Raw genomic sequence first — 61,478 nt, 5'->3', positions numbered from 1 at the left:
AAGCTGAATTTTTAAACTTAAATTTTAAAAAAAAACTAGTAGTTTCCTATTTTTAATGAGTGATTGTCAAGGACAAGAACATAATAAAGACAAATAAACAAGTAAAACTTCTTTCAAAGAAAGATGACAAAATAGAAATAACTTGATATATATATTAAAAAAAAAAATTGAAATGGCTATTGCCAAAAGACAAGAAAACTAGAGATCCTTGAAATTAGACTGGAAGCAAGAAAGGAATTGACAAGAGTGAAGAAGGCTTCACTCTTGTCTCTATATATACTATCTAATTAGGGGCTACATGGCAATGTTCTATAGGACCTCTAATATGTGTTGACTTTGTAGGACACATGCCTTAACTTAGAAGGCAAGTTTTTCTACGTGTGGGCCATATAGTTACCTTGGTCTTCAAGCTAACAACATGTGTGGCACATGGCCAACTTAATGATCATGTTTATAATCCCAAAAAGTCAATTAAAGACACCTATAAAGTCAAAGTAGCATCTATGAAGCTTCTAGGAAGCTTTCATACCAAATAATATAGAATTAAATTACTTTTATCTACTTTTATTTACTTCTATCTATTTATACATGTAATTATTGGCTTACATGCATATGTGTGGTTGCTCGTTTTACTTATTTCGGAAGAAACTTCCCAGCATAAACCCGTATAGGGGGATTCGAACACGGGAAATGACTAGTTGCTTTCTTTCAGCACACAATTACTCTCGTTCCAATCTCTGAAATTCTTCACACAGAACTGCCATTCACATTACAGTGTTTCACAGAAACACAGACTCATTTTCTCTGCTGAACTACAATCAGATGTCAGCATTCAATCTTTCTTCTTCTCAAATAATACCAATCACATTTCCATTTCATAATTCACTTCACAATATTCAGAAACTTTCAATCCTCTTATTCAAAGAAAATAACAAACAAAAGAAAAGAAGTAGCACTAAGCTTACCCTGGCTCACAACTCTCACAGTTTGGCATTTTCTTCCCCTCTCCCATCCTCCTTATACTACTTCGAGATACCAAATCCTATACTACAGTTGATAACTACTTTTCCTGATTATTCATCCATTCTACCTGCTGAACCACCTTTTCAGTAGTTATCTATCTTTGTTTACACTATACACTAGGTATCTACATTCTGAAAATAACTACTTATTCTACATAGCCCCACTCTTAACTGTACAACATCCTCGCAAACACTCAATTGATACCTATCTAAAAATTATCCAACAAAACTCTACAAAAATTGTGATCCCTCTAGCCTATCTAATTAATCAATTGCCGCAATATCTGTTATTGGTTCCACCGATTTCGGTTCCAACTGCAAATCTTCGTCCTCCTCCAATCCTTCCATCGGTTCCTGCCTCAACTGAGCTGAAAGGTCTTCATTGTACTCACCCAGTTCACGGACTTGAGCTTACATTTCAAGATCTGGGCATCTCTCAATTCCAACTGGCATTGAAAGTGACTCCTCTCTTCTCGAACTTTGAGAACTGGCAACGTCGATACTTGTGCTTGACCAATATTGACTAAATTCTCTGCCAATCTTGTCACCTCAGTGTTCAAGGCCTCAATTTCAGCCCTTAACCGCTCCATTTTACATTTGTATTGGTCACTCAATGCCAATTTTTCTTGTGCCAATAACTCGATCTTTTCTCGTTCCATTACCAACTGATCCTTCGCTTTTTCTAGTTCCAAAATTGAATTATTGCGAGCTCGGAATAGTTCTTGTCTGTGGGTCTCCACCATGTGCTCTCTTTCTTGTGATTGGCTTCTCATTGTTAACTTTTATTTGGAACTATTACTATCAAAAATATAAGAAATACAAGAAAATGGCACTCCAGCCAACCCAAAATAATACCACAGAATGACTTTAACTGGTGTCCCACTACTATTCTTTTACTACCTGGTGATAATACCAATATGTTACCCATACTGTCCGTGAAAGGTAATGAGAAGTAATCTTTCTTGGTGGCCGCATTAAGTTTCTAAAAATCTTGACAATTCCCATTCTTTTTTGGCACCATCACGATTGGAAAAACCCACTCACTATTTGGTACCGAGTAAATAAAACCAATCTCAAGAAGCTTGTCCAATTCCTCCTTCACCATGAGGGAATATTTAGGATTAAGGTGATGTTGAATCTACCGTACCAATTTAGCGTTCTCTTTTAAAATGATACGAAACTCACAAACTTCAGCGGGGATACCTTTTAAATCATCATAAGTCCAAGCAAAAGCGGATTTATGATCCAAGAAAAATTTGGTCCAGCAGGTCAACTCTTGTTCCTTAATACCTTCGTAGACCTTAATTGTCCGAGGTTTTGCTGTGGTCGCCAAGTTGATAGTTTGACATAAAGGTGCAATGGTGATGTTCTGTTTCAATCCCTGCGCTGGTTTAAAGTCAATCGGTAAGTTTGACATGTATGAAGTACTGAATTCTGTGTCCAGGGCATTAATATGGTGTACATCATACTTGGTCATCCAATCAGTACTAACATAATCTGAGTTTTTCGAGTCCATCGGGCATATCAAGTACTCCCTCGGACCTCTACATTGGTACACCACTTCAGGGTATAGTGCTGCCTCCACGGGCGCCTCCGTAATTGGTGCTACTGCGTCGTCATCAGAGCTAAGCTCATCATCTGACGTTAATTCAGACGTTGACAATTGAGATTCCCCGTGATAGTGTACTGGGTACATTTGTAATACCATTTTGTCTTTGCCTTGGCCAATTGTCAAAGTACCTCGACCCTAATCATTCTTGACTTTTGCTTGATAAAGCCAGGGTCGTCCCAATAAAATTGGATATGATAAAGTTGAATGTTGTAACCGAAAGATGATATAGTCGATTTCATATGCAATATCGGCAATCATAGTTTGAACACTCCGTAAGATATTCATTGGTTTAACCTGGCTATGATCTGTCATTCGTAATACCAATGTCGTAGGTAGCAATTGCTTTAGATTCAAGTCCTCCATTGTATCCGCATTCATTAAATTCACACTGGAGCCACCATCGACTTGTACCCCTGGAATTAAAATGCCATCGATTGATACATCGATTGTTGGTGCTCCCGGATCTAGATTTAAGCTAACTTCATGAATTTCTTTACTGTGGGATCTTTGTCATATTAACACTAAATTCAATGTAGATCGACAATCCGGTGCTACAGCCAAAAGTTGCTTCATTGTAATTGAAGGTTGAATAACATCCAAATCCCTCAGAATGTCATAGGGTACCATATTGTAAGTAATTTCCAGTGCTCTTTTACGTTTCATTGGTTTCGATTTTACTCCGTTCGACAGCAATTCTTTCCTGGTAATTGAGATTGTCATTGGTAACTTTGCCAACTTGTCTACCACTAAAGGTTCCTTTAATGCGTAAGATCTTTTATTGGGCTGTACAAGTATTGGTACTTGGTCAGTTGGGATTGATCTTCATGGTCCCGATAAATTGGCACGTGGGACTGAATTGGGTTCCTCAGTATGTTGAGGTCTCAATATTGGAATACGTCCCAATATTGATATTGGTTCGTTTAGCCCCATGGACGGCGCTACTTGCTCTCCTACGATTGGTTCATCCATGTCTTGAATTAGATTCTTGTCTTCTTGTTGGCCTCTAGTAAGCACTGTGTTCACCACCTCGATACGATGTACTGGTGAGTCTTGTTGAACAGGGCCTTTGTCCTCCGTCGGTTGGCTTATTTGCATTTGCTGGTCTCGGTTATTATAATTAAAAGGTGCATTGCACTGCTGATAAGTGTAACCAGACTGCTTACAATTTCTACATATTAGAGCATAGTCATCACTGGCCCTTGGATTAAGACATTCACTTGCATAATGTGCGATTTTTTTGCAATGATAGCAACGAAGTGGTCTCCTGCCACTTCCTTCAGGGATAATGGGTATCTCTACTGGTATATAACGGCTAGGTCTGTTCCATGTCGAATGAGTAAAAGATCCTAACTGACCCATTATTACTGTAGAGTCTAGCATTGGCTTCGTCATGGGTAGATATTGATGGTATCCTGGTTGGTTCATCGCCAATCCGTGAGTATTGGATACACCTTCTTGGTAAAATTCAGAGTTGAGGAAATTAGAATAATTCCTGTTTTGCTTATTCGCTCAATTTCTATTCCAGCCAAACCTATTATTCGTCTGTACTTGATTGACATCCCATGAAGTTGATTGAGTCATTATCTGGCTATAGAGTTGTTGTTGCTTCCGTAAATTCCAACACTTGGTAGTAATATGCTTGCCCCCACAAAAGGTACATTGTACAGTCATTTGGGGTGGTGAAGGACATTTTGTTACTAAATGACCTTGCCCCTTACAATTGCTGCACCAAACATTGGGATGCATATTGGTTGATTTATGCCTTTTTTCTTTATCCTTGACCAGATTCATAGCCAATTCATCCATTTCTTTCGTTAATGTTAACAACAATGACTCATTAGGATCCCTTGATACCAATGCATTTGGCAATTCCTTTGTAGGTATTGATTTCTGATACACGGAATAAGGTGCATACGGGTGTGATGATGATAGAGGTACAGCTTGCAATGGAACGGCATCCACTATTCCCTGTAGAATTGTACCATAATCATTCCTTCCCAGATAACTTCCCGATGTGTCATTCCAATTTGTCATTTGATAACCTCCTTAAGATGGAATCATCATGGGTCCAACTGTTAAGTTCTGATCATAGTGACATTCCTCCCATACTTTTGTTTGCTCAAGAGATGATGCAATGGTGGCTGATTGGGCCTCCTTTACAAACATTTTCAATTCTGGTGGGTGTAGTCCATTAACCAATATGAACAACACAAATGATTCCGGCATTTGGTTATTTGGCCATTTTCGAAGTATATCTGCTACACGACCATAATATGACTGTACCGCTTTCCTTGGTACCATTCTGCTGTTCATTAATTTTTCTTTAAGACGTTCTTCAAAACCAATTGGTCGAAAATGGGCTAAAAATGTATTTTTCAATGCCTCTTAATTGATAAATTGTCCTTTAGGTTGGTGGTTATACCACTCAAACGCTATGTCTTTCAATGTCGCTGGCAGCCATCTCAGCCAAATATCTTCTGTTCTTCCATTATTGGCTACATACGCCGTCAAGAATTGAGACAAATGTTGATCTGGATCCGCACCTGGCAAACCCCAAAAAGTAGGTAATGACACGACGCTAGTCGTTTGATCACCCACAGCACCCATTTAAATTGCAATCGAAACTGCTGGTCCTCCGGACGTCATTAAAGATGCTGGTGTTCCACTAAATTCTTTATTAAAATAAAAATTGTCTCCTGCAAAAGTCTTTTTTGGACTTCCAGGCCTTCTCGATTGACTATTATTATCTCCAAATAATTTTACTGGTTGAATATGAGGTGAAAACGATAAGTTTGATATACTTTGAATTGGTCTTTATTGGCAAGTGATTTATGCCGATCTTCAGAACCAGTCTTGTTAGGATTGGACGTATTTCCAATTGAGAAGATACCCACTGGGGTACCTAATTTCTCTAAGCCTTCCTCGTTTTCCATTAACGGCTTCGAGAGGTTTGTTGGACTATTAGCAGTGCTCCCCGTAATTGCTCTTGGCAATTTCTTTAACGGTATGTACTTTTGAAATATTAGAAGTCGATCATCTTTTGGGTACAATCGAATATGCCGACAGGCATGCAACCACGGCTTAATCCAACTTTGTTGATGCTTCTTTTTCAATTTACGATCTCGCTCATTACGCAACAAATTTCTTGCTTGCGATCACTCTGTTCTTTTCTTTGATTGCTTTATTCTCTTTAATGTTAAATTCTCATTCTTAATAACCATACTCTTTCTTCAAGCACTACTGAAATCCTCTTCCATTGCCAATTTTCTCACACGTTTGGTAATTAATTTCTAACACTCAAAGCTATTATCACTCCCCGGTAGCGGCGCAAAAATGTGGTTGCTCATTTTACTTATTTTGAAAGAAACTTCCCACCATAAACCCATATAGGAGGATTCGAATACGGAGAATGACTAGTTGCTTAAGCGTTCATGTTAGGGTCACACAATCAATTACCTCATGAATGTATCGTCTCTATTTTTAATATCTGAACACACGAGGAAACTATAATCTCCTCCTTCACTTTATCGGTCTCTTCCTTACAGCAATTCAGTCATACCAATAATTGCTATTTCCACCAATATATTCACCTTCATAATCTCCAACTGTAATACTACGCCCTCACAGCTTTCAGCACACAACTACCCTCGTTTCAATCTCTGGAATTCTTCACACAGAACTGCCATTCTTATTAGAGTGTTTCTTACAAACACAGACTCATTTTCTCTGCTGAACTACAATCAGATGTCAGCATTCAATCTTTCTTCTTCTCAAATAATACCAATCACATTTCCATTCCATAATTTACTTCACAATATTCAGAAACTTTCAATCATCTTATTCAAAGAAAATAACAAATAAAAGAAAAGAGGTAGCACTAAGCTTACCCCGGCTCACAACTCTCACAGTCTGGCATTTTCTTCCCCTCTCCCATCTTCCTTATACTACTTCGAGATACCAACTCCTATACTACAGATGATAACTACTTTTCCTAACTATTCATCCATTCTACCTGCTGAACCACATTTTCAGCAGTTATCTATCGCTGTTTATACTATACACTAGGTATCTACATTCTGAAAATAACTACTTATTCTGTAATATGTCCGTGATATTACCTCCCCTTCTAGGGATGAGTTCCGTGAGGAGCAATAATCATATGTTGAGGAAATCTATGATGCGATGAATTGTATTCGCCACACTTTGATCTTTATTCTCTTTGAAGATGATTGATAGGGCCTCTCAACTATTGATAGTGTCTCATACCAGGTATCACGGACATACTCATGTAAGCTAGTAATTACATATATAAATAAGTAGAAGTAAGTAAAAGTAGATAAAAATAAGTTAATTCTATAGTATTTGATATGGAAGCTTTTTAGAAGCTTCATAGACACTGCTCTAACTTCATAGATGTCTTTAATTGACTTTTTGGATTAGAAACGTGGTCAACAAGTTGGCCATGTGCCACACATGTTGTTAGCTTGAAGACCAAGCTAACTATGTGACCCACACTTAGAAAAACTTGCCTTGTAAGTCAAGGCAAGTGTCCTACAAAGTCAATATATATTAGAGGTCCTATAGAACGTCGCCACATAGCCTCTAGTTAGATAGTATATATAAAGACAAGAGTGAAGCCTTCTTCACTCTTCTCAACTCCTTTCTTATTTCTAGTCTAGTTTCAAGAGTTGTCATGTTTTCTAGTCTTTGGCAATAGCCATTCTAGTTCAATATATTATCACCTTTGAGTGGTTTTTAAGTATTTTCGAGTAACATAAGAGTGAATTGAGATTATCTTTCTTTGGAGTTCATATCTTTGATAGTTTGATAAGAGTATTAACATATTATTTTTATCTTGTTCTAAAAGTGGGTGGATTATCCCACTTCTATTATTGTATTTTGAAGTTTGCGGACTATCCACCTTCAAACAAAAAATCTTGTTTTTTAACATTGATCTTTTCGCCAAAGAGAGTGGATTATCCCTCTTTGTGGAATTTGTTTTTAGAGGTTGTGGATTACCCTCCTTTTATTTAACTTTTGAATTTATTTGAATTATCTATGGAAGGAAAAATCATGGATGCTACACTTGGTGGAAGTGAAAATAGATTTGCAACTATTGCAGATCTTCATGAACTTGTCAACACTCTTAGGACCAAAATTTCACGCATCACCAACACCAACCATGGAAGCACTATTCCTACTACTATGGAAGAATTTCAGAGTCTACGCCAAGAAGTTGTGCAGTTAAAGGAAACAAGTCGATTAGCCTCGCAACCAAATTCCGGGAGTTTTGCTTCTACAAGCTCAAGAGAGGCAAAGATTAGTGTGCCTAAAAAGTTTGATGGAACAAGATCAAGATTTTGAGGTTTTTTGCAATAAGTTAAACTCTATTTAAGATTGCATCCTTTCCAATACCCTGATGGATTTACTCAAGTTGGATTCATAGGCACACTTCTATCTTGAAGTGTTCTGTCTTGGTTCGCACCTTTGATGGAAAAAGATTCATGACTACTCTATGATTTGAACTCATTCTTGGAAGTATTTATGGCTATATTTGGAGAAATTGATCGAGAAAGGATAGCAGAGACCAAGCTTGTATCACATTCAGCTACCATGTATGTCGCTGAATTCCAAAGTCTTGTTTGTGATGTGGACTGGAATGATAAAGCCCTTATCAATCAATTTTGCTATGAATTAAAGGATAATGTCAAAGATTTGTTATTGACAATGCCAAAAATAGATTCTCTAGAATAATTCATTGCTCAAGCTATTGCATGTAATAATCGTTTATTTGAAAGACATCAAGAACAAAGATATGGCTGGAGAAGAACAAGTCAAGTCATGGCAACACCTTCTAAGTTTTTGGAAACCTTTCCATCAAGGCCAGAGCCAATGCAAATTGATACGGTACATTTTAAATCCCTCACGAAGCAGGAAAAGACTTGAGGACATCAAGAGGGCTTATGTCTATATTACGGAGAAGCTAAACACACTGCTCAACATTATCCAAGGAAGCAACACAATCACAAAATGAGGAGTATGATTGCAAAAGAAGATAATGTGTCGAAAAACGACTTCATCCAATTACAATAGGAATCGTGCGGTTGGAACCATGTGCAACACCTAGTCAAGGTCTTATTCTCTCCTCAAATCCCTCACCTTGTTTTACAATAGATATGTATTTAGGATCCAAAAATCATAATGTCTTTGCATTATTATATTCAGGAGCCTCAACTTGTTTCATAGATGAAGACTTAGTCAAAAAATAAGAAATATCATTAATCAAGAAAATCAATTCCGTACATGTAGAAGTCATAGATGGTCGTTTGTTGTCTTCTGGTGATGTTATCCATGAGATTGTTCTTTTAAATGTAGTAATTAAAGATCATAATAGTATAGTAATATTTAATGTGATACGATCTCCTTTGAATCCATTTATTATAGGACTATCCTAGTTAGAAAAGTACAATCCTCAGATAGATTAGATTTCTCGTAACCTTAACTTTCCAAGTAGTTTATTTCAAAATTCTATTAATTAAGAAGAAATACATAAGTCTAGTGTATCTAACCTCTTATTAGTAAGGACAAGAGCTTTCATACATGTAGCCAAAGAGGGGTCATCTTTTGCTATATATGCCACGCCCATTTTAGATAGTGTAAAGACGTCAAGTGATATTCCTAATCAATATCGAGAATTCCAAGATGTTTTTGAAAAGAAGAATGCAGATATTCTTTTAGAACATCGACCTTATGATTGTTCGATTGATCTTCAAGAAGGAGCTCAACCACCATTTGGACCAATCTATAGTTTATCACAAAACGAATTGGTTGCTTTAAAAGAGTATATTGATGAGAACTTGGCTAAAAACTTCATACGCCATTCAAAATCTCCAGCACGAGTGTCGATCTTATTTGTGAAGAAAAAAGATGAATCTCTACGGATGTGCGTAGACTATCGGGGCCTTAACAAGATCACCATCAAAAATAGGTATCCTTTACCTTTGATTTTAGAACTTCTTGATCAACTCAATCAAGCAAAAACCTACACAAAAATAGATCTACGAGGAGCATACAACTTGGTCTGTATCAAAGAAGGAGATGAATGGAAGACTGCTTTTCGAACTAGGTATGGATATTTTGAATATAATGTCATGCCGTTTGGACTCACAAACACACCAACTGCTTTTCAACATCTTATGAATGATGTTTTTTGTGAATTTTTAGATGATTTTGTCATTTTTATTTAGACGACATTTTAATCTACTCTAAGAATACAAAAGAACATGAACTCTATGTTCATCATGTGTTACAAAAACTAAGAGATACAGGACTATATGCCAAGTTAGAAAAGTGTGTATTCCACACTATTCAAGTTGATTTTTTAGAATACAACATTTTTAACGAAGGCCTGATGATGGATCCCAAGAAGGTCCAGACTATCATAGATTGGAAGATTCCAAGAACAGTACAAGATGTGTAATGCTTTTTGGGCTTTGTAAATTACTATCGAATCTTCATCAAGAAATTTTCTCAAGTTGCAGCTCTACTTACGCGTTTGACTTGTAAAGACAAATTTAAGTGGAGTTAAGAAGCTGAAGTAGCCTTTAATGCTTTAAAAAAGAAATTTACTTCTGTACCAATCTTATATTGCATCGACTTCTCCAAGGTATTTTTTATAGAAATAGATGCATCAGACTTTGCCTTGGGTGCCGTTTTGTCACAAATGGGAGCAGATGACAAGCTCCATCCAATAGCTTTTTGTTCTAGGAAATTTTTAGTAGCCGAGATTAACTATGAAATCCATAATAAAGAGCTTCTTGCAATTATGGATTCATTTCAAGAATGGCATCATTATCTAGAAGGCACCTTAAGTCCAATCACCGTATACACGGATCATAAGAACCTTGAGTATTTTATGTCAGTATGCATATTAAATCGTCATCAAGCTCGTTGGATAATATCTTTATGAAGATTCAAGTTCATCATCACTTATCGACCAAGAAAACAACAAGGTTTGTCTGATGCCTTGTCTAGACATTCTGATCTTATACCCAAAGAAAGAGATGTAGCTTTTGAACAACAAAGAATGGTTCTCTTGAAGTCGGAGCAATTTCATCTTCGAGCAATAAAATCAACATTGACTGTTGATTTAACTTTTCTCAAGCAAGTCCAATTAAGTATGACTTTAGACCTTATTGTTCATGATATCAAGAATAATTCTTCTAAATCTCATGATCCCTCTAAATTCGAATTCAAGAACAACCTACTCTATTTCGAAGGATGCCTATATATTCTAAAAGGAGAAGCATATTTACGTGTTCTTCAAGCTCGTCATGACTTTCCAGCAGAAGGATATTTTGGATACAATAAGACTTTGGAGCTGATATCTAGGGATTTTTGGTGGCCTCAAATGTAGAAGGCAATCAAAGATTTTGTACAATCATGTAATGTTTGCTCAACATCAAAAACTCCTCATCATCGAGCTTTTGGACTTTTTTAGCCATTATCCATTCCAGAACAACCATGATCTTTTGTTTCTATGGACTTCATCACAAATCATCCAAGCTTAGGTTCTTATGACTCTATATTTATAATAGTAGATTGCTTCACCAAGATGGCACATTTTGTGCCATGTACAAAATCCATCACGGGTGAAGAAACAACTAAGTTTTTATTCACAATATCTATCGCTATCATGGGTTACCAAAGGATATTATATAAGATAGGGGAACTCAATTTATATCAAGATTTTGGAGAACCCTTTTTAAGATTTTACAAGTAGATATAAAACTATCTTTGGCTTTTCATCTTCAAACTAACAGATAAAGAGAGCATGTAAACTAAGTCTTTGAGCAATATTTAAGATGTCCCATCAACAATCAGCAAGATAATTGGACAACTCTTCTACCATTGCCAAAATTTGCTTATAATAATACGATGCATTCTTCTACAGAATAAATACCTTTTTTTACCAATTATGATTATCATCCATGACTTGACATGTTTGATTTCTCAAAAGTTGATTATCTTATGGCAAAACATATGGCAAATCGGTTGTTATATACATGCAACAATAAAGGCGTAATTAAAAGAAACTTAAGATCAAAAAAAGATAAATGCGGATGTCTATCGAAAGGAACAACCACCATTCCAAATGGGCAATAAGGTATGGTTACTTCATCGCAATATCAAGACCACTCGTCTTTGTGACAAGTTGGACTATCGAAGGCTTGGATGATTTTCTATTTTTACTTAAATCTATCCAGTTGCATATCGTTTCCATCTATCAGAGTCAATAAAAATCCATCCAATATTCCACATGACTCTTCTTGAACCATACAAGACAATGGACATACCAAGAAGAAGACAAGCTACACCTCCTCCTATAGAAGTGGACAATAATGAAGAGTTTGAAGTGGAAGAAGTCTTAGATTCAAGGTGGCAGGAAAATAAATTAGAATATCTTGTCGATTGGCATGGATATGATATTAATGAATGCACATGGGAGCTAGTAAAGAATCTTGTAAATACAGCAAAGGCAGTGAAGGCTTTTCATCAATGACATCCATCAAAATCAAGATGAAAACCTTTTTTATAAAAGAAACAAGATCTAGACAAGATAACATTCTACTTTCAATCCTTGTTTGTAGCTTCTTTGTAGTTGTGACGCTCAGGAAATGGTGAACCAACAACCAGTGGATTCGACTCAAGAGCCTTCATTTGCTGATCTACCGGACGAGACATTACAATTTTCACAACCTTTGAGACGATGCAATCAAAATAAAGATCTTTAAGAATGACATGTTCTTCATCAAATAGATGGCAAAATACAACGCATTTGGTATCACAACCTTAGAAGGGACTCCCAATGTTTGGTGATTTTACTAGACGTAGGAACAACTCCTCATGGTGTTTGAAATGTTTTATTCGAAGGAAGTTATGAAGGCCTCAACAATGATCAAATAACTAGGTGGTCTTCCTGCACTGGTATGGGAGACTATCGATGGTTGAGAGGCCCTATCAATCATCTTCAAAGAGAACAAAGAATAGAGTATGTAGTGAATACAATTTATCACATCATAGATTTCCTCAACATATGATGACTGCTCCTCATAGAACTCGTCCCTAGAAGGGGGAGAAATATCATAGACCTACTCATGTAAGCTAGTAATTACATATATAAATAAGTAGAAGTAAGTAAAAGTAGAGAAAAATAAGTTAATTCTATAGTATTTGGTATAGAAGCTTTTTAGAAGCTTCATAGATGCTGCTTTGACTTTATAGGTGTCCTTAATTGACTTTTTGGATTAGAAACGTGGTCAACAAGTTAGCCATGTGCCACACATGTTATTAGCTTGAAGACCAAGCTAACTATGTGGCCTACACGTAGAAAAATTTGCCTTGTAAGTCAAGGCAAGTGTCCTACAAAGTCAACACATATTAGAAGTCTTATAGAATGTTGCCACGTAGCCTTTAGTTAGATAGTATATATACAGATAAGAATAAAGCCTTCTTCACCCTTGTCAACTCTTTTCTTATTTCTAGCCTACTTTCAAGAGTCGTCATGTTTTCTAATCTGTGGCAATAGCCATTCGAGTTCAATATATTATCACCTTTGAGTGATTTCTAAGTATTTTGGAGTGACACAAGAGTATATTGAGATTATCTTTCTTTGGAGTTCATGTCTTTGATACCAAAGTGGGAAGACCACCTAATTATTTGATCATTCTTGAGGCCTTCATAACTTCCTTCGAATAAAACATTTCAAATACCATCAAGAATTGTTCCTATCTCTAGTAAAATCACCAAACATCAAGAGTCCCTTCTAAGGTTGTAATACCAAATGCGTTGTATTTTGCCATCTATTTGATGAAGAACATGTCATTCTTAAAGATCTTAATTTTGATTGCATCGTCTCAAAGGTTGTGAAAATCGTAATATCTCGTCTAGCAGATTAGCAAATGAAGGCTCTTGAGTTGAATCCGCTGGTTGTTGGTTCTCCATTTTCTGAGCGTTACAACTACAAAGAAGCTACAAACAAAGATTGAAAGTAGAATGTTATCTTGTCTAGATCTTGTTTCTTTTGTAAGGAAGGTTTTGATCTTGATTTTGATGGATGTCATTGATGAAAAGCCTTCACCGCCTTTGCTGTATTTATAAGATTCTTTATTAGCTCCCATGTGCATTCATTAATATCATATCCATGCCAATCGACAAGATATTCTAATTTATTTCCCCGCCACCTTGAATCTAAGACTTCTTCCACTTCAAAATCTTCATTATTGTCCACTTCTATAGGAAGAGGTGTAGCTTGTCTTCTTCTTGATATGTCCATTGTCTTGTATGGTTGAAGAAGAGACACGTGGAATATTGGATGGATTTTTATTGACTCTGATAGATGTAAACGATATGCAACTGGATAGATTTAAGCAGAAATAGAAAATCGTCCAAGCCTTCGATAGTCCAACTTGTCACAAAGACGAGTGGTCTTGATATTACGACAAAGTAACCATACCTTATCACCCATGTGAAATAGTGGTTGTTCCTTTTGATAGACATCCGCATTGACCTTTTGTTATTCTTGAGCTTCTTTTAACTACACCTTCATCATTGCATGTAGCTCTGATAAATGAATTGCCAAATCTTTTGCAGTAGGATTATTAACTTTTGAAAAGTCAAAAGTATCAAGTCATGGATGATAACCATAATTAGCAAAGAAAGGTGTTTGTTTTATAGAAGAATGTACCGTGTTATTGTAAGCAAATTCTACCAATGGCAAAAGAATTGTCCAATCATCTTGTTAGTAGTTAAGGGTACATCTTAAAGACTGCTCCAAAACTTGATTAACATACTCTATTTGTCCATCACTTTGAGGATGGAATATCGAAGATAGTTTTATATCTACTTTTAGAATCTTGAAAAGATTCTATTAAAATCTTGATACAAATTGAGTTCCCCTATCTGATATAATATCCTTGGATAATCCATTATAGCGATAGATATTGTTAAGAAAGAGCTTAGCTATTTCTTCACCTGTGATAGATTTTGTACATGGTACAAAATGTGCCATCTTGGTAAAACGATCTACTATCACGAATATAGAGTCATAAGAACCTGAGATTGGAAGATCTATGATGAAATCCATAGAAATAGAAGATCATATTTGTTTTGGAATGGATAATGGCTGAAGAAGTCTATAAGGTCGATGACGAGGACTTTTTGATCTTGAGCAAATATCACAAGATTGTACAAAATCTTTGACTGCTTTCCACATTTGTGGCCACCAAAAGTCCATAGATATTAGTTCCAAAGTTTTATTATATCCAAAATATCGAACTGCTAGAAAGTCATGACGAGCTTGAAGAACATGTAGTCAAGCTTCACCTTCTTGAACATATAGGCGTCCCTCAAAATATAGTAGATTCTTCTTGAATTCAAACTTGAAAGTATCATGAGACTTTGAAGGATTTCTCTTCATATCACGAATAAGAGAATCAGAAGACATACTTAACTGAACTTACTTAATGAAAGTTGAATCAACAGTTAGTGTTGATTTCATTGCTCGAAGATGAAGATGCTCTGGCTTTAAGAGAATTATTCGTTGTTGATCAAAAACAGCATCTCTTTCCTTTGATGCAAGATAAGATCATCTAAAGAGTGCATCTGACAAACCTAATTATTTTCCTGGTTGATAAGTGATCTTGAATTCGAATCTTGACAAAGACATACTCCAACGAGCTTGGCGACGATTCAAAACATGTACTGACATAAAATATTCAAGGTTCTTGTGATCCGTATACACTATGACTGGGCTAGAAGGACCTCGTAGATAATGGCACCATTCTTGAAACGAATCCACAATTGTAAGAAGTTCTTTGTCGAGGATCTTGTAGTTAATATCAACTGCTGAAAATTTTCTGGAATGAAAAGCTATTGGGTGAAGTTTATCATCTATTTCCATTTGTGACAATACGGCTTCAAAGCAAAGTCTAATACATCTGTTTCTATAAAAAATGGTTTAAAAAAATTGATATAATACAAGATTGGTGCAGAAACAAAGGGTGTCTTCAAAGCTTCAAATGCTACTTCTACTTCTTGTTTCCATTGAAGTTTGTATTTGCAAGTCAAATGTATAAGTGGAGCTGCAACTTGAGAGAAGTATTTGATGAAGATCTGATAGTAGTTGGCAAATTCCAAAAAGCATTGGACATCTCTTACCGTTTTTGAGATCTTCCAATCCATAATAATTTAAACTTTCTTAGGATCCATCATAAATCCATCATTTGAAATGATGTATCTTAAGAAGTCGATTTGAATAGTGTAAAATATACACTTTTCTATCTTGGCATAGAGTCCTACATCTCTTAGTTTTTGTAATACTTGGCAAACATGAAGTTCATGTTCTTCTGAGTTCTTAGAATAGATTAAGATGTCGTTTAGATAATAAACAACAAAATCATCTAAAAACTCTCGAAAGATATTATTCATTAGATGTTGGAATGCTGTTGATACATTTGTAAGTCCAAAATGCATGACGTTGTATTCAAAATATCCATACCTTATTCGAAATGCAGTCTTCCATTCATTTCCTTCTTTGATGCGTACCAAATTATTTGCTCCCTATAGATCTATTTTTGTATGGAACTTAACTTGATTCAACTGATGAAGAAGTCCAAATATCAAAGGTAGTGGGTACTTTTTTTTTATAGTGATTTTGTTGAATCCTCAATAATCAACACACATCCGCAATGATCTATCTTTTTTCTTCACAAATAAAATTGGAGCTTCTGTTGGAGATTTGGAATGATGTATGAAGTTCTTGGCCAAATTCTCTTCAATATACTCCTTGAGTTCAGCTAACTCATTTTGAGATAAATTGTAGATTGGTCCAAATGGTGGTTGTACTCCTTCTTGAAGGTCAATTGAGCAGTCATAAGAACGATGTTCTAGAAGAGTATCCGCATTCTTTTTCTCAAATACATCTTGAAAATCTTGATATTGGCTTCGAATACCACTTGAAGTCTTTCCACCAATAGAAACAAGTGTGGCATAAATGACATAAGGTGATCCTTCTTTTGCAGCATACAAGAAAGCACTTGTACCTACAAATATAGGTTTAATTATATTAGACTTAGGACTTTCTACTTGATTAACTATACTCTTAGTTATACTTTCAAAAAAGTCAAGACTACGAGAAGTCCAATCTATTTTAGGGTTATATTTTTTTAGCCATGATAAACCTAAAATGATTGGATTAAAAAGAGATCTAATGATATTAAATATTATAAAGCTACTATGACCATTAGTTGCTATTTCTATAGGAAGGGTTTTATGAGTAACATCTCTTGAAGACAACAGACGACCATCTACGACTTCTACATGAACAGATTTAGTTTTCTTTACTAAAATATGCTATGTCTTTTAGTAAATTTTTCATCTAAAAAATATGTTGAGGCTTCTGAATCTAGCAAGGTAGAGGCTTTGAGATGTTTAGGTCGTAGAATAATATTTATCGTAAAACATGGAGAGGGTTCTAAGGAGAGGATAGGACCTTCACTAGGCGTTGTACAAGGTTCCAGTGGCATGGTCCCTATTATAGCTGGACAAATTTGTTTTCAGACATGCTATCTTCTTTGATCACCGTACTCCTCATTTTATAGTTGCGTCACTTCTTTGGATAATGTTGAGCATTGTGCTTAGGTCTTCCACAATATAAGCACAATCTTTCTTAACAATGACGAGTCTTTTCTTACTCAGTAAGAGATTTGAAACATACTACATCAATTTGCATATCCTCTACTTCCAAATGTATGTGTTGAAGAGATGTTGGTGGTACCATTGAAATATAGTAACATTGAGGTCCACTTCTACGGTTCTTAGATCGAAATTCAAAAAGGTGATTGTTGCACTTCACAGCAAAGTCAATTGCTTGACTCAATGTTTGAGGATCAGATAAGTTGAGCATTAATTTTTTTATCTCACATTATAATCCGTAGAGAAATTGACTAATAAGTGCAGCATCATCCCACTTGATATCAATTGCGAGTTGTCAAAATTCTCAAGAATATAATGTTACTGATCAATTATCTTGTCGTAAAATATGGATCTTATTGGTTGCAACATGAATTACATCATTTTTTCCATACATGGATCAAAACTCCGCTAAAAAAGCCTCTAAATTATCTAATATTGGATCTTATCGTTCAAGAAAAGATGAAAACCACAATAGTGCTGAACTTAAAAGAAGCGTACCAATGAATCTAACTTGCGATCTTGGAATTGAATAGCTTTGGGATTGAAGTTCAATCACAAGTTACACTTGATTGATAAATCCTCGAAACTTAGATCTGGTGCCATCAAATTTCTCGGGTGGGATAATACTTCGTTCTCTAACAATGGAAGGACGTTCCATCATAGGAAAAGGGTCATGATTTGGTACAGATGTTAAAGCAGCTCCAATCATTTCTATATCTTCACTTCCTGCCAATCTTGTTGCTCCTTGTGGTGGTAAATTGAGTTGATGCATTGCAAGCATTAACTCCCTCAATTGCTCTTATATTTATGCCATTGCACTCTTCATTTCAGCAAGTTCTGCCATAATAACACTTAAAAAAGAGAAGATGTCTAATATCGCTCAAGACAAATAGAAGAGAGGACTTGAAAACAAAGAAAATACTAAGGACAATATCAGTTTAGAAGAGGGTAATCCGCAACTTCTAATATGCTTGTATCTTATCAAGAAAAAGAGGTAATCCACTCTTAATCAAAATTAGACAAAGCTCTGATATTGTAGGTGTACTCTTGTCAATCTGTCAAAAACAAGAATATAATAAAGACAAATAAACAAGTGAGACTTTTTTCAAAGAAAGATGATAAAATAGAAATAATTTGATATATATATTAAAAAAGAAACTGAAATGGCTATTGCCAAAAGACAAAAAAACTAGAGACCCTTAAAACTAGACTGGAAGCAAGAAAGAAATTGACAAGAGTGAAGAAGGCTTCACTCATGTCTTTATATATACTATCTAACTAGGGGCTACGTGGCGACGTTCTATAGGACCTCCAATATGTGTTGACTTTGTAGGACACATGCCTTGACTTACAAGGCAAGTTTTTCTACGTGTGGGCCATATAGTTACCTTGGTCTTCAAGCTAACAACATGTGTGGCACATGGCCAACTTGTTGACTACGTTTATAATCCCAAAAAGTCAATTAAAGACACCTATAAAGTCAAAGCAACATCTATAAAGCTTTTAGGAAGCTTTCATACCAAATACTATAGAATTAACTTACTTTTATCTACTTTTACCTACTTCTATCTATTTATACATGTAATTATTGGCTTATATGCATATGTCCGTAACAATGATATGTATTTGAATTATTGCTACAACATTTGGAGCATGAGGTCTTCCAAACAAATAGAAGTTGGAGTGAAGAGTGCTTACTTCAAATGCAAGAGATAAAGCACTATTAATAGGTCAAAATAGAATTCAAATTTTCTCTCAAAAAGGGTGCTATTTTGCATTTAATTTCTTTTGTGAGGAATGAAATTTTACTAAAAGAAAAAGGTGGAATATTCTCTAAAGATATCAAAGAGAATTATTTAGCAATTAAAATACTCTTAGATAGTAGTACTCTACCCACATATTTTTTTGTGGAGCATAATTAATATAGAGACTATATTATACAAGGTCTTAAATAAAATACTCATAATAATTGTCCTTCTATATAGCAGTCTTGTTGGCTAATCAACAAGTAAAGTCAAAGAATAGCTCTTCTATAAGGGTATAAGAAGGTATTGCTTTCAAAAAGAAAATTTTATTTGGACTTTATATGGCATGGGTAAGTTTGTAATTTCTTTATTCTTTTTCAAACCTATAGAACTAATAGAACTCTCTTTTCTAACAATAATTAATTGAAAAAAAAAAAAACAAAACAAAACAAAACAAAATAAAACAAACAAACAAACAAACAAATCTAGAAATCTAGTGCAACTAAAAATATAAGCAAATTGCCAAACCTAATAAAACTTGTGCCTTTCTCTTGGGTGTTTTCTTTGTTTTGTTTATCACTTTTCTCTTCATTTTTAAGTTTTATTTTTTACTTTGTTAGAACGGTCTATTCCTAAGACCACCTTATCACAAATCGATCAAGCTATAAAATCGGCTTTGTTTGCAGTGGAAGTTCCATCATCTTTTATTTTGAATGTGTTATTGTCTTGCATGAAAGGAATTCCTTTAGAAATACTAATTAGGAATGTCCTTGCTGCAAGTGAGATGTTATCAGAGCAATCAGCTTCACAGCTAGCAATAGTACTCGTACCTTGAATCTCAGGGTCTTCTTTCAATACCTCAAAATCATTACTATACAGAAATACTGGAGAGGGTTCGAGATCAAGCCAGGCATTAGCTACAGAGATTCAAATCCAGACTCCAGGAACATCCAATTTAGTCGGCATAATATGCCTTTACTGAAACGCATCAGGACACTAACATGTGTTTAGCATCTCCCACTACGTATACACAAAAGATTCGCAACCCACCACTGAAGGCTTTTGCAGATGCTTAGAAGCCATTTCTGGTAGCACAAACATTCGCCACTAATGTACATGCTGAAATCTATATGAGTGGAACCAATTGGCTCCGATATATCACAATATGTTACTAAGACTTGACCGCGTGAGTTACAGAAGAAATCAAAGAAAACATGTGTACTGAATCCTCTTGATACAGCGAATTTGTTGTTGCAAACCCCCAATTCACAACCCCATTTCTGGTTCATCTTCATCTTTCTGCCGGTAGGGGAAAATTAATTGGTCCTGTTGTCTCCACTGCGACTTAAGTTCATTGATAGCCTTGGTCGCAGCTGCTGCCACCGTCGGGTTGGAGTCCATCGACAACCTCTGTGGAATGCACTCAATTTTAGAGCTCAGAAAATATAACTAACGATTCATATTTGACGCTCACATAGGGTATATCAAGGCAACAATTCATTATTTGTGCTTGAACCGCTTAAATCTGTGCACTTGGTAATCCATAGGTCTTGCACATAACCATCAAAGTAAAATGATACCTGAAGTGCGCCCATGCCTGCATTCCCAAGCGTCCATAACGATGGTGCATCAGCTAGTGCATCTGCCAATGCAAGGCTGCACATCCCACGAGCTCTTGTTCAAAACTAGCTCATGCAAAACCAGAAAAGGGCATGACACGTGTAGCGGATGGATACAAAGTACACAGTGAACGATATTCAGCGGGCACTTTCTCAACTGTGCGCAAAATCTAACCCTTCCGTAAGGTATTTCTAAATGTACAAAAACTGTACGATGGATCACTTCCGCCAAGAAGTTACAATTGTCTACATCATTTTCAAATTTACGACGATTTGAACGATTCTCTTAAGAACCACGAAGAGCAAAGGAAATGTCATTCATTTCCAAGCGGTTTCATTTTGATAGGGAAATGTGAACTTACCGAGTAGCTACATCAGGAGAGCTTGCAATTTCAGTCACTAACAACGCCCCACTTCCACCGTCAACCTCCTCCATGTCTAGCAACGCAGCCACGATAAACTCTAACTGCATTTACGTCAAAAAACTTAACATATTGTTCCTCAAACTCATTGGCGTACTTTGCAAAACAAAACTTGCACACAAGTTACATAGTAATTTAAAGTGTTTCGGCTTCAGACTGATAAAAGTGTAAGATGGTGAAGAACAGCGTTCTAGTTGGCCACAGACCTCATCTGGGTCAGTGCACTCCATGCCCTCTGCCTCAACAAACGCTGACGCCATCTTCCAGTATGCATCCTACAGCAATCCCACTCGAATTTTCTCAAAAATACATTTCTTTTTCTACTTATTTCTCTAAGAGCAACAAGTGCAAACTGCAGTTTCTTTTCCCCATAAAAGATCTCAGAATAGTATGTACCGAGGTATATTTAATTAGAAAATATGGCGCAATAACATACAAGACAAGATTCTGAAAAGAGAAATCCTGAAACCAAGAAGTCAAATCACCCTGCACTTATGTCCGTTGTGTTTAGTGTGCATGCTGGTTCATACCTTAACTTCAACGATACAACTAACAAGCACGAATGCAACCAACTGTTGTAAACCGACTAATTAAGGCATGTTTAATCTGAAAAGCTGTCTGACCTGAAATGCTACTAGTCCTTCTGCCATCGGATCGATGTTTCGCAGGTAGCTTCTAAATCCTTGATTATCTTCTGCTGCACCCCTTTCTGCGTTATCCTTACTAGCATCTACCTGTGAAGGCTTATTTGACCTGCACATTTAATCAAGAACAAGATGACGTCACTTGTTTCTATAACTGCAAATTGAAACCTTGAAAACCATGTCTACTTACATACAACATGATTTTCTAAGCTCGTCAAGAAGTTAAGAATCCATGCAAAGAAAAATCGTCGCCAATTTGCAAAACTGACCTAGTTTTCAACGTGCTGACCAGAGCATCGTGAACATTCTTGACTACCAGCACAGCAGCGTAGAGGTCTTCCATAGCTCGACGACGAGCTCGTAAGTCTGCCAGGCGCAAATCCGCCTGTAACGGTAAAAAAACAGAATATCGTCATAACAAGCACAGAAGAGGCAGCGAGAAGTGATCAAGACGTAGTAGCAGAAATTGTACGCTAACTATCCATATCTACTGAAATATAAAGGAAATTCCATCTTTTTTATTGCCTAATAAAGAAGGCTTACATCCAGAGCTCCGTCACTCCAATGTTCCTCAGCAGCACTACTTAGTTCCATAGAAGCAGTCTCCGTCAACCCCTGCTCAAATGAAAGGAAATTATGATTAGCTATACTTCAGTAAAAATCAACACCAACTGCATAACTTCGTACGCTGCACATCACATATAGAACTAATTCTATACCAATATCCGCATAGAAGTATCAAGGTCCACCCAAATTAGTATCCCAATTTTTGTAAAATTTTCTTCTGTTTGGAAAAATAAGAGCAGCCAGAAACTGACCAAAGCAATATGACGAAGACGCAACATATCCCTGCGTGCTTGAGTATCCAGCTTCAGCACGTCTTCTCGTGCACGAGCTGCAAAGGTCGTACCACCGATTTGGTTCAGTTGAGGTCTCACCGGTATAAGCCACTCACTTAGGGTATCTAAAAGAAGAACTTTATTTTCAAACAAACACAGTGTGCTCCACCGTAGGTGCCGTAACATCCAAGCGCACAATGACCCAAAAGTAATCCTATCTGAGATGAATTTCGCGGCTTACCATCAAGTTTCAAAAACCCTGAGCCCAGAAGTGCAACACCCTCACGAGCTCTCATGTCCAGTCGCAATATTTCTCTGCACAGATTGAGACAAGAGAAAACCAATTAATCTCATTACAGAATAATCCATTTCCATCCTACCTTTGCTCTAGTCATCATCGATGTATGTCGCTGCGAACCCGAAAGTCTCAGAAACCTACATGAGAGCCTTATCAAACTGAAAAGCATCGCAATCCGCAGATTTACTGTCAGGGGATCCACAAAGGACTGCAAGCAACAAAAGCTTTTGATTAAGATACATCTTAACTACTGGTATTTTACCACTGAGTTCCGAACAAGTACTCTATCACCTTACAACTGATTTCCAGGTGCAAGTAGAACATTCATAGAAGTGCAATCACTGTTGAAGACATAGTTCCGACGGGTTTTTCCCACAACCCATCAACTGCCATAAAAAATAACTTGACTCACAGCTGCTAACGTTCATACATGTGGCAAGCAACGAGAGTCGACTACCAAGGCAATTGCATGGTCAAAGATCCTAGCAACACGCACCGTGAAAGCAACAGAAAATCATTGCGAGCTCGTTCATCAATGTTCTGCGCAGCTGCACACATCAACATAGCATCGTTGACGGCGCGCCGAGCAGCTTCCGCAGGTCCACCACATTCTTTCTTCGAGGACTGAGACAACACAGACTTTTGCCCACTTACACTACACATCTTCTCATCGACTTCCACATCGCTCTTCATTTCACATCGGCATCCTGTCTTGAACACTCTGTTTTTACTCCTGTGGTGGCCATTATTTCCTACACGTGTGCTCAGTAATATTTGTGTGCATCCATCCCTCAGGAGGCTTGATGCCGAGAGAGACATCTCTTCAGACTAGCGAGTGGGATAGATGAAGTCTGTCAGTTCGGGTTATGGCAGCAAATGTCGAATCTAGCAACGCCCAAGGATTCCGGCCTAGTTCCAGCTATGGGAGTTCAGCATCCTCCAATAATAAAACCTCTTACAATTCGCAACTTGAGGAACTAATTAAAAAGCACTTTGTGCTTTAGCAACCATCTTGCAAATTCCACACCCTAGGATATTTGTTCCCTAGAATTTTTGTTTCACCTGTCACTTGAGGTTTATGACGCTGACTACCTGAGACTGCCTGATTGATCACTGCACCCCAGAGCGGCGCAAAACCCAGTACTTCCAACCCACCTACAGATTGGACAACTATTTGAAATCGTAAAAACTCTTCCGCTCCACCTGCATTGTGAAACAACCGTCAGCTAAACCCATAAACAAAGACACATCTCTCTGCGCGCACACAAATCATTCATAAATTTCGCTTACAGGAGAAAAACTCAACTTTGCAAATACACCAAGTAGTTAGATCCCCAGGATTTTCCATAAACACAGCACAATTAAAGATTTCAGACGAAAGCAACACCTGCCTATCGTGCGTAGCGGAAAAAAAAAAAAAAAAAAAAAAAAACACTATATCTCATCAAGGTGACGTCCACCAATAATCCACACATTACATGCAAATTGAACACAACCAATAATGTCACATGTTGCGGATTGCAAACCTAGTAATTGAACGGAGGCAAGGAAGTGGACCACTTCAAGCTATCTATCTTCCTCTATTGGTACACTCAACACCTCAACTTGCAACAACGTCTAAGTCTCAATTCAATATGTGTGAGACCTAACAGACCCACCAAAAATTGGGACTGCACTGGCAGGGGTATAGAGCTGGGGAGAAACACGCGGATGCACATGAGTCGAGATGATGCAGCGAAGAGGAAGAGGGGGCCTCGACCACAAAACTCAAGCACAGTGCGCACACGGGTGGAGTTCGAGGCTTTTGTGCATAGAAAGCAGGTCTATCTCTGTCTCTGTCTCGCCAACATTTGATGTCGGTTGATGCGGCGAGATACGTGCACGTCACAGATTCCAGAATGAGTGAGATCGTTTGCTCCAGAATCTGGTGCGAGTGCGAGAGCCCACTCCGCTGCCTGACGGTAGGATGAACGCTGCGAGGCCACCTTTTGTTTCCGTCTCCTCTATTTCCAACGCTCTTGGTCTTCATGGAACTGGCCTTCCACTTGCTTGCTGCCAGGCCATTTCTTTGACAAAATCCATTTGGGTCATCTACAAATAAAATAAATTAGGGAATTCTTAAATAGACCCAAGGGAATCTTAAATCAACCAACCCATAATTAAAAAAATAAAAAAATAATGACCTCTAGATTCAATTTCCCACTATTGAATCTGCAACCAATAAAAACCAACCACATTCATTATGATTACCATATCAAGGATGAATCTATTTAGTAATAGCATGGGTCTATTCAACATTCTCCATAAACTATTGCTATTCTCTCCAATTTGATTATCAATTACATTATTGAGTATTTAATTGTGCTTACAGGATAGTTCTTGATGTTTGAGGTGATTATTGATGGGCTTTCTCTTAAATAAAATTACAATGCAAAATCAGGAATTGTTATGTCTCGTGGATGTTTACAAAAAACGGATAAATACTTCATTTCAACAAACTTTGGTTCTTTCATGGATATCAAAATGTGGTTCCACTTTCAATTTTGTATTAGTTTTGTCCAGATGTAAATTCATTCTATGTTGAAAATAGATAATCATGAGATTGGTAAAAATCAAGATCTAAGAGAAATAGATTTCTTCAATTACAAAGTTGTGATGGTATAGCTATTATTTATGTATGTATATATATATATATACATACATACATACATAGACAATTTTTCCAAAGCAAACTGCAATAAGATAAAAAAGTCTACAAGTTAGACCACTAATATAAGTAGTAAGGTCTTGCAAAAAAATAATCAAGGAGTGTTTATATTTAGAGTATTTATAAATTAAGGTAAGAGGCCAAATTTTTTAAATCTTATAATCAGTCAAAATTAAAAAGTTTCGCTTAGTTCAACTTAATGCCTAGAAAAATCAGCTTTAAGGTCTTCAAAGGAAAAGATGAGATGGAATGCACCTTTATTTTATATGGCACAAACAATATTTTTTCTAAAATTTCCATTAGACTCATGTCGAGAGGTTATTTTATAAAAAAAATAAAAATTTATATCATAATTCCTAAAAATATTCACCAAAAATAAGTGATAGTTTTTTAATACATTTTATAATTTTTAGAATAAAGATATGACTTGATATATTTAAATTTGTGATAAAAAATTGCTTTAGTCTATTTTATAACTTCATTTTTATTTATGAAAGACATTGTTATGAAAGACAAAAAAATATACAAATATTGAGCACATACACTAAATCCTTATAGTTCAATCGCTTCATTTATGAAATAAAAATGTCAAAATATTGACACTACGACAAGAACATCTCATTAAAGATAATAAAAATTTAATATATATTAATACCAATTACAAAATATATTGCTATATATCATCACTTTCTTTCATCTTTTACAATCTCTTTTAATATATTTAAATTAAAATTTTTAAAATATTATAATTTTATCATATTTTTTATAGTCTTCAATAATCTAACATATCCAAAAATACAATATATCAACTTAATAACAAATCAAAATGATGTCATTAATCCTAAAAATATCTTTAAAAATAATTATATTAAAAAAAATTATTATTTAATTTAATATTTTTTAATTTTTAAAATTACTTTTTAAATCTATTTATAGATTTTTTCTTTTTTAATATTAAAAATATTAGTTAAATACAATAAAATAAAATAAAATAGATATAACAAAAATTTATAAAATTCTTAATGACAATCAAGGACAAATTGAAATAAATGCATGAATTTTTTTCTTAAATGTAATATTGATATAATGGGAGAAAACAAAAAAAATCATCAAATAGTTTTTTATTTAAAAAAAATTATAGTAGCTAAGATAAATTTTAAGATCCACAATAAAGAGTTTTTTTTAGAATCGTGGCTTTTTTAAAAAAATAGCCTCATTAACTTGTAGGTGCTACTAAACCAATGACTATTTATTTTGATGTAAGAACTTTGAGTATTTTATATCAACACATGTATTAAATTGTTATCATGTTCAGATTTGTACTCTATCACTTATCAGTAAGGAAAATAACAATGTTTATTAGAAGCCTCTTTTTAGTGTCATTGTCTTGCATCAAAAGATAAAAATGTGGCTTTTAATCACTAACAAATAATTATTATGAAGTTAAAGTAATTTTAACATAATTCAATATTAAATTATTATTGATTCGAAATTCCTTCTTTAATCAAACATGTCTTTAGATCCTCTTCTGCATGATAATGAATGTGATTCTTTTAAATTTCACAATAATAATAAAAATTAAATTTAAAAAGAATCTTCTCCATATATATATTCAAGAGGATGAAGTATAATTATATGTATAATTATACGTACTTCAAGCTAGTCACAATTCTTTAGATGCATGAAATTCTAGGTCAAACAAAACTTAAGAGTTAATCATAAGAGATTTTGAGTAGCCTCGAATATAATAAGTAATTCAAGACTTTCAACAATCATGTACCACAAAATATATGGTTGACAATAACTCCTAATATCATGACAAATTTACCAATTTTGTAACTAGCTGAATATCCAAAACTTAACATATATTTCACTCTTACTCTACATAAATATTACACGAAATGCAATCCCAAATCAATAAACTTCTCCATCACAATTTGCCACGCACCACAAATCCACTCTTCTTCTTAGAAAACTTGTCCCACCAAACCATGCAAAAACCTCAAAACAAACCAAACAAACAACATCTACCCTAATCCAATCCTGGAAAAATAACACACACCAACTGAATCATCAGATACACAACTACCATCCCATCAAAGATTCCTTCATAGAAAATACCACAAAATTAAGATCTCAAAACTCAATAACTCATACATCCACCCCCACACAAAAAAACACCAAAAACATTCCTGACTCTAAAACTCAACAATTTATACCATCAACTTCCACATATTTCGCACAGCTGTCAAAAAACGAAGTCGTTTGACAAAAAACTACACTATCACTCCCTCCCACGGCTAAGCCTCTCGTTCCATCACACTATCCTCCTCTAGACTTCACTCCTTCCTACGTCTACCATCACTCACAACTTCACACAACCTTCCCCACACACGTCTCTCCGCCAATCATTTCTCATACACACCATCCCCCATTCCACCGTCTTCCAAATAGGACAATCAACCCATCCATGCTCACCCGCTCAACTTCCCGCCACTCATACACAACACAACCACACAACACTATCCACCCTACATCATCACCTCTGCCTTCCCCTTCCAATCAATCCGCACCTCATCCTCAACACATCCCGCAATCAATCCCCATCACAAACTCCCTCCTACATGCACCACCATTCACATCAACACACCCATCCAAAACCCATCTCCAACGCACAAAACTCACTCCAAACCCCACCACCTCAAAACATACCAACCCATCCCCACAATCCCAAACTCCTCGTCTCTTACCACTCCCGCTTTGCAAAACACATCCGTTCCTCACCGTACAATTAAAAATTTAAAAATTTCTGTATTTATTCTCGTCCACCTCATTCGCCTGGACCTTCTAGTTGAACAGCCCTCCAAACGATCCGGCCATTCCAAGCCCTCCTAACATGCTACTGCCGCCCAGCTCCTGCAGCCGATTGTGCTGCTGCTGTTGCTGCGCCACAGCGGCGGCCAAATTCAACCTCGCGTTGTGCGCGTTCATGTGTCCCATTAACCCGCTCAGACCCCCCACCCCGTTCCCCCGCGCACCACCCCCCATACCTCTCGCGCTGTGGCTCCCCACACCCGGATGAGCCCCGCTGCTGCCTACTCCACCAATCCCTACGCTATTCCCGCTCCCCACCACACCCTCTCCGCTGTTCCGGTTCATCCCCACCTGACTGCTCACTATCGCCCCCAGGTTGTGCACGTTATTGCTGCCTCCCACTCCCACCATGTCCCCGCTCAGCCCCACGTTCCCTCCCAAACTCTCGCTCAAGTTTCCAACCATCCCATTCCCCGGGTTACCTCCCACCCCCACCCCTTGCCGCAACGCCACCTGGTTCTGGCTCACCTGCTGGTTCATCATCATCTCTTGCAGCAGCTGATGCACCCCACTTGAGCTCCCGTGATGCTTGCCCTGCGCTTGCTGCTGCTGCTGCACTACGCTCCCCCCATCCATGTTTTGCTGTACACATGAATCCCCTCGTGAGTACGCACTCACCCCTCCGCCAGATACCGACGGAAAACCATTCCCATACGAACTCATTAGGTTGCTCCCTGATGCCTGCACCGACCCGCCCACACCTCCCCCTCTGCACAACGACAACTGCTGCTGCCGCACGTGCTGCTGCGTCTGTAAGCTCCCTCCTACCCCATTCTGCCCGTTGCTTTGGTGGGATGCCACGCTCCCTCCCGACTCCAGGCTGTCCTGCAGAGATGTCTGTAGCGCTGCCAAAGAGTTGCTCTCGAAAAACGAACTCAGAGGGTCCGCCTCTGCCCCCCCTGATATCGCTTCCTCCAGCCCCTCCGCCCCCTGCCCATCCACTTCGTTCTCCTCCTCAAAATGCTCTTGTAACCCACTCAACCCCCTCGTATTCGTCTCCGCCAAAAGGCTCTGCAGCTCCAGCTCCTCTTGCTGCTGCTCCTCCTCTTGCTCCTGCTGCTCCTCTTGTTCCTCATGCTGCCCCCGCTGCTCCTGCTCCTGCTCCTGCTGCTGTTCCTGAAGCGCTCTTACTTGCGCGATCCGAAGCATGCTTCGACTGCTGCCGTCGCTTCGTCGCGGAAACTTATGCAAACTTGCTGCATTGTCAAACAACCTTCCCAACCTCAGCATAATATCAACAACGCGCCGCACCCTACCCTATCCCATTCGCTTTCCAATCCACCCTCACTCCTGCTTTCCCCACTCATCCCACCCACCCACACTACCAACCCAACACACCACACCCAATCCATCAAATCCCATCCCGCACCACAACAGCGTACCCATCGGCCCGTAACCGTTGTCCCGACTGTGGTCTATCAGGTCTTTCATGCTGTTCACCACCTCCGATATCTGCACACAGACGCGCCGTCCCAGTGCTCTCACGTCAGTCCAAACCCGACCATCCGCACCCATCCACAATCCACGATCCACGATCCTCCCACCCTCTCACCTGCAGACACCGCACGTAGCGCTTCGTGTACCCAAGGTCGTTCACCGTTGGCAGCTCCAAATTCTTCGCCAGCTGCCGCGCACTTGTCACAAACCTGCCATCACCCAACCCAACCCCACCCCACCCCACCCGCTCAGCCTACTCCTTCGCGTCCACACCACCACGCATCACTCATCGCCTCCACCAATTCCACGCCCCCTCAACTCTCCCCACTTCACTTCCAACCCATTTCCGTCCCTCCAACCGCTCCCTCCCCACTCCACCCCTTTCCTCCTGTCCTACCTCGACAACAACACCATCATGTCCCCAACTCCCCATCCAAACCACCTTCCGTTCCCCCACGTCACTTACAGATGACAGTTCGTTTGCATCTCTTGACCCGACGCTCCTGCTCCGCCGTTCTGTGAGCTCTGATACTTCTGCGATATTTGCACCAACTGGTTCACCTGATCACCACCCCATCCACCGCCCCGTCATTTCAACCGCACCCCTTTCCCTCTACATCCCTCCCACCCTTCCCTCCTCTCCTTCTCCCATCCCACACCCCACCTCCCGCCCAACCAACCCTCGCCACACCCCGCACCTACAATGTACCTGCGGCACGATCAGCCTTCGCGGAAGCAGCTCCTCGTGGCTCCGACCACAAAACTCCCACGACAGTATCTGCACATACCAACCACCCGCATCACCACTCCCCTCCCACCACTCTTTCATCTCCCTGCCCGTCCCCCACTCCGCTACCGCCTCTTCTCCCCACTGACCACACACACCAAGCACCCTTCCTATCCACTTCCCTGCCTTCCTCCACGCCGCACTCCCCGCCGACTCACCTTCCACTCTGCCGAAAACACGATCCGCAACTGTCCTTCCCGGACCACGCGTAGCTGCTCGAAAACGCTCTCCTGAATTGCTTTCCCGTATTTCAGCACCATGTGCCCCGATGCTTGCCGATACTCGTGCGGAACATCCACGAACAGCAGCTCCTCCTGGATCCCGCTGTCGAACTTCATCTTCATCAGCCTCGGCAGCACCTCCACTGTCGTCTCTGCACCATCCCACGCAATGCCCCCATCAGATCCCACCCCAATCTCCCCCACCACCACCTCCACATTCCCTGCATCAAAACCTCCACCCCACGTCACCCACCACCACATCCCCCGCCACTTACCGAAACCTCGTCCCGGATTCGTTCCACATATCTCGCAGTGCCAAACATCCTGCCAACGCCACAGTGCACCAACCACAGTCAACCACCCCCACTTCCTTGCCACCCAAAACTGCCCTTCCCAACTCCCCCGCCCAACAGCACCCTCACCGCACTACTCACACTCCCCCAACTCATGCGTCCCCGCCGCCTCCATCCATCCCTCACATCCTCACCCAACCTACTCCCAACCCTCCCTCCCACATTACCGCCTTCCCAATGCCCACCTGTGGGAAAATCCCCGTCGGTTGACGACCGCCGCTCCCATACTGGCTCACGCACCACCTCTTCCGAGCATTTGCCGCAAAATACTCCCCCACAAAGTTCCGCCAAAACGCGATGTTGTTGTCCTGCACTCCTCAGCCCACACCCACCCGTCATTCACCACTTCCATCCCTGCTCCCGCCTCCAGACACTTTCCCCCCTCCCCCTACCAGGACCCCCTCCCTCTCCCTCTCTCAGAACCACCTCAACTCAACTCTACCACGCCCCCTCTCGCGCTGCCCACCCCCTCCACCGTCGCCCTACTTACGCCTACATACCCCACGTCCATCCCCACACGCTCTCATTCAACCTCCTACCCCGCACTCACAGGAGGCCGATGCCTTTGATGATACAGATACTGCATAACCCTCCGACCGCACACTCCAGCCTCGACATCTTCATGCTTCCTCGCCCCTGACATCCATCCACCAAAACGCCCCTATCATCCTTGCACACCATCACACCACCTTCCAAACAACCCAATCGCTACGTCCACAACCCTCCTATTACAACACCACCACCACCACGCAACCCATGCAACGCGTCAACGCTCCCAGCTCCCATGCCTCGCCCATCCCACGCAACTACTCCTTCCCCCTCCTACACATTCCACTCCTCCTCCCCCATGCCTATCCCAACACCACGCTCCCGCAACATGCATTCCCTCACACCCCACACCCTTCTCCCTCACCCACGACCCCCTTCCCCCACGCTCACGAATTGACTACCACCTTACCCCTGCACCCGTTACAAACCACACCACACCACACCACACCACCTCACTCGACCGTCAGAATACTAACCCACACGCCCCCATTCCTCAACGCAATCCTCGCCACCCCCACCCCCCTGCGCCTCCATGTGAACGCACGCCCACCTGATGACTGCAACAGATTTGCTTGCTGCTGCTGCATCTGGACTTGTTGCTGCTGCAATTGTTGCAGTTGGATACTCGTCATGTCGCGCACGTGCTGCTCCGACAGCCCCTGCAGCACTCGCTGCTGCTGCAATACGCTCAGATGGGCCTGTATCTGTTTCGACTGCTGCCTCTGCAGAGCTTCTTGCAGCTGCATCTCAGCCGTGCCACCCACATTGTTACCGGACCTCAATTGCTGCATTGCCTGCTGCCCCAACTCCTCCCCACTTCCCATCGTCAGCACCGCTCATACCCATCTCTAACCCCCCACCCCGTCTCCACCATCCCTCCGCACCACATCCCCGTGCCACCCTTCTAACACCACGCATCGCATCCTATCCACAACCCCGACTGCACCCTACAACCTCACACAACTCCCCGCCACCTCCTCCCATCCTATCGCACACGACCCCCCAATGCTTCCATTCTCACCCCTCACCTTTTGATCCAGCTCCATTTCCGTCTCCACCTCCAGCTTTGGCCTCATCAATTGCTGTTGCCCCTGCTGGTTCTGCAAACTATGACCCGAGTACTGCGCATCCGCTTTCACACCAGACACCCCCTGCTGCGACGCTACCCCGCCCGCCTTCCCCTGCATGCTGCTCCCATGCCCCACACCACCTCCTAACACCATCGACTGCTGGCTGCCACCACCACTCACAACCTGCGATCCACTCCCACCCACTTGACCCGGAAACCCACCGCTCTGCTGCCCGCCACCTCCGTGCTGAGACCCTTGCACTCCTCTCTCTTGCTGCATTGACTGCATCGACTGCGACAGCTGCGAAAGCGCAGTTGTCGCTGCTAGCGGAGGTGTACCTGAACGCGCCTGCTGCTGATGCACCAACAATTCCTGCACACATCGCCCAACGCCCACCACCGTCACACCACACTTGTTAAATGCAATAGAATCCCACTCTCACCACCATCCCACACCCCCACCATTCCCCCAAACGCCATCCCATCCCCCACACCCCACCCTCTATCCATATCCTTACATCCACCTCGCCATCCCCACCTCCCGCTTCCGCCCACCACACCATTCTCAATCTTCCATCACCATCCTCCACAACACCGCCCCCCATGCGCACACCACTCCCCACTCCATCGCCCCTCTCCATCCACCACACTTCAAACCCCGACTCACCTGCTCCTTACACACCACCCCATTGCTCTCGCCTCTGCCCGCGTGCCCGTCTCCCTATCCAATCCACGCCCCGCATACTACCACCCCCCAACTCGCCCCACTCTCCCTCGCCACCACCTTACCTGCTGCTCCATTCGCGCCAGCCCCGAGCTCCCTTGCTGATTCGCCATCGAATTCCCGATCGTCGACGTGATCGACGCCGGTGATGCAGGCAACCCCATCCCGCCTAACCCAGACACTGCCATCCCCTCCGACGCCCCAAGGCTGCCTCTCTGCAGATCCAGCAACTCCGAGTTCGACCCCGTCACCAAAGAGCTCACACCCACGCTCCCGCCCAAGCTCTGAGCAATACCTGCAACACGCCCACCACACCATCCGCTCTCAATCCCAACTCCGCGCACCTGCACCTACGCTACTTCCACCCCCTTTCACTCCACCCTTCAGCACCGCAACAACAACCACACCAAAATCACACCATCCCGCACCCAAACCCACACACACGCGTTCCCCGCCAAGCCAATCTTCCGCCACCAACCTGTGAGCCCGGCATTCGAAACCCCGTTGAGTAGCCCATTACTCGGGTACCCTGCCAGCATATTCACGCCTCCGAATTGAGACCGCCTCGCTGCAAGCGATGATAGGATCGGCTGCGACAGCCCGCTCCCACCATGATTGCCCAGCAGCACATTGCCGGACCGGACAAGAGAAGGCGCCGAAACTGTGTGTGCGTGAGCACCAGCCATCTACGGCAAGGCTGGTATCTTCGAGCTCGCTACATCAGTCCCACGCCCGCTAGCTGGAATCACAGCCCACCCACATTCGCCCGCATGTGCCCACTTTCATTCCGCCTTCTACCGCACATCTGCTTATGGACTGCAGCCACCGGGCAGGGCGCCCAAGGGCGCCCTGATCCGGCAGCCTACCGTTAATGCTTCGCCACAGGTGCACCTAAAGCGCGACACGAATTGCACGGGGCTTTTTAGCGTAACTAGACTCGTCCAGAAAACCGCGCACTTGCACTCTATGGCAGCGCCAACGCTATTCTTGGTGGATTAACCCTCCCTTGAACACGCACACCTCCCATTTCCCAGGATTGGCTCCGGCGTTGCAATTACTGTGAGTTTCATTTGTGTTTGTTTCGCTAGCGTCACCCGAAGCGGTCCACACGGACGACCACGGATCCACCGATGCACTTATAGCTCCATAATCTCTCAGTGCACAGGCCCGATATCACTTGCCAATGCTCGCCACATCCAATCCACGCCACCCCAGAAATGCTTGCGCACCACTTCTCGCGCAACTCGCAACACCGGAACCCTGCGTTCCGTTTAGCCGTGTGTGGCCACACACCGACATCGACATCACCCCCTCCCTCTCACCAATGTCAACCGCATGCCCAGCGCTACCATCGTTGCCGCTACAGCCCCATGCTACGCCTCCCCACCATGGTCCGCCAACTCTGTGTCCACCATTTGCACCCCTGTAAGGTCCCTACAACAGCGCACAAACCACGCACCCTCAGGCGCTGTCCCTTCGAGCCCCACCGACATCCACCCTCCGCCCGCGTCCAAGCTGCTTACGCACTCCCAAAGTAGGTCGCCCTCTCTCCTCTTCGATCAAACCTCATGGTGGGGCCTGCGAATCAGTCGCGTCCAGCTCCCCTCGTCACTTCTCGCACCAACTCACAAAATCCCCCGGAACAACCATCTCCCCTCCGGGGTCCCGTTTCCTCTTAGTCCAGCTCAACCGTTCCTCGCGAAATTTGAGTACGCGAATCCACCCACATCAGCATTACCGTGCTTCGCCTCGCACACGCATCCGCGTACGTCCACAAACCACCCTTGTTCACAAGACACGAAATAGAATACGGAACGATGTCATCGCCAACAAAAAGCAAGCTTTGCAGGATTCCGAACCGTGTAACCCGGCTCCCGCGAACTCGAACTTGCTGTGGAGCACCCAAGAAGATGCAACGCTGGCCAACAAACGCTACAGGCGAGCTCGCACTCTCATTTCGACCCGCCCCAGTTGCGAGCTCCGGGCGCTGCGATTGAGTTAGCTTCCGGGGGTGCCCTTGCAAGACAAAAGCGGGCATGGGGCCCTCTCTCCCTTGACGCACCACCACCTTGAGAGGTGCAGATCGGGCACTGTACCACTGGGCCACGAGTTCACGGCAGAAGGAAGTTAATGCCAGGTCGGGGATTCAGTCTTTGCTTCTGCGCAGTCACGGCCCCATTAGCCATTTGACATGACCCCTTGCTCTTCGTACGAGGTTGCTATTTCGGGGGTTTTTAGTATTATTTCTTGTTCTTTTATTACTTTTGGTGAACCACTATTTGAGTGCTCTGTGTGTCTTTGCTCTAAGTAGTATTGCATGACCTGAGACACCAGCTTCAAGCTTCTAATTTTAAACTGTGTTACAGAAAATAAATTGCATAGAATGTTAGTAGTAAGGGAGTGATAATATGGATTAATTACAACAAAATCCCAATCATGTATGTGGAATTTGGATTAGCTGAGGCTAAACAACCATATTTAGATACTTCCTTCCATAAATATTGGAGTGATGTGTATTGCTGAGGTCATAGGGTATGTTTGCTGTTTCAGGCATTCTCTGCCCACCACAAGGCTGAGCAGCAACCCCTCCCCTTGTCCTTGGTCTTTGGGGATTGTACTTGTGCCCTACTGTCCCTTTTGGCCTCCAGGGACTACGTGAGAGAGTGTCTGCACTTGACAGAGGTTGCTTATGTCCAAACTGGGTGCATGCATCACTGGATCATTCTTAGAAACTGTACTGGATCATTGTCTCCTTGAGTCTGGTTTTTCACTCTAGTGCCATGACATGATGATGGAACTTCAAAGCTTCCCTGTTGCTTCTTGCCATGTGTGGTAACAGTTCCTGATTTGGGCAGTTTTCTGCAGCAGTGTATGCTCTGCAAGCTCGCTGCAAAAATATGGTTGAACTATTGGCAGCCTAGGTAGTCACATACAGCTCTGAAAACACATTGGTGTAGATGTGTGCAAATTTGGGATCAGGTCAGACTGTCTTTTTAGAATGTAATAACTGGCACCTTGCATTATGGTTTCATCAAAGGTGTGAGATTAAATTCTACTGTTCCATCATATTTGTTAATGAAATTGAACACACAAGTTTGTGGATTAAAGCTTGTGGCTTCTCAACTCAATAGGGTCAGATCTATTTGGAGTTTGAAAAGTTGTGTGGTATTTGTAATAAAAACATATCATTACCATACATTGAATGTGCGGGCATTGTACACAACCACTGGTGGTCAAGAAATATGTTGACTAGAGTTGCACAGGTTGACCAAGTTTAAGAAGTTATGCTGATGTTTTTGTAAATTTATTTTAGGCATAAACAAACAAAAAAAATGAACAGTTATACAGTAAGCATGAGTCTTTATTTTGTAAAGGGAGATTATAAGCCAATGTTTTTACTTTTGCATAATATTGTAGTATCTAATTCTGAATTAACAATCTAATGCATTTGTACATCTCTACAAATGTGGTTATAATTTTTCTTCATATATTCTAAAAGATAAATTGTTAAATAATCTCCAACACAACTTCCAATTGTGTTATCAAATGTTTTGAACACACCAAATTTGAGACTTCTTTGAATTTTCTATTTATAGGAAATCTATTTTTTTCTCTATTTTTGTTTCTTTCAAGGTTAATTTTTTCACAAATAACAAATTGTTTTAACAGTAGCTTTTAATGTTTATTTACCTCTAGACTCTTTTTTTTTTTCATTTTATTTAGTTTTTGGTCTACAAATCAATATGTTCAAATATTTAGTCTGAGATGAACTGGTAAAAGAATTTCTTGAAAAAAAAAAAAAAAAAAAAAAAAAAGCCAAAATAAACCCTGCTGGTGTTTTTCTTTCTTTAGATATATATATATATATATATATATATATATATTTGAATGTTCCAAAAAAATTTAACCCATACATACATACATACACACACACACACACACATATACATATATATAACTATGTGATATTCTTTTTAGTACCACAAGCCCTTTTGGCATCTTGAAGTTCTTGTAAAAATTGCTCCAAGTTCCCTTAAGGTTGCAATGTGGCAGTGTCCCATAATGCTTGCCATGTCAAATATATAAAATTTATTTTAATGTGAGGATACCAAAATCCACAATTAAATAAATATATATATATATATATATATATATATGTTAATAGCTACGTTAATATACAGAGTTATAAATTGCAACAGCCTAAAATGTTCACCCAAGTTGATATTAAGCTAAAAGTTTGTTGAAAATAATGTTTAAGAATAGCAATGTTTAATTTTTTGAACCTTTAATATACATATTATTAAACATGATTCAAAACTAATATTTTACTTCAATTTTGATGATTATTGATTCAAATTCAAAATACAACTCTTACAAAATAAAATATTTTCAGGGTATACCAAATGTTAAAATGGTAGAATATTTTGTACACTTACTTCTGTTGTAAAAATAATAACTACTTTTAGGTAACTGTTAAAGACGACTTTAAAAACATCTAGTATGAAATGGTGGTATCAATGGTGGTATCAACAGTTATTGTTTCATTAGGAAAAAAACATGCAAGTTTTTAAGAAAAGTAACTGTATTATTCAAAACAAAAACACACCAACATGTACTTGTTAAAAATAAAGCTATGTCATGTATACTAATAGCAACCATTCAAGAGCAAATGTGAAGATTGTTACAGGAATTTTGGAAAGAAAGTGGCCTTTGTAACATAAAAAAAGATTCTCAAAATGTTCAATTGGTTTGAAATTCACAAAACCCATAAGCACCAAAATGGGCTATGGATGGCCTGGTCCAGGATAGAGACATTTCGAAAGGTCAACACTGTTCTGACTTGGAACATGTTCTTCAATTAAAGGGTCCCCCCCTCCCCCCCCCAAACAATAATAATGGACCCTCCTCTTTCTTTCTTCTTCTGCATAATTCTTCTTCTAGAAATGGGCCTGACTTGAGGCTTTGAATCTAACTATTCCTCCATGTATGTATATGTTAAGTGGTAAAACATATGTTTAAAGTATTGAATGAAGTTTAATAAGATGAAAGATATAATTTTTTAAAATATATGGTAGGATTTTTTGAAGACTTTCACTACATTTATTGCAGAAGTAACACTGTGAATTGATAAAGATATTATGACTTCAAATGAAAAAATAAATAAATAAAATGAAATTGAAACTGAAATGAACATGCATACATGTCACTGAGTTTGCTGAAAATGCTTTACACAATTTCATTGAAAATATTTTAGACATAGTAATACAAAATTATAATGATTATTATTACTGACATTTTCGAAGATTCTACAAGTTCATGGTTTTAAAACCTAAAGGAAAACTGATAGAGTGATATTTTTATACTGTTAAAACTTTTTTGATCTCAATGCATTCAAAATCATGATCGAATGCACTTTTTTAGTTGTATAATAGATATCTAATTGGACATATCACTATATGTTGTGGTTACTAAACTTCGTGATTAATTGTTTTTTTTTAAAGAGTAATTGGGCAATGCTATTCCTATGCAGAATGAGAGTAACTATATGATTTTCATTCATTTCATTTATTATTAATTATACAATTTAGTATGCTCTAGATGTAATAATGTAGAAGGATTACTATGAGTTTATAATTTATAAAAATATATTTTAATAAATGAAAATTTATGCACAAATCCTTTGATATTACCAGAACATAAGCATTATGTAAAAGCAATTCATAAAATTTGATGTAATTTCCAAATCAATCTAACATGGTAAAAACAATCATATTAAACAATGTTTCACTTGAACACAAGGTTTGATATCATATTTGATTTACACCTCCAAATATATCTCGAATTTATTATCTTCTTAATGAAGCAAAATGAGATAACTTAAGATAAGTTAAACAAAAAGTAGTTTTTTTCTTTTTTCTTTTTCCTTTCTTCCTTTTTTACTCCACTATTTTTAGAAGCATAATTGTCTACCTTCGTTGTGTACGAGGGGTCTTGTTAATGTGGGTTAAAAGTACCCACTGCGGTAACTTTTCACTTACCTCAAGTAAAATGTTGTTCTTACCCTCCATGGGTAACTTGGTTGACCCTGTCACCAGATCAGGAGAAATCTCACTATCCAATCGGATTGCAACACGTGGCACATAGCGATTCGCTTAAGGATTGTAATGAAGTGGAAGAGTCAGTGGGGGCTAATACCGAGGTCTAAAAATACTATTTAGAAAACCATGGGAAAAAATAAAGAAAGAAAAAAGAAAAGAAAAGGAAAGAAAAAAGAAAAGAAAAGGAAAGAAAAGAAAATTCATCTGAGTTCATAATGAGACTAACAGGGCATAGTCAGGCTCCACTAAACCCACTTTAGAGTTGGTTCTCATTACATTTATTTTGAATTAAAATCAAATAATCGCCATGAAAACTTTTAAAACTAAAAATAGATGTAGTGGACCTTACCATGTTGTTTTTTGAATAAATGTATACTAATTATTCTATATTTTATATTTTGTGTTTTTAATTTGAATTCAAGTCTAGAGTGTGGTCCTTGTGTCCTCTTGCAAAAGTCCTAAGAATTTTCCACCATGCTTCTCGTTTGTGCTCTTGTGATGACGTAGAGTCTGTGCCTGCACACAGTTGAAGCTGCTCATAATCTGCCACAGAGGATTAAAAAACACAGATTCCCCACCTTTAGACTGTCCATGCTGAATCTTCTTACTTTCTGGCCTGCTCAGTTCTCCTTGCAGAGTTTGCAATTTTACTTCCAAAATGTGAAGATTACGTTGTTGCAAGGGAAAATCTTATTTACTTCGTACGTTTTTTGAAATGTGTTCATATCTTAAAATTGATGATATAAACGAATACATGCATATACCTACAGGTGCACATGCTGACAAAAATTGTGGTAAGAAGAAATAATTACAAGTTTTGGAATACATAGAGCGCAACATGCATGTGGAATAATCTAAAGGCTGCCAATAGTAGAACCTTGGTAACAGAAACCATGTATCAGTAGCATTGAAAGAAAATCAATAAATAACTAAATAAAACAAAACAGGAATTTGCATTTTGTGACCTGGGGACAAACAAAACATGATGTAACACATTAGTGGATATTAAAGAAATAGAGTTATTTTTGTTTTTTTGTTTGACAGAATCTTCTTCTGACAAATCGATCCTGCATTGCCACTTTTGTTTATTATTTTGATAGTTTGGAATCACAAAAACTGACAATCGTGCTATTAGGATTCAAAACAAGTAGCAAACGCTTCTCTTCCACCTTGAAAACACCCACATGGATTTATGTGCATAAATGAGGGCATCCATCCGGCTTGAGAACGCATTTAGTAGAAAGAAACAGGAAGAAGAATGTTGAGGGCACTGCTGCTGCTGGATGTGTCGCTGGATGTGTCCATGGATATCCAAGCTTCTGCAATTCGTTGTGATGCCGTGTAATCCACTCAGTCTTTTCCTCTTGTTGACTCGTGAATATCTCTATCACTGTCTCTATTTCGTGGAAGTATTTTATGCCTCGGCTGCAGTTTGCAGCAAAAATCCTAATTCGACATTCTTTCTATAAGAGCTACTGTCAACCAACCGCAATTGTTAGTCGCTTATCTCGGTTGTTGTGATCAATGGCTGATGCAGGGGGACAATGTTCTTGCATTTTTGGAGTTGATTGAGCTTTAATGCTGTCAAGTTCGAGTGTTGGGCCTTGTCCGAGTGAACCTAGAACATGGTACTTGTCCCTCCTAGCTACCGGTACTGGTCCTCCAGATGAATGCAGATTTCGTGCCAAACTCTGTCTCCGTGTTTCAAGTTTCGTGACAAACTCAGGCGTAGGTCGCGGCCATGCTATCAAGTTAGAGGTCTATCAGATCGGTTACAGATTCTTAAAGTTCCTTCTTTCGACATGCTCCGAACGTGAGACACTAAAAACTAGAGATACACTGAGCTTACAAATGCTTGGTGGACTTGATTTGGACTAGTGTAGGGTGTTCCGCAAGTAGTTTTGTTGCACAAATTTCAAAATTATCAATATGTCTGAGCATTACCTACAAAAGTCGAGTTCAGTATCACTTTTCAGCACAGATCTTACAAACACAGAAGTATATGATTCAATGTAAAGATATGGATTTCACGTGAAAGATTTTTCAATGAAAGTATTATGAAGTGGACTTTACGCATCCTTGTTCAGAATCACACCTTTCAAATTGCATCGTTTAAATCAGGGAAAAAGGCAACATAAGCTGAGGTAGGTCTCTGGTCTGCTATTTAGCTAAAAAAATAATTTTTAATATCTGGCACGCAAATTCGCCCTCCGCCCAAATTTGCACTAGAGTCTGGATTCCTCGATTGCTGAACAATAGCACTGCACTCTGTTGTCCGTTCAGTAATTCAATTTCAAGCTCTGTGGGTTCGTAATCCATCATACTCTGCAGGATGTGAAATTTGACACGCTTCAACTGCTCAAGGTTTCAACTGACAAACGCTGTTGCAACTCTTCAGCTTCACTTGGGGTTTCGATGCTGAACTCTATTACAACCCGTTTCAACCTAATCAACACATGTGGAACTCACGTCATTGTCGTATATCACATTCTTCTACTTATGTTTGCAATCATATTACACTAATAAAAAAGTTGTTTAAATAAATACATGCGATTAGAAAAAGAAAGAAAGAAAAAGACCAATAATCAATATAAAATAAGATAAGTGAAGTAAAATAAAATAAGTGAAGATAAGTTAAGAAAATGGTGTGCAAATGGAAGTAGAAAGAAATGTAAAGGGAAGTACAAAGAAGAGCAATTTATCTCTTGGATCATAGTTATGGAGAAGTTTACAAACAATTTTTTTTTGAGTAATGTGGTCAGTGAAAGAGAAGGACCAAAGAAAGCTTAATAGTGAATTGGGGTGCAAAGAGACACATAAAGAAGTGTATAACAAACATGTAAAAACAAAAACATATAAAAAGAAAATTATTAACACTACATTACTACATTTCTAATTAATATTGCTACACTCCACATGACTTCCTTATAAACAACTAAATAACAATATGCTTGTTTATTTTTTTATTTATTTTTTTCTTCTTTGATTCAAAAAATAGTAGTTGTTGAGAGAGAGACAGTGAATATTTTATGAATAAAATAAGTTCCGAACTATTTTTAAAATAAAAATAAAATATTTGCCTAAAAAAATTGATGTAGTTTAGTTTAATTTTTATTTTTTTTTCCAAAAATACAAAAAAATTATTTATTATATTTATTAGATTTTTGGATCAATGTCAAAATTAAATGTTAAATTGCCAAATATGCCATAAGCATAAAAGCATGCTTTTTAGTCAATTGAAGTTATATAGAGGTTATGTAGGGTATAGCAATACCAATTGGGGATGTAGAGTTAAAACTTCTTTTATAATAAATATAGGATAATCTAAAGTAGTAATGGATAGGAGAAATATTAAAATATTTGAGAAAAAATTAAATTAACATTTGATAATATAATTCTGTAATTAATTAGATTGTTTATAATTACACACAAAATTATTGAAAGTGTAATCAATATAAGAAAAAACTAGAAGCTAAATCAAATCAAAATAGAAAACAAAGAATTTAAAGTCCGTAATTTAAAAAAAAATATATAACCAATATTTAAGCTAAAATCAATAAAAAATCAATTAATCATTAAGTATGCTTAAAGAATAATATATATATATATATATATATATATATATATATGTGTGTGTGTGTGTGTGTGTGTGTGTCTGTGTGTGGTAAGAATATAAGAAAAAATTATTTTGGTAATATTAAGTTGTGATAAATTATATTATGTTAGGTTTAAAAGTTATATTATATATATGAATATATAAAATACATATAGAAAATAAATTAAATATACATGAATAAATCATCTACATCATTATATATTAAAAAATAATTATAATAAATATACTTATAATTTAATATTAATTTTATATCCAAAAATATCTAAAATAATATCATTAAGACTAAAAATATAACTACCTTAATCTAAATATGCCTTATGTATTTCTCTATTATATATAATATATTAATTATTTTTTCTTTACCATTGAAGATAAGATATAAGAATAAATATTCAAAATAAGATGTATTTTTTAAATAGAATTTTAACTAAAATAAAAATTTAAAAATTATATAAAATTATAGTATTATTTAAAAAATATTAAAAAATATTATGAAGGAGTTATAATAAATTAAAAATTAAAAAATATAAAAATAGAAATCATAAAATTAGAATTTATTTAAAAAATAACTTAATTATATAATAAAAGAATTAAGCCTCACATCAAGATGCATAATTGGTATATGAGGTATCTTAAAAAGGCCTTAAGATCATAGACTTATTTTCCTATCTACTTCCAAGGTGTACAACCAATATAAAATCAATACATCTGCTTTTTGATAACTTATATATTTTCTTCAAAGGTGCTAAAATTTTTATAAAACTAATATATTTACTTTTAAGGTACTAAAAATTATATAAAATTAATAAATTTTCTAGTATTAAAGACATAAATTACAAAAAACCAAAAGATTAATATACTCTTATTCACTACAAAAGAGTAGATAATTACTCAATTGATGGTACAAAATTAAATTAGAATAAATATTTCAAAAGATAAGAAGAATAAAGACTCTTGGAACAAGATTAAAGATAAGAAAGGTGTTAATAAGTATAAAAAAAGCTTCACTTTTGCCTTTGTATATATTGTTGTGAGGATAAATTTCTTCTTCAATCTAAATTACAAGATGGCCTCAATTAAGAGTTTCTTATAATTGGTAGTATAAAATAGAAGATGAAATAAATAGGAAAAAAAGAAAAAACAACACAAAATAAGTGAAACAAGTGCAATCAAATAATTGCATATAATAAAAGTAGTCCATAGTTTATTTACTGATTTTTAACCTAATAAAAGTAAAAATAAATATTAAAAAATATATTTTTAGATAGATAATTTTATTATCTTTATAATGACATAAGAAACATAAAAATCTAAATTATTATAAATAAGTTATGAAAGTTTAAAGATAGAAAATGAATAATAAAAAAATTAAGTGAAAATAATTTTCTTTAAGGACAACTTGCTTATAGATCAAAGGTTTGAGCTTCACCAAGACTCACATATAGTATATATGGGTTGTTAAGAGAGGCCACAAGGCCTTAGTCTTATCCTCCTAACTCTACTCAAGGTGCTACAATCCACATGGAACTTGTGCACCTTCTTTTTTATAAGGACTAGATTAATTGTTGGTCCCCCTATTTCTTATTAGTGAAACTCATAATTTTATATTTTTGACTTAATCAAAGTATTTAAAAATATTAAAATAGCCTACAAACTTTGTATGGTCTTCAAATCTTATTCTATTTTTTTATAATGGCTCCTATGATGGTAAAACTCAATTTTACCAAAGTCTTGAAATCTTCTCTGAAAATTCATAAATAATTATAAATAAATTCTAAATAAATCCCAAAAAATCTCGTAATTTTTTAATAATAATAATAATATCCATTAAAATATATATTTTTCTATCTTGATTATTTTTATAATCATAAAATAAATTTAAATCTACTAAAAATTATATTTTTTATATAATTAATTCAAAAGAACTGAAGTTTTTTTTTCATACTTCTTCTAATCATTAACTAATCATTGATAGGAATTTTATAAATAATGTATGTAGATAGGAGGCCAATAAAGATTTAGATTTCAATAACTAATCCTTAATACTTAATAATAAGTAAAAATATTAAATCAACTAAGATAATTACCTTCAAAACTTTTTAAGATTTTTTTTTTATAGCTTTTCTTCTAATAAAGTTTTTATATCTTATAAATAATTTTAAATTTTAATAAATACTTAAATAATCAAAAATATTCTATAATCTTAATATTTGTATAATAAAATAATTTAAAACTATATTTCAAATCAATTCATTAATTATGATGCATTTATGAGACTCATAACTATCTAACAAAAAACTATGTCACAACTTTCTATGAAACCTCCAAAATGCGTCCAACTTATGAGACATGTGTTAAATTTACAAGATAACTTTCTTACATTTACACCATGTGGCCAACTTGAATCATAAGTCACCAACATGTGCTACACATAGCCAACTTGTTGGGTAAGTTTTTAACCTATCAAATACCTATGAACATGTATTAAGTCAAATTTGTATCTATATAGCTTCTAAGAAACTTTTCTATAAGATATTATTAAATCTATTTATTTTTTGTTATTTTATTTAATTCCTTTAATCTAAATAAATGAATATTTTTTTGGTATTATCTCCTTTTCTATAGACAAATTCCACAAGAAGTGATAATTATATATCGAGGAAGTTCAAAATGAAAAAAATTATATTTGCTACATATTTTGATCTTTGTTATCTTTGAAGGTAGTTGATAAGTTTGTTTAACTATTTCAAATGTCCCATACTAGTATAAAAAGACCACTTTATTATTTGATCATTGTTTAAATCTTTGTAACTTTCTTGAAATAAAATGTTTGAATATCATTAGAGATAGTTTCTACCTCTAATATCATCACCAAAGATCTAACATCTCTTTTAAGGTTATTATATCAAACACGTTATGTTTCACCATCTATTTGAAATAAACATATCATTTTTAAGGATCTTTGTTTCTATTATATTATCTTAAAGGTTGTAACAATCTTTAAGATAAAGCATTGAGATTGTTAATATAAAAACCATTAATCTTCTAATAATTCAATAAACCATTAATCTTTTAATAATTCAATAAATTATTGTTTATTGAATTATTAGATATTGAATTATTTTTTATTGAGTTATTATAAAAACCATTAATCTTCATATTACAACAAAGTAATCATATCTGGTTATTAATATAAAATTGAAGTTATTTTTTTGTGATAGTCATTAATATTAAATTTAAGTTGTTCTGATCTTCTATTAATTATACTTATAATATTGTATATAGCTCTAATAAATATTTTTTCAAATGATTTGACATAAGATTATCAATTTTTGAGAAGTCAAAAGTATCCTATTATAAATGATAATTATAATGAGCAAACAAAGGTATTTGTTGAGTAGAAGATTGTATTATATTGATATAAGTAATCTCTACAAATAACAAAAAAATTGTCTAATCATCTTGATGGTAGTTAATAATATATCTTACATATTATTCTAAAATTTAATTAATCTATTTCATTTGTTTATCAATTTGATAATAGATATCTAAAGATAGTTTATATCTACCTTTAATATATTGAAAATATTTTTTAAAAATTATAATACAAACTAAGTCACTCTATCTAATTTAATAATCCTTAATAATTTATAATAAAAATAAATATTATTAAAAAATCTTAGTTATTTTTTTATTCTATGATAGTATTTTTACATGATATAAATTATACTACTTTTGTAAAATAATCTACTACCACATATATAAAATCATAAAAACTTGAAATTCAAAGATCTATGCTAAAATCTATTAAAACATAAGAATATGGTTGTTTAGATATTGATAAGAGTGTATAAAATTGACAATGAAGAGTTTTTAATCTTGAACAAATATCACATGATTGTGCAAGGTCTTTAACATTTGAAGCCATTAAAAATTCTTCAAAATAAATTCTAAGTTTTTGTTTTATCCAAAATATTTTGCAATTAAAAATTTATGTCAAGTTTAAAGAGCTTGTCATTATACTTTGTATATTAAAGCATGTAAATATTGCTTTAAATAAAATAGATTTTTTTATTGAATTTAAAATTAGATATACAATAAAATTCAAAAATATTATTCTTAATATCATAGATAAGAGGTTTTGAGAATATGCTTGATTGAACTTCTTTAAAAAAAAGTTGAATTAACAATCATGATTGATTCCATTAAATTAAGATAAAATTGCTTTAGCTTTAAAAATATTTTATTATTAATCAAAAGTTATATCTTTTTTTTATTGGCCTAAGATAAAAATATCTAGAGAAGGTATCTAATAAACCTTATCACTTTTGTCGCTAATAGGTGATATTGAATACAAATCTTAACAATGACATACTCTAATGGATTTGTCATTGATTCAAAATACTTGTAGATATAAAGTACTTGAAATTCTTATAATTTGTATAAATAGTCATTGGATTATATGTGATTTCTAAATAATGATGCTATTTTTGAAATAAATCCAAGATTATGAGAAGTTCTTTATTATGGATCTTACAATTGATTTTTGCTTTTGAAGGTTTTTTTTTAAAATAAATATTATTAAATATATATATATTTTTATTAAAAACAAAATTTAATCAATGCAAATAAATAAGTGAGATTTCTTTTAAAGAAAAAAAATATGAATATTCAAAAAATATAGAATATCTATTGCAAAAAGATAAAAAAAATTAAATATAATTGAAATTAAATTAGAGGCAAAAAAATATTTGACAAGAATGAAAATGATTTCATTCTTGCTTCTATATATACTATCTTACTAGGAGTTATGTGGTATCGCTGTATAGGACCTTCAACACGTGTTCAACTTGCATGACACATGTCTAATTATAAGAAAAATATCTTATATGTGTGCCATATGATTAACTTGTATAACAAGCTATTAAAAAGTGCAACATGTAGCTAATTTATTGGCCAAGTTTTCAACCTATCAATTACTTATAGACATGTATAAAGGTGAAAGCACATTTACAAAGCTTTAGTAATTTTTTTTTATAAGATATTAATAAATTTATTTATTTATATTTATTTCTATCTATTTATAATATGTAAATAATTATTAAAATAAATATGTATGTTTATAATATTATTTTTTCTTCCATGTATGAATTCCACAAAAAACAATAATTACATGTTGATAAAATCTAAGATGGAAGAAATTATATTCTTTACTATTTGATATTTACTTTCTTTATGGATAGTTAATAGATTCTCTCAACCATTGATATTATCCCATTCTAAGAGAGATAGACTACTTTGATATTTGATTATTATAAAGGCTATTGTAATTTTTTTCAAGCAAAATATTTGTTACACCATCAAGTGTTGTTTCTACTTACAATAAATTCAATAAATATCAAATATAACAAGATATAGATAAGATAATTATATAGATAATTAGAATAATTGAAATTAGATTAGTGAACCAAATAGGATCTATTGTAGAACATTCTAAAAAGGATTTAGGGCGGTTATTTAGATAGGGCCTACCATAAAACCTTCTAAAAGAAAGCTTAGGGTGGTTATCCAGATAGGGCCTATGATAAAACCTTCTAAAAAAGAAATTTAAAGCAATTATTTAGATAAAGTCCACCACCTTGAAATGTTTTAGAAGATCTAGGATAGTAGGATAAGATATAAATAGGACTAATCAAGACCTTTTGGGATATGTGATCAAGTATGGCTTCACACTCTTTCTCTTAGTAAAATTTAGTTCTGTTGTTTTCTGTTCATATTTATTTTTGTTTGCTCAATTTTGTCTTTTATGTCTTATTCTATTTACTTCCATTCAATTTTATTCTAATCTATTTTGTCATATTTTGTGAGGAGGCCTTATGTTATTCTAGATTGGAAGGATCTTAGGTTTTTGAGTTAGTCTAGTTTTGTTTCATTGGTATCATAGCAAGTGTTAAATTATTTACTTTTGGTAGCATGTCAATAGTCAAAATTTAGTCCAAGGTCAGTTGTTGTAGTCACAGTGGATACTGTATTGAAGCTATCACAAGCTACTCTTAAAAAGTCTATCGGGAGGTAAGAAGGCATTACACTAGCAAAGAAATTACAATATGGGAGATATGGCATAGCAATTCGAGGTGGTGGCTCAAATACAAAACCTCTTAAGCCAAATAACTACTTTATAAGGGCAAATAGAAGCCTTAAAGACAAAAGAATCGACATTTTCTAGGTTAAAATGAAATAAGCTTAATACATGCTTAGGAACTTCAAGACAAGAAGATGAATGTCACTGACTATTTAATATGTGATAATACCTCTAATTATCTAGGAAAAATATCACTGAAAGAATTATATATGCAGCCAACTAGATGAAAGATGTGGTAGCCATTTGGTGGCAACATCGAGTTCAAAGTTATGTAATTCGAGGTGGATTTTGTGATTATAGATTGTGGCTTTATAGAAAATTGCATCTCAATTAAAATTGTCAACCGGTTTGGAATTAAAACCAAGGAAATCAAAGGTAGAAGTATTTATGTTGGAGATGATCAAGAGAATGTATTAAGTAAGACATGCAAAGAAGAAACCTTGAGATTGACATACACTTTTGTCTTAAGAGAGATTTTTAAGGTAACAAAGCTAAGGTATGATATTATCCTTGGTATGCCTTGGTTGAAGATGGAAAATAAGTAAGTTGATTAGGTAGTAAGGACAATCTCTTTTAAAGATAGAAGACACAAGGTGACTCTTCGCACCTCCACATCAAGTGAAGAAGAAAGTTAATCTGCAATCAAAGACTTACTTAAAATGACGACCTTTATGAAGAAGCAATTATAGCATGAACAACCAATACACATGGTGGTTCCAAATCTTGCATCAGTGATAGAAAAGATAATCGTAGAGATAGAACGAGCAGAGCAACTCATACAAAAATATCTAGATGTATTCCAATTGGCATATCTAATGGCATACCTTTTGATCAAGGTGTCTTTTTTCAAATAGAATTATTGCCTAGAAGCAAACCAACAAGTCGACTAATTTATCACCTAACATCAAAAGAACTTGAAGAGCTGTGAAAGATATTAAAAAAACTCTTGGAAAAAGACCTTATTCAAGAAATCACATCATTGTGGAGAGCACCTATACTCTTTGTACCTAAAAAAGATGGTGCACTTTGTCTTTGTATTGACTATCAATGTTTCAATAAGCAGACTATTAAAAATACATATCCACTTCCATGCATAGATGATCTTTTTGACCAACTTTGAGGTGCAACCATCTTTAATAAATTGGATCTTTGGAGCGGTTATTAACAAACGCCTATTGCAAGAGAGAATATGGAAAAGACGTCATTTTGTATGCACTATGGACATTTTGAATAGTTAGTTTTATCTTTTGGCCTCACCAATATTCTAGCTCCTATCATAGATCACATGAATAGATTGTTTTGAGACCTTTTGGACAAGTATATAGTCATCTTCATTGATGATATCCTCGTATATAGTAAAATCCATGAGAGCATGAGCAACACCTATGAGAGATATTGTGTTGACTCCTAGATAGTTGTTTTTATTACAAGCAATCAAAATATGAACTTTGGAAGTTAAAAGTCATCTTTTTGAGGCATGTAGTGTCTTCCAAAGGCACACATATAGAGCAAGATAAGGTAAAAGCAGTGGAGGATGGGCCAACTCTCAAGAATGCTTCTAAAATTTGCTCATTTTTAGGCTTTGTTAAATATTATTGCCATTTTGTTTGGTGATTTTTTCACATTTTTGTCTCATTAATAAACCTATTAGAGAAAGATTCCCCATTTGAATAAAAATTGGAGCAACAAAATGCCTTTGATAAGTTGAAGGAGGCACTCTTTACAGCTGTAATATTGCAATTATATGATCCTAATCTCCTTTTTACACTTGATATTGATGCTTCTAACTTTGCTATTGGAATGGTCTTTCAATAAGACTTTGATAGGAACCTTCAACATGTGGCATATGAATCATGCAAGCTCAGAAGGGCATAGCACAATTATCTTGCATGTTATCATATTGCGTGATTTGCTGTCTAAGAATACATTAGATATTTAGCTGTAGAAATTTTAGCTTAAAAATTTATGTGTATCTTGTCTTAGCTTCCAAAACTCCTTTACTTTGCATTAAATTCAAAATATAGCAAAATCCCTTCAAAACATATTTTTCCCAGGAAGGATTTTCTCTTCTCAAATTTTAGAAATTCATAACTCTTTTTCTAATTATTCAATTTTTCTCAAATTTATAGAATAGATAGAATTCACCTTTAATTTTTATTACAAAAAAAACCAATTTCAAATTCACTTCCAATCATTTGATATCTAAGAAACCTTAGTAGATACTCAAAATCCTAATTTATAAGCATCTAAGCACTATTTTCTTAATATCTCAAGAACCTAATATTCAAAGGCTACAAACTTGAGTATAAAGTTTATTAACATAAAAAATACACATTCCTTGAAATTTTGAGCCAAAATCTTGCCTAATTACTCAAGATATAGTTCAAGATACAACCACTAGTAAATCGGATCACTTACTACCCTTAGATTGTATGTGAGGACTTCAAAATCCAATAACTCCTTTATTCCAACTTGAAATCCAGCAAGTAGCATGCAAAAAGTGTAGCCGCAAAAGTGCTTCTTCAGTTGCAATTGCCGATCCTCAATTGCCCTTCGTACGCATGCGTTATGTCAAAATCAGTGATAATAACTCCCAAATCAATACTTTAATTTTGAGCGCCTATATCTACTTCATATAAACTCCAAATCATACAAGTTTTGCACCAAAACCATAGCTAAAAATTTGAGCTCTCTAATCCTAATCTTCAAAGTTTGAATGTCCCAAAAAATTAACCCTAATCTCTAATATGGCCTCAGGCAGCCTCCTTGAAGGCCATTGGTCATGATATTTGACCAATAGGAATGGAGATTTATATCATCCATCTCTATTTATCCATATTGGTGCCCTAATTACTCCCTTTGCTACCAAAATCCTTCTTCAACTCTTTTTCTCATAATATTTATATAATTTATGCTCTAAACACCAAATAAAAGAACCAAAAATAAGTTTTCAAAGGTCACGAATGTCTAACAAAGATGACTCTAAATATTTAGAAGTTACTATCAACCAAAACCAATCTTAAAAGCCATTATAAAAAAAAATTAAAATTATACAAATTCTATAGTAATCTTTTTAAACAACTTCTTTTCAAGGTAATAATCAAATTATATTCTACAATCAACTAAAATCTATTAATATAGCTCTCACCATGTTACTTAGTAAATTATATATAAGTACATAATTACATTATTTTCATGTAGCAGCCAAACCACAACACGACAACATGATCGGGAGCAATTAATGATTGTACATGCTTTAAAGATTTAATGACACTATCTATTGGAGAAGTCAATGGTTGTTTGGACTGACCATCAATCCTTGCTATATGATTTGCATCTAAAAAATACGAAATTATAGCATCATTATTGGGAAGAACAGTTGCAGCTTTTTGATATCCAGCTTGAGTACAAACAAGGCGGCAACATACTATGCTAGATAGTTTATTACTGAGAGCAGACTTGATAGACAAATCAAAAGACAAGATAGAAGTTGCTACCATTGGTAGTATCATTTTAGATCTAATTAAAGAAGTAAAATGGAAGGAAGCTATACAACAAAATGTTTATTTCAAGTTTGTTAGCAATCAATTGAAGGTAGGTAATATACAATATCAAGATTATACTCTTAGTGAAGGCTTGTTCTATTTTAAGAAGTAAATTTATGTACTTGACAATGCTAAATTCTGGACATGTATACTTTAGGAGGGACATGACATCCCAATATCAGGATATCTAAGATGAAAGAAGACCTTAAAATGGATCTCGAGAATATAGTTTTAGACAAATTTAGATCGTGATGTTCGAGCCTTTACACTCTTTTGCAAGTCATATCAACGTAACAAAGCACGCAATGTAGCGTCTCTTGAATTGTTGCAGATAATTATGATATTTATGGCACGTTGAGAGAATCTGACTATAAATCTTATTACATAATTGTTATAAATGCCTCATAATCATACTGCAATTGCCGTCTTTGTGGATTGATTCTTGAAGCAACTTTACTTGGCCATGGTACGCTCGGATATTGGTATTCCAATGCTTATACAAATCTTCTTTGATACCATCTTTTGTCACTATGGATTACTTCATGTCATCATTTTAGATTGAAATCCATGCTTCTCAAGAAATTTATGGCAAGCCTTGTGTAAGCTACTAGGCACATGACTTGTCATGCTTACAACCTTCTATCTTCAAATAGATGTGCAAACAGAGCATGTAAATTGAACCTTGGAGGATATATTGGGGGCATTTGTGGCAGTTCATCATAATGATTAGAATGAATACTTGACACTTATGGAGTTTGCTTATAATAATAGTATTCAAGCAAGTCTCGATCATTCTTTATTTTTTCTTATTATTAATTAGCATTCAATTATGCCAACAATTTTCTATCATCCCATCAATATCAACAACCCGACAATAATGGAATTTATATAAGGACTTACAATAGCCTTACAAGAAGCACAACACCGCTTCTTTACTGTATAGAATCAACAAAAGCAATATAAAAATAACTATCAACAATGCAAGATCTTTTGCAATGATGATCAAGCATTACTCTCCAATGCCAACTTGCCACTTGCTACATCAATCCAAATCTACAATCTACCACCTTAGTGGCTTGGACCTTTATGCATTTCTATAGTAATATTTGGTGTCATATATTACCTCGAGCTTTTGCCACATATTTATATCCATCTAATCTTCCATATTTTGAAACTGAAGGAATTTCATACCAAGCCAAAGTGCTTTTTGGATCGACACCAACCACCACCACCACCACCAGTTGTAGTTGATGACCAACAAGAATTAGAAGTAGATAGCATTTTGGAGCAATGCTACCTTTGTCGTGGCAGTAGATGTTCACAATTTTAGTACAAAGTTATTTGAAAAGGTTATCCTATTCATGATGCAATGTGGGAACATGTAAAAACCTCACCCATTGCTTAGAGACAATTTGGAGATACCATCAAGAGTGAAATGAGGATGTTTTACATTAGTGGAGGGGGATTATTTATAACATGGTATAGATAAGATAATTTTATAGATAATTAAAACCATAGAATTTTCTAGAATTGAGATTATATTAGTAGATCAAGTAAGATCCACTGTAGAATATTTTGAATAGGATATAAGATGATTATTTAGATGGGATCTACTATAAAACCTTCTAGAAGAAAACTTAGTATGATTATTTAGATAAGGCCTATCATAGAACTTTCTAAAAAAGAAGCTCAAGGCAATTATTTAGGTAGGATCTACTATCTAAAAATATTCTAGATAGTCTAGGATTATAAGATAAGATATAAATAGGATTGACTAAGGCCTTTTGACGCATCTACTTAGATATGGCTTTGGATCCTTTTTCTTAGTAAAGTTTGATTCTGCATCTTTTTGTTTAGGTCTGTTCTATGTTATTTCTATTTACTCAATTTTGTCTTTCATATCCTATTGTGTTTAATTCCGTTCAGTTTTGTTTTGATCAATTTCATCCTATTTTGTGAAGATGCCTTATGTTTTTCTGGATTGGAAGGATCTTGAATTTTTGAACTACTCTAGTTATGTTTCATTAAGAGTCTCTTCCAAAGTCGTGATACAAAATCAATTATATCTTACTATCTATTTTAAGAAGAACATGTTATTCTTAAAAAAATTCATTTCTATTACATCAACTTACAAGATTTGATAATTATAATATTTCTTCTAGATTCTTAGTTAACTTCTATGTGCATTCATTAATATCATATTTATTTCAATAGACAAGATATTTCAATTTAAGTTGCAATCGCCTTGAGTCTAAGACTTCTTTTATCTCAAATTCTTGATTATTATCTATTTTTTTAAGATGTGGTGGTATTTGTCTTCTTTTTGAATTTTTTTTGTCTTGTATGGCTCAATTTGAGACATGTAAAATATAAGATAGATCTTGATAAATATTGGTAGATGTAAACAACAAACAATTCAATTGATTTTTTCATATATCAAAAATGATTAAAGTTTATAATAATCCAACTTATCATAAAGACAAATAGTCATGATATTGCAATAAAGTAATCATATCTTGTTGCCAATGTAGAATTATAGTTGTTTCTTTTGATAAGCATTTGTATAGATGTGTTGTTATTCTTGAGCTTCTTTTGGTTGCATTTTTTTTTTTATTATTATTATGTGTGGCTTTGATAAATAATTTATTTAATCTATTGTTATAAGAGTAACAACTTTTGAGAAGTCAAAAGCATTAAGTTGTGGATGATAATCATATTTAGTAAAAAAAAGATATTTATTGAGTAAAAAAAATATTATATTATTATAAGCAAACTCTATCAATATCAAGGATATAAATCTTGAAAAAATAAAATCCTTAATACACTCATGTATCACTAAAACAAACTAAATAGTCATTCAAAGATAATATAATATTGAACTAGAATGGCTATTGCTAAAAATAATAAAACTAGAAAGTCTTAGAATAAGACTAAAGACTAGAAAGGTATTGACAAGAGTGAAAAAAGCTTCACTCTTACCTCTATATATACTCTCTAACTACAAGCTATATGGAAATATTCTATAAGACCTCCAATATGTGTTGACTTTGCTAGCCACATGTCTTAATTTGCAAGGCAAGTTATCTATGTATGTGCCATATAGTTAGCTTGTTTGACATGCTATTACATGGAATTAACTCGTTTCTCAAGTTACCAACATGTGGTTAACTTATTGGCCAAGTTTCTAATCTACAATCATATCTAAAGTCAAAACTACATCTATGAAGCTTCTAAAAAGCTTCTTTAGAAGACTTTATGAAATTAATCTATATTTACTTATTTCTACCTAATCATATAAGTAACTATTGAGATAAATGTATATGTTCATGATATTATTCCTGCTTTTAAGAACAAATTCTACAAGGAGCGATCATCATCTTTCATAGATCTTACAATTCTTTATCTTAGATGTGATGGATGTCCTACATGAAAGGTCTCAACTCTCTTTGATGCATTTGTATGATTCATTGCTAGCTTCTATATGCATTCACTAATATCATATTCATGCCAATGAATAAGATATTTTAATCTATTTCATATTACTACATAGTTCCTAGTTATATAATATATATAGAAGCAATAGTGAAGCCTTCTTCACTCTTGTCAATTCCTTTCTTGCTTTTAGTCTAGATTTAAGAGTCTTTAGTTTCCTTGTCTTTTGGCAATAGCCATTATCATTTTTTTTATTTTTATTTTTTTAATATACATATAATTTTATTATTATTTTGTCACTTTTCCTTTAACATAGATTTTCTAAGTTTATGGATTTTTTTTTTTAATTCATGTCTTTGACAAATTGATAAGAATAATCTTATAATATTAGAACTTTGTCTTCTCTTCATTAAAAGTAGATAATTCTTTTTTCTTGATAAGACATAAGAATATTACAAGTTGTGGATTACTCTCTTCTAAATTAATATTGTTCATAGTATCTTCTTTATTCTCAATTCCCTTCTTTTGCTTGTCTCCAATAATACTAGATATTTCTTTTTGAAGCATTATTATGGCAGAGCTTATTGAAATGAAGATTACAATGGCACAAATGTAAGAGCAATTGAGAGAATTAATGCTTGTAATGCATCAATTCAATTTACCACCACAAGAAATAACAGAGATGGCAGAAAGTGAAGATATAGATATGATTGAAGTTACTTCAACAATTGGAGCTAATTATGTTTCTTCTCCTATAGTAGAACATCCTTTCGATAGTAGAAAACAAAGAGTTACCCTATTTAAGAAGTTTGTTGGCAAAAGATCTAAGTTTCAAGGATTTATTAATCAAGTACAACTTATGATTAAACTTCAATCCCAAAGCTATCTAAGATCATAAGTTAGATTCATTTGTACACTTCTTTTAAGTTCAGCATTATCAGGGTTTTTATCTTTTCTTGAACAACAAGATCCAATATTAGATAATTTGGAGGATTTTTAAGCAGAGTTTTGATCCATGTATAGAGAATATGATGCAACTTGTGTTGCAACCAACAAGATCCATATTTTATGATAAGGCAATTGATCCATAATATTATATGCTTTATAATTGTAACATCTTGCAATTGATATTAAATAGGTTGATGCTACACTTATTAGCCAATTTTTTTATGGATTATAATATAAGATAAAGAAATTGATGCTGATTTATCTGATCTTCAAACGTTGAGTCAAGCAATTGACTTTGTCGTGAAGTCTGATAATCGATTTTTTGAATTTTAATCTAAAAGTTGGACTAGTGAGCCTCAACGTTATTATAATTCAATGGAAATACCAAGGCCTCCTTAATACATGCATTCAATAGTAGAAAAAATATAAATTGATGTAATATGTTTCAAACCTCTTATTTAGCAAAAAAAGATTAGTTGTTGTCAAAAATGATTGTACATATATTATGGAAAACTTGAGCACATTGCTAAACATTGTCCAAAAAAGCAATGCAATTATATAATGAGGAGTTCAAATGTCAAAGAAGATAATATATCAAAAAATAAGTTTGTCCTTTTATAATAGGGACCGTGCGGCTAAAACCTTGTACAAACCTAATGAAGGTCCTATTCTCTTCTTAGAACCTTCTCCTTATTTTACATTAAATATTACTTTAGCACCTATCCATTACAAAGCCTTTGCCTTGTTAGATTTAGGAGTCTCAATGTGTTTCTTAGATGAAGAATTTGCTAAAAGACTTAACCTATTTTTAATAAGAGAAACTAAACCTATTCACGTAAGAATCATAGATAGTTGCCTGTTGTATTTTTAAGATGTTACTCATAAAATCCTTCCTATAGAAATAATAATTAATGGTTATAATAACTTTGTGGTATTTAATATCATTAGATCTTCCTTTAATTCAATCATTTTAGATTTATTGTACTTAAAAAAATATAATCCTTGAATAGATTGAATTTCTTGTAATCTTGACTTTTCTAAAAATATAACTAAGAGTGTAGTTAATCAAGTAGAAAATCACAAGTCTAATACAATTAAACCTATGTTTGTACGTTGTTATGTTGTGGTTCGGCTATTATATGAAAATAATGTAATTATGTACTTAATATATAATTTATTAAGTAACATAGTGAGAGCCATGTTAGTAGATTTTAATTGGTTGTAGAAAATAATTTGATTATTATTTTGAGAAGAGGTTGTTTAAAAAGATTACTATAGAATTTTTATAACTTTAATTTCCTTTTGATAGTGGCTTTTAAGATTGGTTTCGGTTGATAGTAACTTCTAAATATTTAGAGTCACCTTTGTTAGACATTGGTGACATTTGAAAACTTATTTTGGTTCTTTTATTTGGTGTTTAGATCATAAATTATGTAAATCTTGTAAGAAAAAGAGTTGAAGAAGGATTTTGGTAGCAAAGGCAGTAATTAGGACTTCAATATAGATAAATGGAGATGAAAAATAAAAATCTCCATTCCTATTGGTCAAAAATCATGACCAATGGGCTTTGAGGAGGCTGCCCGAGGCCATATTAGGGATTAGGGTAAGTTTTTCGACCCCATTCGAACATTGAAGGCTAGGATCAAAAGGTTTAGGTTTTTCGTTAAGGTTTTGGTGCAAGTTTTGTGTCATTCGGGGTTTTTATGAAGAAGTTATAGGCGCTCAAAGTTAAGATGTTAGTTTTGGACCTACTGTCACTCTTTTGGGCATAACGCACGCGTACAATTGTCAATTGAGGATCGGCAACCGCGACTAGAAAGAGCACTTTTGCGGCTATACTTTTCACATACTGCATACTGGATTCTAAGTTGGGATGAAGGAGTTATTAGATTTTGAAGTCAGTACATGCAATCTAACGGTAGTAAGTAAACCGATTTACTAGTGTTTGTCTCTTGAGCTATTGTCACGGACATACATATAATTACCTATATGAATAGATAAAAGTATGTAAAAGTAGATAAAAGTAGATTAATTGTGTAATATCTTCTAGAGAAGCTTTTTAGAAGCTTCATAGACGCTGCTTTGATTTTATAGGAGTCTATAGTTGACTTTTAGGCTAGAAACTTGGTCAACAAGTTAGCCATGTGCCACACATGTTGGAAGCTTAAAGAACAAGCTAACTACGTGGTCCATCCATAGAAAACTTGCCTTGCAAGCAAAGGCATGTGGCCTAGAAAGTCAACATATATTGGAGGTCTTATAGAACATCGCCATGTGGCTTCTAGTTAGATAGTATATATAGAGGCAAGAGTGAAGCCCTCTTCACTCTTGTCAACTCCTTTCTTGCTTCTAGTCTAGTTTCAAGGGTCTCTAGTTTTCTTGTATTTCGGCAATAGCCATTCCAATTTCTTTCTTAATATACATATTTCTATTTTGTCCTATTTCTTTGAGAAAAGTCTCACTTACTCTTTAGCTTTCATCGAGTTCTTGTCCTTGACAGATTGACAAGAGTACACTTACAATATGAGAGCTTTGTCTTTTCTTGATTAAGAGTGGATTACCCCTTTTTCTTGATAAGACATAAGCGCATTAGAAGTTGCGGATTACCCTCTTTTAAACTGATATTGTTCTTAGTATTTTCTTTGTTATCAATTCCTCTCTTCTATTTGTTTTGAGCGTTATTAGACATCTTCTCTTTTCTAAGTGCTACTATAGCAGAGCTTGTTGAAATGAAGAGTGCAATGGCACAGATGCAAGAACAATTGAGGGAGTTAATGCTTGCGATGCATCAACTCAATTTACCACCACAAGGAGCAACAAGAATGGTAGGAAGTGAAGATATAGAGATGATTGGGGCTGCTTCAACATCTGCACCAAACCATGTCCCTTCTCCCAGAATGGAACACCCTTCGAGTGTTAGAGAACCGAGAGTGGCCTTGCCCGAGAAGTTTGATGGTACCAGATCCAAGTTTCGAGGATTCATCAATCAGGTCCAATTAGTGATTGAACTTCAACCCCAGAGCTATCCAACTCCAGGGTCACAAGTAAGATTCATTGGTACACTTCTTTGAGGTTCAGCATTGTCATGGTTTTCATCTTTTCTTGAACGACGAGATCCAATATTGGATAATCTGGAGGCTTTTTTGGCGGAGTTTCGATCCATGTTTGGAGAACATGATGCAATTCGTGTTGCAACCAACAAGATCCGTATTTTGCGACAAGGCAATCGATCAGTAACATTATATGCTTTGCAATTTCGACAACTTGCAACTGATATCAAGTGGGATGATGCCGCACTTGTGAGTCAATTTCTCTACGGATTACAATATGAGGTAAAGAAATTGATGCTTAATTTACCTGATCCTCAAACATTGAGCCAAGCAATTGACTTTGCTGTGAAGTGCGACAATCGAATTTTTGAATTTCGATCCGAGAGTCGCATAAGTAGGCCTCAACGTTACTACAATTCAATGGCAACACCGACGTCTCCTCAACACATACCTTCAGAAGTAGAGGATATGCAAATTGATGCGGTACGTTTCAAACCTCTTACTGAGCAAGAAAAGTCTTGTCGTCGACAAGAAGGATTGTGCTTATATTGTGGAGAACCTAAGCACACTGCTCAACATTGTCCAAAGAAGCGACGTAACTACAAAATGAGGAGTACGGCTGTCAAAGAAGACAGTATGTTGGAAAACGAGTACGTCCAGCTACAATAGGGACCGTGCGGCTGGAATCTTGTACAACTTCTAATGAAGGTCCTATCCTCTCCTCAGAACCATCTCCTTGTTTTATAATAGATGTGCGTTTAGGACCTAATAATTACAAAGCCTCTGCCTTGATAGATTCAGGAGCCTCAGCTTGTTTTTTAGATGAAGAATTTGCTACATGTCATAGAATATCATTAATACAAAAAACTAAACCTGTACACGTAGAAGTCATAGATGGTCGTCCGTTGTCTTCTGGAGATGTAACTCACGAAACACTTCCTGTAGATGTAGTAATAAATGGTCATAGTAGT

At 36.1% G+C, this 61,478-nt stretch overlaps 2 protein-coding genes and 1 long non-coding RNA gene across 5 annotated transcripts; 1 reads left to right on the top strand and 2 right to left on the bottom strand.

Annotated features, from left to right (window-relative positions):
* Positions 1 to 20,082: 20,082 nt before the first annotated feature.
* Positions 20,083 to 24,906, bottom strand: LOC112277149 (senescence-associated protein AAF, chloroplastic). 2 transcript variants are annotated; one of them, XM_024509176.3, is made up of 11 exons: positions 24,614 to 24,906; positions 23,452 to 24,158; positions 22,899 to 22,972; positions 22,637 to 22,713; positions 22,362 to 22,433; positions 22,088 to 22,203; positions 21,798 to 21,927; positions 21,381 to 21,449; positions 21,115 to 21,218; positions 20,714 to 20,789; positions 20,083 to 20,543 (listed from the first exon to the last, which is right to left on the bottom strand). In XM_024509176.3, the coding sequence occupies exons 2-11, from the start codon at positions 23,772 to 23,774 to the stop codon at positions 20,400 to 20,402; spliced, it is 1,185 nt and encodes a 394-aa protein (XP_024364944.1). In that variant the 5' UTR covers positions 23,775 to 24,158; positions 24,614 to 24,906; the 3' UTR covers positions 20,083 to 20,399. The 2 variants fall into 2 exon arrangements, with proteins under 2 accessions (XP_024364944.1, XP_090103678.1); XM_090247552.1 differs by having other exon boundaries at positions 24,482 to 24,768.
* A 3,554-nt stretch (positions 24,907 to 28,460) lies between these two features.
* LOC112277354 (uncharacterized) lies at positions 28,461 to 35,721 on the bottom strand. 2 transcript variants are annotated; one of them, XM_090247543.1, is made up of 13 exons: positions 34,155 to 35,721; positions 33,742 to 33,971; positions 32,912 to 33,325; positions 32,434 to 32,680; positions 31,885 to 31,970; positions 31,520 to 31,642; positions 31,257 to 31,305; positions 30,919 to 31,133; positions 30,683 to 30,751; positions 30,440 to 30,534; positions 30,089 to 30,182; positions 29,919 to 29,988; positions 28,461 to 29,732 (listed from the first exon to the last, which is right to left on the bottom strand). In XM_090247543.1, exons 1-13 carry the CDS (start codon positions 34,360 to 34,362, stop codon positions 28,510 to 28,512), a joined length of 3,123 nt encoding a protein of 1,040 aa, XP_090103669.1. In that variant the 5' UTR covers positions 34,363 to 35,721; the 3' UTR covers positions 28,461 to 28,509. The 2 variants fall into 2 exon arrangements, with proteins under 2 accessions (XP_090103669.1, XP_090103670.1); XM_090247544.1 differs by having other exon boundaries at positions 32,434 to 32,677.
* Positions 35,722 to 41,003: 5,282 nt separating this feature from the next.
* Positions 41,004 to 41,848, top strand: LOC149986308 (uncharacterized). Its single transcript, XR_016501049.1, has 2 exons — positions 41,004 to 41,115; positions 41,312 to 41,848. It is a non-coding gene; the product is annotated as an uncharacterized LOC149986308 (long non-coding RNA).
* Positions 41,849 to 61,478: the final 19,630 nt, after the last annotated feature.

The sequence above is a fragment of the Physcomitrium patens genome, chromosome 25, assembly GCF_059467195.1.
Source record: "Physcomitrium patens ecotype Gransden chromosome 25, ASM5946719v1, whole genome shotgun sequence".
Lineage (NCBI taxonomy): Eukaryota > Viridiplantae > Streptophyta > Bryopsida > Funariales > Funariaceae > Physcomitrium > Physcomitrium patens.
Note: the sequence above shows the minus strand (reverse complement) of the source record. Positions and strands in the feature narration are given on the sequence as shown.

What these genes read in the sequence shown, in the direction of transcription:
- LOC112277354 (XM_090247543.1), bottom strand. Translation starts at nt 34,362, where the DNA reads ATGGCTGGTGCTCACGCACACACAGTTTCGGCGCCTTCTCTTGTCCGG. An exon ending in TGTTTTCGGCAGAGTGGAAG is followed by an intron (nt 30,752 to 30,918) that starts GTGAGTCGGCGG and finishes TGGTATGTGCAG; the next exon opens with ATACTGTCGTGGGAGTTTTG. An exon ending in ATGCAAACGAACTGTCATCT is followed by an intron (nt 30,183 to 30,439) that starts GTAAGTGACGTG and finishes GGGTGATGGCAG; the next exon opens with GTTTGTGACAAGTGCGCGGC.
- LOC112277149 (XM_024509176.3), bottom strand. Translation starts at nt 23,774, where the DNA reads ATGTCTCTCTCGGCATCAAGCCTCCTGAGGGATGGATGCACACAAATA. An exon ending in GATTTTCTGTTGCTTTCACG is followed by an intron (nt 22,973 to 23,451) that starts GTGCGTGTTGCT and finishes CAATCTGTGCAG; the next exon opens with AGAAATATTGCGACTGGACA. An exon ending in AGTGCACTGACCCAGATGAG is followed by an intron (nt 21,219 to 21,380) that starts GTCTGTGGCCAA and finishes ACGTAAATGCAG; the next exon opens with TTAGAGTTTATCGTGGCTGC.